Below are 72,089 nucleotides of genomic sequence, written 5' to 3'. Positions count from 1 at the left end.
CACTCCAATCTTCCCAGCGGACAATACGTTTGTCAGTATGCTAGTACGGCGGACTAAGAATGACGCATGCTCAGAAGCAAGTACGAAAAAGGAAGCTATTGGCTACTGGCTATTGAACTTCTTTTTTCTAGTCCCGTCGTACGTGCTGTACGTCATCGCGCTAGCAAACGCCGGACTTTCTGTGTGTCCGTGTGTGTCCAAGTCCGTTCGGTAGAAAGTCTGCCGGACTATCCGCCGGATTGTATGTCGGATTAAGTACGCCGGAAAATTCGCTCGTGTGTACGTGGCATTAGAATCACAATTGCACGGTCATGGTACACTGTACCCAAACACGTTTTTTAATCATTTTTTTCACACAAATAGAGCTTTCTTTTGGTGGTATTTAATCACTGCTGAGTTTTTTATTTTTTACAAAAAAAATCAAAAATTTGGGGGAAAAAAAGTTTTTTTTACTTTTTTTTCTGTCAGTAAATTTTGTAACTAAGACCCCTTTCACACTGGGGTGTTTTTCAGGCTTTTTTCAGGCCCTTTAGCGTTAAAAAAAGCACCTGAAAGAAGCAGCAACTGCAATCCCAATGTAAAAGCCCGAGTGCTTTCACACTGAGGCGCTGCGCTGGCAGGGAGTCAGAAAAAGTCCTGCAAGCAGCTTCTTTGCAGCGCTTTTGGAGCGGTGAATACACAGCTCCTAAAGTGCCCCTTCCCATTGAAATCAATGGGAAGCGCCTGAAAAACACTTGAAAAGCGCCTGAAAAACGCTTTTGGCATCAGCGTTTTGTGAGCGCTTTTAACCCTTTATTTGGCCACTAGCAGGGGTTAAAAGTGCCCCAATAGCGCTAGAAAAATGCTGGTAAAGTGCTGCTAGTTTAAGCGGCGCTTTACGAGCGTTTTTTCGGGCGCTGACATTGTGAAAGGGCTTTTAAAGCACTCGGGCTTTCACATTGGGATTGCAGGTGAGGCTTCTTTCAAGCGCTTCACAGGCGCTTTTTTTAACGCTAAAGCGCCTGAAAAATGCCCCAGTGTGAAAGGGGTCTTAGTCATTTTTCACCTTCACTGATGTGCGCTGATGAGGCGGCACTGATGGGCACTGATAGGCTGAACTGGTGGGCATTGATGAGGTGGCACTTATGGGCACTGATGAGGAGGCACTAATCTGCCGCACTTATGGGCACTGATAGGTGGCACTGATGAGAATTGATAGGCAGCACTGATGGGCACTGTTAGGTGGTACGGATGGGCACTGATAGGTGGCAGTGGCGGGCACTAATAGGTGCCACTGGTGGGCACAGATAGGCGGCATGGATAGGCGGTACAGATGGGCACTTATGAGCATTGATGGGTGGTACTGATGGGCGACACTGATGGGCATTGTTGGACAGCAGTGATGGGTAGTGATGGGCATTGATGGGCAGCACTGATAGGCAGCACTAATTGCCAGCACTGACTGGGATGGCTAATGGGTACTGATTTGTGGCACTTGTGGGCTCTGATCACTGGCATTGGTGGGCACTGTATGCTGGCATTGGTGGGCACGTGCAGGTCTGGGAGATATTTCAAGCACCTACAGGTAAGCCTTAATCTAGGCTTACCTGTAGGTTAAAGTGGTTGTAAAGGGCTTACAACCACCTTAAGTGGAAATCATTTCTATTCCACAATAAACTTCTATTTAACATACATGAGTTACAGTAAAAAAAAAAAGAAACTATTTATATAAAACGTCAATGAAGCAAGAAAAGCCGTTTCAGGTGAGTGAGTCTCTGGTTAATCCCCACACACACTAGTCAGGTGCTAGCCCTAGCCCAGAAATAATTCTGGACAGCTGCACTTCCAAAAATCCTTTTATTGAAGCTTCATATGACCAGTGGTTGACAGATGGAGCAGGGGACAAAGTGGCAGATGCATTTTGCGCAAATGTTAACACTTAGTCATTACCTACCACAATCACCTATAATCACCTATATACTGCTCTAATGTGTCATCATTAGGTTATAGGTGAACTAACAAATTAAAATTAGTACTCAGCTAGAATTTATATAAAACTATCTGCTGTGTTCGAGCTTAAGCACACTTTGCTACCCTGGGAAAAAAAAAAACCTTGTTACGCATCAACGGACAGAACATGACAATTTATATTTTGCATGAGCTGATGATCTGTGACTGTGGACCTTAGCTGATTGGGAGTGGTTCTTAAAGCGGGGTTCCACTGCCCTAAACGTATTTTTTTTCTTGTTTTTTTTTGGTACAACATCAATGATTATGTCCTTAAAACGTATAACTCACTTGTTGCATGTTTTCAGGGTTAAAGATGTCCGTTTTCTATTCTAATATCAAGTTTTAATTGTTGTTGTAGCCGGGTCTCATCTTGCCTGTGGGCATATGAAGCCCACAGGCGTCCTCTTCCCGTGATACAGTGCCGCTGATTGACCAGCATGCACTGCGCGTTGTATCCCCGATCTCCCGCATGCGCAGTAACAGTAAATAGGAGCGCCGTCAACAGCTCAGGTTGCCATCGTCGGAAGTCCCGCCCACGTTGTGATGGCAACGAAGCTGTGCAAGTAACAAAAAAAACAAAAAGATATCTATCACCAGGCCGCCCCACTGACTCCTGGGAACTATGACACAAGCTCCCAGGAGACAGTGTGGATAGAGGATATTGCGAAATATCCGCACTATCCCTGCCCATATCCGAGATCACCATAGACAGCAAATAGACAACATCACAAGAAAAAAAAAAGGTACTGTAGAAAAAAAAAAAACCTTCAGTTTTTGAATGATGACATGTATTAAATCAGCTTGAGATATTATGTTAAAGCGGAGGTCCACCCTAAAGTGGAGCTTCCGCTCATTGGAACCCTCCCCCCCTCCGGCGCCACAATTGGCACCTTTCAGGGGGGAGGGGGGTGCAGGTACCTGTACAGTACAGGTATCTGCACCCACTTCCGGCATAGATATCCTCAGAATCTACGCCCCTTTTCGCAGAATCTACGCCCCTTTCCGCAGGTCCCCCACTGCCTGCTGGGAAACACACGGATCCCACAGACGGTGGGGACCATCCTTATTGCGCAGCGCGACTCGCGCATGCGCAGTAGGGAATCGGGAAATTAAGCCGCAAGGCTCCACTTCCTGATTCCCATAGCCAAGATTGCGGCGGCAGCACCCGAGAGACGATCGAGAGATCGGCTTCGGGTGCCGACATCGCGGGCGCGCTGGACAGGTAAGTGTCCTTATTTTAAAAGTCAGCAGCTGCAGTATTTGTAGCTGCTGGCTTTAAAAAAAAAACAAAAAAAAAAACGACGGACTCCCACTTTAAAATCGGGTGGAGTTACGCTTTAATTTAGTTTCCTCATCTCAAAAAATAAATAAATAATAAATAAAATAAAGATATAATACAGCCAATAGTATCTGGTAATGATACTGTTATGGCGAGTCCCCGGATGCAATGATTGGTGACGGAATATAACATTGAACACCAAGTTACAATATATGATAGATAAGAAATTCCATCTTGCTGAGCGACTGACTCTCTGTGTTCAATAAAGAGATGGCAGGAGCTTAGCGTTGCCACCTTTTTTTTAAAGCGGAGGTCCACCCTAAAGTGGACCTTCCGCTCATCGGAACCCTCCCCCCCTCCGGTGCCACAATCGGCACCTTTCAGGGGGGAGGGGGGTGGGGGGTGCAGTTACCTGGATAATCCAGGTAACTGCACCCACTTCCGGGATAGCTCTCTGCGGAAAGGGGCGTAACTTACGCCCCTTTCCGCAAGTGCCCGCCCCTTCCCGCAAGTGCCCCGCTGCCTGCTGGGAAACACACAGATCCCAGAGGCAGCGGGGACCATCCTCATTGCGCAGCGCGGCTCGCGCATGCGCAGTAGGGAACCGGGAAATGAAGCCGAAAGGCTCCATTTCCTGATTCCCATACCCAAGATGGCGGCGGCAGCACTCGAGTGTCGATCTAGAGATCGGCTTCGGGTGCCGACATCGCGGGCTCGCTGGACAGGTAAGTGTCACTATTTTAAAAGTCAGCAGCTGCAGTATTTGTAGCTGCTGGCTTTTAAAAAAAAAAAAAAACGCGGAGTCCCGGTGGACTCCCGCTTTAAGTCAAACCCGAACACTTTAGCGGTGCACAGCAATTTTTTTTTTTTTTTGATAGTATAAACTATACATATATGTTGCTATTAAATAACATTTATAATCATATGAAGTTAAGAACAAGAGTCCCCCTTTACATCAGAGTCCACAGAGTTCCCCTTTTACATCTGAAGTCACAGAGTTCCCTTTCACTGTAAGGGGGGGTGACTCTGGAGACTGATGTAAGGGAGAACTCTGGGGACTCTGATGTAAGGGAGAACTCTGCAGACTCTGATGTAAGGGAGAACTCTGGGGACTCTGATGTAAGGAAGAACTCTGCAGACTCTTATGTAAGGGAGAACTCTGCAGACTCTGATGTAAGGGAGAACTCTGGGGGCTCTAATGTAAGGGAGAACTCTGGGGACTCTGATGTAAGGGTGAACTTTGCAGACTTTGATGTAAGGAAGAACTCTGGAGACTCTTATGTAAGGGAGAACTCTGCAGACTCTGATGTAAGGGATGCTCTGGGAACCCTGATTTAAGTGGGAACATTGCGAATTCTGATGTACGGTGAAGACTCTGTGGCCTCTGGTGTAAAGGGGAACTCTGATGTAAGGGGTGCATTGAGAACCCTGATTTGCCTTAGTGTACTTACTCAGAGGCAGTCGAGAGAAGGGGGGAGACTTCAGTTACAGACAGGATGGATGGTGAGCTCACTCACCCCTTGGCAGTCAGCACCTCTCATCCAGATGTCTCTGAGGCTGCTGGACTTCAAATTCCCGGCCCACACTTACTTTCCTGTTCTGAGGCACAGCGCTGGGGTTTGGAGTGTGGGACAGACACAGAGGGGTAGGGGTGGGGGGAAGAGGTGCAGATCGAGCCCTCTCTCCTCTCCCGTCTGTATGTGTTTTGAGAGGGGTTGTTAGTGGTGGTTTGGGCAGTGTGAAAGAATGTAACAGACACTCTCAGCTTAGACAACTGCAGCCAGCAACGCTGCTGGGAAGCCATAGTCCAGTCTAAATAATGTGTCCGGGTTTTAGGCAGTCTGAAACACGGACACTTGATTCCAAACCCGAACTGTTTGGGTGAATCCTGGACAGGTGGCAACCCTACAGGAGCTCAAGCAGCACCCAGAAAAGACCAGCACTGACTATATGTAGCAAGGGCTACTACAGTAAGGTGAGCAGATTTTCCATGGACACCCTACTGACCATGGACACATCGATTTGGGGTCTGACGGGGGTAGGGAAAACAGTGGCATGCAAAGAGCACCACACCAAATGTGAGAAAGAGCTTGAAGGGGCTACTTTGCTCTGGGCTAGGAGGGCAGGCCCAGGTGTGCACTGCAGGTCACCGTCACAAGCAAGGACAAGGTGGTTGATAACCCATATCTTGACCTCCCACAAAGAAGTCTGCACAAGCCGAGAGGGAGGGATTGGGGAGACTACAAAATGTCAACACGAGACATCAATAACCCCCGGACACAGCTGGAAGCAGCCACACCCCTCACACCCCCTTGTGATACCTTTAAAGTTTCAAAAATATCTATACGAGGGGTCTTCAAAACGTTTCCGCACTTTTATATTTTAATCGGAAATGGCGAGGGCGGGAGGAGTTTTGTTGATGGTATTAAAAAGTTAGCCGGGCGCTGAGAAAAATGCATCGCAGAGTAAGGTGACTATGTAAAGAATAGCGTTGGGCACAGGGCCGTCTTTAATATTGATTGGACCCTGGGCAAATCTTTTCTTGCCCCCCCCCCATGCAGTTTTCGCTCTCCATCTGCTTTGAGACATACAATAATTAGCAGTTAGACTCAAAATCAGTTTACTGAATCAGATCAGGCAGCTATTGTGATTGGTTGCAAGAGGTTAGTGTATCATTACTGCTCACTGACTGGTTGCTAGAGGTTACAAAACACATTACGGCTCACTAATTATTTGCTAGAGGTTACAGTACATGATTTCTGCTTGTTGATTGGTTTCTAGAGATTACTGTGGATATGACCTCAGGGGGGCATTATATACATATCAGTGCTGCCAGCCGCTGATATTTACATATGAATACCGATAATTTACATATAAACACAGGGTCTGCAGGTGAGTCATCTGTACACAACAATAGGGCAGAGCTGGGCAGCATTAGTAGCAACACTTCACAATTCACAAGGGAATTTAAACCAGGATAGTTGGCATGTATGAGGCAGCTGCTTTGGGCCCCACAACAATGACAGGGCCCAGGGCAGCTGCCCCTTTTGCCCTGTCTTAAAAACGGCCCTGGTTGGGCACAGTAAAAGCTGGTTGTTAAGAGCAGGGGCCGGGAAGCCGGCTGCGGCATCCTTAACAGCCGATGAGTCATCAGCTGGCAATGGGCTTGCCCACTGACAGCTGAATAAGAAAAGGAAAACATACGCCAGTAAACAAACAGTAAAACAAAATGGCGTCAGGTGCCCTCCCAGTCCATACCGGGGGCCTTCAGGTCTGGTGTGGATTTTAAGAGGAACCCCACACCAAATATATATATATTTTTTTTAAAGCGTGGGGTCCCCCCAAAATCCATACCAGACCCTTATCCGAGCATGCAGCCTGGCCGGTCAGGAAAAGGGGGAATAAGCGAGCACCATCCCTGAACCATACCAGGCCACATGCCCTCAACATCAGGAGGGTGGGTGCTTTGCTCTGCCCCAAAGCACCTTGTCCCCATGTTGATGGGGACAAGGGCCTCTTCCCCACAACCCTGGGCTGCGGTTGTGGGGGTCTGGGGGATTATTGGATTCCAAAAGCCCCCTTTAAGAAAGGAGCACCCAGATCTAGCCCCCCCCCTCCCCATGTGAATGAGTATGACCGCTGAATGCCTCCTCTGCCATTTGTCAGTTCTTATATCGGTAAGGATGGGGCCACCTGGCGATATCACCTGGTGGCACCACCCCCTTTGTGACATCACCGACCCAGCATGCACCCAGCATTTTTTAAATTTTTTTTTAAATAGCTGGGTGCTGGCAATTGCAATCGTGAGCCAATTTAAACGGGATTTGATTTGTTTTGTTTTTTCTTTTCTTTAGAAATGCCATTTTTTTCTGCAGCATGTTCTATGCATGCTATCGATGTGCCATTTTACAGGCAGAATAAGGGGACCCCCAGGCACTATATTTAAAGGAATTTTTCATTTTTATTGTTGCATTTTAAGCATCATTAAGATCACTGCTCCTGAAAAAACAATTGACACTGAGTACAAGTACCGATACTTGACATCATGTACTCGTCGATACCAATTACCGATACCTATCATCTACGAAGAGGGGTGGTTTGGGAGGTGGCGGGGGGTTGTTGTTTGGGAGCCAGGTGATGGCAGGATGGGAGGGGAGGGGTAAGTGAGGGCAAGGTAGTTGAGGGTGGAGTGAAATAGGGATTGTGGGGTGGGAGACTTTAGATGGAAAAGGCTGGGGGGGGGGGGGGAGGGGATAGGAGGGTTATATGGAGACATGGGGGTAGAGGTGACAGCTGGTAGAGGGAAGGAGGAGACAACAGGCAGACGTGACTGCAGGCATGGTACAAGAGACAGCCAGGGACTTCAGGCATGGTACAAGAGACAGCCAGGGACTTCAGGCATGGTACAGGAGACAGTCAGAGACTGCAGGCATGGTAGAGGAGACAGTCAGAGACTGCAGGCATGGTACAGGAGACAGTCAGAGACTGCAGGCATGGTACAAGAGACAGCCAGAGACTGCAGACATGGTACAGGAGACAGTCAGAGACTGCAGACATGGTATAGGAGACAGTCAGAGACTGCAGACATGGTACAGGAGACAGTCAGAGACTGCAGACATGGTATAGGAGACAGTCAGAGACTGCAGACATGGTACAGGAGACAGTCAGAGACTTCAGGCATGGTATAGGAGACAGCCAGAGACTGCATACATGGTACAGGAGACAGCCAGAGACTGCAGACATGGTACAGGAGACAGTCAGAGACTGCAGGCATGGTATAGGAGACAGTCAGAGACTGCAGGCATGGTATATGAGACAGCCAGAGACTGCAGACATGGTACAGGAGACAGTCAGAGACTGCAGGCATGGTATAGGAGACAGCCAGAGACCGCGGGCATGGTATAGGAGACAGCCAGAGACTGCAGGCATGGTATAGGAGACAGCCAGAGACTGCAGGCATGGTATAAGAGACAGTCAGAGACTGCAGGCATGGTATAGGAGACAGTCAGAGACTGCAGACATGGTACAAGAGACAGCCAGAGACTGCAGGCATGGTATAGGAGACAGCCAGAGACTGCAGGCATGGTATAGGAGACAGTCAGAGACTGCAGGCATGGTATAGGAGACAGCCAGAGACTGCAGGCATGGTATAAGAGACAGTCAGAGACTGCAGGCATGGTATAGGAGACAGTCAGAGACTGCAGGCATGGTATAGGAGACAGTCAGAGACTGCAGACATGGTATAGGAGACAGTCAGAGACTTAGGGATCAGGAGGGAATTTATTTTCCCCAACTGGAGCAAATTGGATCATGCTTTTTATAGGGTTTTTTTTTTTTTGCCTTCTTCTTCCAGTTGTGAGTTTGGGTTCTGTATATGGAGTTCTTCTATTTATTTATTTTTTTTGTTTTCCTATTGGTTGAAATAGATGGACTTTTTTTTTACGACCTATGTTGCAATATAAATATGTTCCGGTGGGGAACAGCAACAATCATTCTTTTGCTATTCTCTTTAAGCAACCCTCCCTTTTTCTATGCTGTCTGTGTCCCGCCTTATTAATGAAGAGAACGTCACCAAGTAAAGTGAAAATTGACGAAATCTTCCCCATCACATCCAACGACCAGGAAAAGAAAAGGAAAGTCGTCCACTTACAGAAGAAGAGGATCGGAGTCAGACGAGGCATGGTGACCGGCCGCTCCGTGGGAACATAATCCTATTCTCTGTGCTGAGATAATAAACAATGACAACTTCCTCTTTTTAGTTTGGTTTTACAATAGAAAAATGTGTTGGTAGGGGGAGGTAACAAAAGAGGAAATTAGTTTGCACCCATTAGTAAATTCAGCAATGCTAGAGCAAAATTCTAATTTCTATTTCTATTTACAGAGAAATATACGGGAGTTTCTATCACTGACCCCCTTCTAAAAACCATTGGCCGCCATGTTGGTTCCCGGCTTCAATACTTCCTAAGCCGCTGATGCAGGAGAAGTATACTGAACAGGGAACGCAAAGAAAAGTCAGACGTCCTCATCTGCACCCTTGTTCTGAGTTAAGCCGCGTACAACGCGATCGGATTGTTCCGACGGGAATTGTGTGATGACGGGCTGTTGGGTGGAAAATCTGAACGTTTGTAAGCTCCATCGGACAATCGTTGTCAGATTTTTTTTTTCCGCGGACAGATGTTGGACGGTAGGTTTTAAAATTTTTCCCGCGGACAAATGTGTGTTGTCGGGTTTTCCGAGGCATGTGTACACAAGTCCGTCAGGCAAAAATCCAAAGTACAAACGCGCATGCTCGGAAGTAAGGAGGAGCCGGAAGCGGTCGGTCTTGTAAACTGGAGTTCGTAATGGAGAATTAACATTGGCGACGCGGCAAATTATGAAATCTAGAAATGCGGCGCACAATTCTCTTCTTCTTTAATGGGATAATAATGAAGCTGCTTTGCTGATGGAGTTATTGCAAATTAATTTACAAAGGCTTTTTTTTTTTTCTAGTGATATCAAGAATAATATTATTATGTTTTTTTTTTTGTTTTTTTTCTTGGGCAAGTTACCACAACACCATTATCCCGTAGTTTTTAAGATACAACTATGTTGGTGTCCCTTGTTAATTTTACATTGTATTTTTTTAAATGTAACTGCCGACTCCCCAACTGAAGTAAAACACACAGCCAAGTATTATTCTCCACATTTTTTTATTGTGCATTAAAAAAAAAAAAAAAATAGACGTGCTATCTGCCAATATAACTTAACCAAAAAGTGCATTCTATGCATTCAAAAATATAGAAAATATAACAAATCAAATCATTATTATTCAACCAAAAAATAAAATAAAGGCCTCATGCATGTGTCCTGCTTCTTAATATAGGGTGGTCAACAATGCCAAGAGTTGGTGGAAGCAGGGGTCCGTCATCCGGAGATAATTCCGAAAATCATCCGGATTATTCTCCTGGAGCTCCCGCAACAAAGGCATATGACATAATTGGTCACCATTAATAAAGCAACAAAATTTTTGCCCAAGAACTCCTCCTCCTGGACTGGACTGGACTTGAGTAAAAGCAATAACTCCAAAGCCAATAATAAACAACACGTTATCTCCTCCGATTCCGCAACATGTCTGGGTGACAAACGGCCGTTTCAGAAACAAAATGAAAAGCACGAAATGAAAAGCGCAAACTGAAAAGCGCGAATCAACACTCACCAAACTTTTACTAACACAAAATTAGCAGAAGGAGCCCAAAGGGTGGTGCTAAAAAAAGCTGAAAAAACATGTAGTACGTCACTACGTTCGTGTTTGTTGGCTGACAAGTCCTTGCCGTGCATGCTAGAAGCTGGCAGCACTGCGGGGGGAGGCAGAAGTGGATTGATGTCTCCAAAAAGACAGTACAGCCAGCCCTCAGGCCCCCTTTTGAACTGATGGGGTCTGGGCTCAGTACAGGAGGGCTGGCTGTATTGCCCTATCAGTGGTCCCGATCTCTGCTTAAAAAGATATACAATAATGTTTGGGGGTTAACTGTGGGTATAGGATTGGGTATATGGGATAGTATGATATTTTTTATTTTATTTTATTTTTTCATTTTTTTTAACTAGATGGACTGGTGTCTTTTTTCAAGCTGACTAACTCTGTAACAATGTAATTTTCTAGCAAAAAATACTAATTTAAACGTGGAAACAAAATGTTTCAGAAAAGGCATAGGAACCTGGAATTGTACTTTTATTTGGCTCTCTACCTTTTTTATTTTGGATATCCCCTTTGGGCTTTTTTTTCCCCTCCCTCAATTTTCTTCTGTTCCCAATGATACTGCACGTGGAATCAGGGGCGTAGGGAAATCACCCCAAAGGAGAAAAGCCAACATTCTCCAACTCTTCCTCACACTACACAGAGTGGAAATCATTTTTGTACCACATTAAACTTCTTAGCATAACTTAACGTTACCTTTTTAACCACTTGCTGATCAGCCGCCGCAGTTGTACTGCTGCAGAATGGCACGGCTGGGCGAAATGATGCTATGTAACGTCGCTTCGACCCCCTGTGTCCACTAGGGGCGCGTGCACGCCCGCTGCTCACCTCTGTTCACCCCCGAGTGCAAGTGCCCGGAGGTCGCGATCACTGCCGGGCTCCCGCGATTGCTGCTGACACACTGAGAACGGGATCTGTGTGTGTAAACACACAGTTTCCGGTTCTCTGAGGGGAGAAGTGACTGATCATGTGTTCATACAAATTATAAACAGCGATCTGTCATCTCCTCTGCACAGTCCCCCCCCCCCTTCAGTTAGAACACAGAGAGGGAACCCAATTAACCCCTTGATTGCCCCTTAGTTGTTAAAGAGGAAGTAAAGGCAATTTTTTTTTTTTTTTTAAATCACACCCTGTAAGGCAAAGGCATAATGAGCTAGTATGCATAGCAAACTAGCTCATTATGAATAACTTACCTGAGAAGGAAGCCCCCGAAGCGGTCATCTGTCTTCCTCTTCGCCACTGCCAAGGATCCAGGAGCGTCTTCTGGGTCTCACGGCTGCGATGATGTCACTCCCGCGCATGCGCACGGGAGCCGACACTCGTGGCATATCGCAGCGATCTGCGGCCTGCCCAGTGCGCCCACGCGCCGCTGTCTACGGTGCATGCACCGTAGACAGCGGTGGCTGTCTTCGGGTAAATATCTCCTAAACCGTATAGGTTTAGGAGATATTTCTTGGACCTACAGGTAAGCCTTAATCTAGACTTACCTGTAGGTCAAAGTTAGTCAAAAGGGTTTATAACCACTTTAACCCTAGTTGTTAATCAGTGCATTTTTATAGCACTGATCACTGTATAAATGACAATGGTCCCAAAAATGTGTCAAAAGTGTCCGCTGTGTCCGCCATAATGTCACAGTCCCAATAAAAATCGCAGATCGCCGCCATTACTAGTAAAAAAAATAATAATAATAAAAATGCTATAAAACTATCCCCTATTTTGTAGACGCCATAACTTTTACGCAAACCAATCAATATACACTTATTGCGATTTTTTTTTTACCAAAAATATGTAGAAGAATACATATCGGCCTAAACTGAGGAAAAAAATATATTTTTTATTTATTTTTGGGGATATTTATTTAAGCAAAAAGTTAAAAATAATGCGTTTTTTTTTAAAAAAATTAGCACTCTTTTTTTTTTTGCTTATAGTGCAAAAAATGAAAAAAAAAAACGCAGAGGCGATCAAATACCACCAAAAGGAAGCTCTATTAGTGGGGGAAAAAAGGACATCAATTTTGTTTGGGACGCCATGTCGCACGACCGTGCCATTGTCGGTTAAAGCGTCGCAGTGCCGAATCGCAAAAAGTGCTCCGGTCAGGAAGGGGGTAAAATCTTCCGGGGCTAAATCGCTTAACATAAATGAGCTACAGTAGCACAAGAAAACAATTATATATTTGAAAATATCTGCTTTGCCTGAGCTCAATCTCAACGATGCTACTACCTTGTTACACATCAACAGACAGAACATGACCTTTTATATTTTGCACGAGCTGATGATCTGTGACTGTGGACCTGAGCTGATTGGGAGTGGTCCTCCTCAACTGCGCTTCCTCAAAATAAAATAAAAATAAAATAAAAATCAATGAAATAAAACAAAGATTTGATACAGCCACTGGTACTGACATTAACAATATTATTGTGAGTCCCTGGATGCCGTGGTTGGTGACAGAATATAATTGGGAAGACCCAGGTGTATAAGGTCATTGGATAAGAAATTCCATCTTGCTAAGCATGGAACTCCCTGTGTCCCGTATACAGATGGTGGGCTCTCAAGAAGACTCGGAAGAGACCAGTGCTACAGATGACCAGATTTGATAACATGAAATCTAGGGACAACCTACTGACCACACCCACTTTTATTGAAGGTGGGGCAGGGTCAGAGCAGGAGGTTAAATGACAATTGCGCGGTCGTGCTACACTGTACCCAAACTAAATTTTTATCATTTTGTTCCCACAAACAGAGCTTTCTTTGGGTGGTATTTGATCACCACTGAGGTTTTTATTTGATGGGCATTGATGAATGGCACTGATAGGCAGCACTGATGAGGAGGCACTGGCAGGCGTTACTGATGGGCACTGGTGTGCATCTTTAAGGGGCACTGATTGGCACCTCTAATGGGCACTGATTGGCAGGGCAGGGACAAGGCCATCTGGAGCCCAGGGCGAACATGCCAAATTGCGCCAACAAAAATACCCCTCCCACCAAAAATTTAAATCGAGAACTAATCTGCATGCCTGTCCTTTAAGCATAAATACACCTTCTTCACAGTACAAACCCCCCCCCCCCCCCCCCCCCCACTGACATCCCCTCAGCTCAAATCATCTTACCCTATACGTCCCCAGCACAAATGCCCCACCCCCCCAAAAAACAAAACCCCCTCCTCCTTGCACAAATCCTCTACCATTCAAATTTCTCCTCCAATCACAAGTCCTCTCCCCCCATCTAAATCCTCTTCACCCATCTACCCTCTCAACACAAATCCCCCCCCCCAAATCACTACTCCTATTTTACTAGAACAATTCCTACCATCTGCTACCCCTCTCCTTGTGGTGCCCCCACCACCTCACATTATACCGCAGTGCCCAGGGCAGCCGCCCCTCCTGCCCACCCCTGGTCCCGGCCCTGCTGATTGGCATCCTTGGTGGTCATGAGTGGGCTTCCCTGGTGGTCTTCATGGGTAGGCATCACTGGTGGCGCTCTGAATGGCATCTATTTTTGGCATTGCTGATGGGTCTGCACCGATAATCAATGCACTGATTATCAGTGCAGAGCCCCTATGTCAGGAGAGCAGCCGGTCGGCTCTCCTTTACCTTGTCAGCGCGAATTCCTGGTTACCATGGTATCAGCTGGGATTGGACACAGCTCATCACGTGGTAAAGATCCTATGTCAGAGGCTCTTTACCGAAATTGGTAATGCGGTGTGTCAGACTGACACACCACACCGCCAATCGCCATGCTGCATGCCCCCATGGGGGGATTTGTGTTGGGAGGGTAGATGGGTGAAGAGGATTTAGATGGGGGGAGAGGACTTGTGATTGGAGGAGAAATTTGAATGGTAGGGGATTTGTGCAAGGAGGAGGGGGTTTTGTTTTTTTGAAGTCCAGTTAGGATAATGAAACCATTTTGCGGCCATCATATTGCTATATGGCAGACGAAAAGTGGTTAATAAAGCTGGAACTAAGTACAAAAAACAGTGAAAAAACGGTGAATCTCCGCATCTGTTCTATTGCATTCTGACAGTAGGGACTACCCCACCAACATTATACACAGATAAGTACTGAACGAATGCTGGTTTTTCAGTGTAACACACTGCACTGTTACTGATTGCAGGATGTTAATTAACCACAAGATGGCAGTGTTCTGCAGTTGTGTAATAGACTTCAATATAGCCAAGCAAAGCATTCTTAAACTTGTGTGCCGATAACAGGACTTCTGTACCCAGACAAGCTGAATACAGACTACACTCCCCAGAAGAGATGGCAAAGGGGCGGAAGCCTAAACAATCAACAGCCTGGGAACTTCAGGGAATGAAACAAGGAGACTATGAGAGGGTGAGGACAACATGTTTGAGACGGCAGTGCGGGACTTGGAGGACCCAGGCCTGGTTGGGTCCCATCGGAGAGCCGGAAAGAGGGACTGCAGGTCACTGGTATCGCTGAGAGGCAGGAGAGTCAACCCTGCAGGCAGTTGGATTGTGGTATCCTCATCTGCATCACTTCTACCACAGAAGGGGTGAGAGAACAAGGGGATCCCCAACTGAGAGACCTTCCTTTGCTTTGCTAAGACTACAGACCGGGTGAGAGGGTTCCATAACCCAAACCATCACTAGCTAAATGTGACTCTGTTGTTTCCAGTTTTTTCAGTTGAATACACCTTGCATCACAGTTTGCCCCACGCAGGCTTTCTAGCCCATTCAGTACTGCTTAGTGTCTCGCTATTGCTCTGAAATTGTATGACTCTTGCTACAGCATGTTTCCCTGCAGACAGGAATACTGTTAGTATCTTATCTAGCGTCTTATCCATCTGTAAAGGAACTTGTTTCATCAGACTGGTTCACCACACCTACAAGAGTACAATTCTGCAGAAGTTTATTTCAAAACCTTTCTCAATTTTAGCCATTCTGCATTCATCTTCAGTGTTAAGGCCAAGGAGAACATTTTTCTTGTTGCTGGACCAACTTCAGGAGATACAGTTTCCATCATAAAGGACCTCAACTCTTACTTGCATCAACTAGGGCCCCGTCAAGCATGCAGAAGAGTTTGTTGCTATACTTGGGAGCCTAATCATTGTATATCTCTGATGTGAGATCTCAGGCACTGCTGCTTCTGACTGTTGGTCTCACCTGATTTGGAGTAAGATTCGGTGATGTCACTTCTGTGCTGCTCACTGTTCTCCTTTCTGGAGGCTCTGATATGAGGAAGCAAAGCCCTGCCTCTACCAAGATGTCCGCCTCCAACAAAGACACAGTGCAACATAAAGCACGGTATTCCATGCGTCTGGCCCCCTAATCTACATTTTGGGATGTTGGATGCGTGTATTCTAATGTTTTTTTTTTTTTTTTTTAGAAGCACGTGATTAGAGTCAGAGGCTCTAATAAGCTTCATAAAGATGGCTTTCACACCAAGCCGCCCATATCGTTGGCGGTAAAACGCCTCTATTTTTAGTGGCGTTTTACCGTCGGATTTGCAGCACATTTTGGTCGCTAGCGGGGCGCTTTTACCTCCGCTAGCGGGCGAGAAAAGGTTAAAATCACCTGCAATACGCTGAAATAGTCGCGTTTTGATGGCGGTATTGTAGCGCTGCCCTATTGATTTCAATGGGGAGCATCGGTGGAGGAGCAGTAAACACACCGCTCCTTCACCGCTCCAAAGAAGCTGCTGGCAGGACTTTTCCTGACGCCCTGCCAGCGCACCGCTCCAGTGTGAAAGCCCACAGGCTTTCACACTGGAGCAGCAGTTTGAGGGCGGATTGCAAGCGCTATTACTAACGCTATAGCGCCTGCAAAACGCCCTCGGTGAGAAAGGGGTCAAAAGGGTGGGCTTGGAGTGCAGAGCACTGCGTCCTGAGCCCACCCAGTTGTGTGACAATAGAAAAATAATATTTGCTACTGTCTTCCTTATTCTCCTCCTCCAATCAGGAAGTGGGTCCTGAGACTCGTCACCCGATTGGCTTAGAGGAGAAGCGATCCTATTAGGAGGAGGAGGGAGGAGACGCACGGGGAAGCCACCACGGTGCCAAAGAGGAGGAGACGCAGGGGAAGCCGCTGCCCGACGCCCGGAGGAAGCGCTGCCCAGAACCTAGATGGGGTAAGTGCGGGGCTGGTGACCAACTGGGAGGAGGGGGTGGGGGTGCTGTTGACCCGACCGACTGGGGGGGTGCGCTGTGGGTGCATTGTTTGCCGCCCCTCCCCTCCAAATAAAAATATACCACCAGCTGCCACTATAACTTGGTGCAGTGCTATTCACTTTCAGGCCATTACAGAGGACAGGGGGGCACGCTTTACATCTGGAGGAAGAGATTTAACCAGTAGCGATGTGTCCATAAAGGGTGCAGGAGCGGCAGAATGGCACGGCTGGGCACAATCACGCACCTGTACGTTGCGCTTTAAGTGCCCAGCCATGGGACGGGAGCGCGCCGCTCGCGGTGGTGTGCTCCCCACCCGGTCCTGAGCTCCGTGACCGCAGGACCAGTGGACCCGATCGCCGCTGGTGTCCCGCGATTGGGTCACAGAGCTGAAGAACGAGGGGAGGTCTGTGTAAACAAACTGCTTCCTACTGTTGCTGTCACCGATCGTCTGTTCCCTGATATAGGGAAAGACGATCAGTGATGTCACATGCCAGGCCACGCCCCTTACAATAAAAAAAAACACATAACGTCATACATAACACCTACACTGCCCCCTATTTCGTCAAATTGAAAAAAAAAATTGACGTGGGGTGCCCCTAAAAATCCTGAAGGGTCTGGTATGGATATTTAGGGGGAACCCCACGTCAATTTTTTTTCTTTATTTGGCGCAGGGTTCCCCTTAATATCCATACCAGACCTGAGGGGCCTGGTAATTGAATTTGGGGGAACCCCACGCTTTTTTTTTTTTATGAATGACTTTCAATGAGTGTTCTCTGTATTACAGGAGCCGACAATTCATTATAGCCACGAGTGATTTTAAATGACTTTTTTTCCTGCAGAAATGACACTTTGTGCAGGGACAGTTCTAAGCACGGGAAACATGCGCCCCTTCACAGGCATACTATAGACAGCCCCCAGGTATGAAATTTAAAGGAATATTACACTTTTATTGTTTCACTTTAATCATTATTAAAATCACTGCTCCTGAAAAAACTTTTTTTTGCATTGATCCCTGTCCCCTGGGGCAGGACCCGGGTCCCCAAACACTTTTTAGAACTTGCATATTAGCTTTTAAAATTAGCACTTTAGATTTTGAACGTTCGAGTCCCATAGACTTTAATAGGGTTCTAAAGTTCACACAAAGTTTAGGTCTGTTCGCAGGTTCTGGTGCGAACCGAACCAGGGCGGTGTTCGGCTCATCCTTACCTGGAAGTGATGATTTGCCCCCTACAGAGCCCTGATCCCACCATAATGGAGTCTGTCTGGGATTACATGAAGAGACAGAAGAATTTGAGGCAACCGACATCCACAGAAGATGTGTGGTTAGTTCTCCAAGATGTTTGGAACAACCTACCTGCCGAGTTCCTTCAAAAACTGTGCGCAAGTCTACCTAGAAGAAGGCAAAGGGTGGTCATACCAAATATTGATTTGATTCAAATTTATTTTCTGTTCATTTACTTTTCATTTTGTTCATTGCTAAAAACAAACCATTAACACTACTATTTCTGAAAGCATTCTTCATTTACAGCATTTTTTTGCACCTGCCTAAAACTTTTGCACAGTACGAATATACTGTATATACATATATTTATTGTACATATATAAAGGGTGATGTTTGTCCAGCTTTCATGTCTTTTTAGCTTCATTAATGCCTTTGAAAAGATGTTGTCCATTGTCAGTTTTTCTGATGCACTTTCCCATGATGTTTTGAGGATTATTTGATTGTAGCGATTGGCCTGGTTGGGGGCGGGGGCATCATACAGAGTATGGGGTGGGGTAAGAGATATTTGTGAAGTGGGCAAAAACTAATTTTCTTTAGGCTATCTCTTTTCTAAATTAATGTTTTTTTAAACATTTCTTTTTATGTACATAAACAACATATGGCCACTAGATGACGCTAAGGAGCATAGGAAATACATACATCTTTGTAACAAGATACATTGTTACAATTCTAGAGACCCCTAGAGCAGGCTTTCTCAACCTTTTAATCCTAGAGGAACCCCAAAAAAAATTTTCATGTCTCGAGGAACCCTTACTAAAACCAAATCATTAGGGCTCAATAGGAACAATGCTCCTTAAATTAGTGGTCATCAATAGGAAGAATGTCCCCCTTAAAGTGGTGTTTAGAAGGCCACCCTTAAACACAGCTAAAAAGATAGTTGGTGTCATGGTGCTGGCTTTGCTAAGTGGTGCTGAACCTTGAACTCTGTAGGCATCATCATCAAATAGGTGGTTCATCAGCCACAGCACAAGGAACCCCTAGAAACCTCTGAAGGAACCCCAAGGTTCCACGGAACCCTGGTTGAGAATGGCTGCTCTAGAGGTTATTAGCAAGGTATTACTTTTGTTGTTACACTGTAATATATAAGGTTATAAAAACTCTGAGATCAGCAGCTCAAGTTAAAATATACACAAAATGGTGAATTAATCAAGACTATGACTCCTTCTCCGTCCTCCCTCCTGCTGTCCCTGTATGACTCCTCTGGAGGTTTCAATTGGAGATAGAGTATCTGAAAGGATAAAGCTACTGCTGTGCTTTCTCTTTGGCTACCCCATGGTGCTCTGTGAATCCTTTGTCGCCGGTGATTCTTGTATTTTTATTGTTTATTTGTAAAACAAAGATTATGTGCGTGCAAAGCTTGACTTCAATGGGAAAGTTGAGCCCTTCATATCTTATTATCGGTTAAAGAGGATGTGCAAAATTCTGAGGGGCCACCATTGAGCAGCAAGAGAGATTTGAATTTCGCCTTTCTGCCCAGATGTTGGAATTGAGGCGATGGGGTACCCAAGCAGACAGAAATAATACATAGAGGCCCCTATGAGTGCCTGCTTTCTACTCTTGATACCATTTCCATAATTTTTTGGACCTGGCAGGTTTATTTTAGACCGGTCCTAGATGTCCTTGGAACTGAAGCTTTCGTAGAGATCAGTATGGCCCGTAGCCTGTGTTCCATCCATTTTCAAACCTTTTTAATAGTTAATGGAGGCCAATGTAAGTTCATGTTTTCAGCTCCTGATGCCATTTTTTAACAGCTTGGCAGGTTTATTTTAGATGGGTTCTAGCTTTTCTTGGAATTGAAGTTCTCATAGAGCTCAGCATGGCCCAAAGTCTGCGTTCCATCCATTTTTGTCCCAGAGCATTTCACAGAGGAATATGTCACTGAATAGTCTTCCTATACAACAAAAACCATAAAAGGAAATCATTAGTTGATTATATAATTTACTGGCAAAAGGTTTTAGAGAATATTAGCAGAGATTCATCAATCCAGTGATCCATGAAGGTTATTATATATATATAATAAATAATATATATATATATATATATATATATATATATATATATATATATATATATATATATTTATTTTTATATAATATATATATAAATATATATATATAAATTGTGACAGAGCGAGGCTCTGTCCCTATAAAATTGGAGGAAAAAGGGATCTCCAACCCTATGTCCAGGTCTGGATGATAACGAGCAGGGTGTGTGCCCAGCTGCAGACAGGCCATATAATGAAAGGATGTTGGGAGTAGAGTGTGAGGGATGGTGGAGTGGAGTAGCTTGCTGCTGTGCATGTCCAAAGAGCCCAAAGCTGTGTGCGTCCAAGGAGTCCAAAACTGTGTGTTAAAGGGCTTGAAGCTGTGTGCGTCCAAGGAGCCTAAGACTGTGTGTATCCAAGCAGTTCGTTTGAGGGGCAAGTACTTATAGCAGCACTACTGCTGAAGAGTAGCCAGGTGGGCTAGCATTTTCGTTTGGATTTTTGTGTGTATTTAATTTAAGCTTGGACCCCTGCGTGGGATTACTGGATGGACTAATATTTTGTTTTTCTTATAATAAACGTGGGCTACCAGGCCCTTAACCATCAACGCCTGCCTGATGTGGACTAAAAAATGCATCTACCAATTGAGCTAAACACCCCAATGTCACAAAATATATATCAAGTCAACATCATATGTAAGACTAAATTATTGATAGGCACCATAGCACTTTATTTTTATACTTGCTGTTGGTGGAACATTTTTACACTTTCTATTTAATATGTGTAGCGCTGGTACTCCTAATGAGTATGCGCTATGTTTGTAAATTTAGTTTTTGCCCAAAACTGTAGTTGAGTTTTGGGGTTAATCGTGCTAAATTGTGCTTGGCATCTGTTTGGCTGGGCTGTATTACGGTTCTGTCTGATTATAGGTGGGGTTAGCACCTGTGAGAGGCCTTAGAATGCAGTCTGGTTGGATGCATTAGGTACCAATCTCTCTCTCTCTCTGAGCCAATCAGTGGGCGCATTTGTCTCGCTGTGTATTCCAGGAGAGGGTACTTAAAGAGGAAGTAAACCCTGATGAGTTTACTTCCTCTTTTTTTCCCTGCAAAGGTAAAGCATAATGGACTACTATGCATCGCATAGTAGCCCATTATGTGTCACTTACCTGACACAGGAGCCAGCGAAGTCGCCGCTGTCCCCTGTAGTCCGCCGCATCCATCTTGCTGGTGGCGTCTCGCAGCTCCGCCGCTGCCATTCTTGGAACTGCCGCGCTCAGTGCGCCTGCGCGCCGCTGTCTATGGCGCATGCGCCGTAGACAGCGGTGCCCGTTTTCGGGCAAATATCTCCTAAACTGTGTAGGTTTAGGAGATATTTCTTGGACCTACAGGTAAGCCTTAATCTAGGCTTACCTGTAGGTCAAAGTGGTTTGTAAGGGTTTACAACCACTTTAAGGTGCTGAAGTCACGTGGTTCTGGGTTTCTGGTCCAGAAGTTGTTGCTGACTCCGTGGTCCTGGTCCTCCTGACCAGCCCCCAGGGGCCCTCATGGCCTGGGGGGCAGATCCATCCGTTTCTGAGCCTCGGAATTGGCTAGTCCGAGGTGCAGTCACTGGAAGGAGGATTCTAAGGCGTTCCAGCCGGTGTGCTGAAATGTTATGCCGTGTACGCACGATCAGAATTCTCGTCGGAAAGAGCTCTGATGGTTTTCCCGACATAATTCCGACGGAATTTCACTCAAGCTGTCTTGCATACACACAGTCACACCAAATTCCAACCGTCAAGAACGCGTTGACGTGCAACACGTATGAGGGGACTAGAAAAAGGAAGTTTAATAGCCAGTAGCCAATAGTTGAATGTGAGCATGCGTGAGTTTTTGCGTGTCGGAATTGCATACAAACGATCGGAAATTTCTGAGTTTGCCCCTCTGGAAAATTGAGAACATGCTATCAATTTTTTGCTGGCGGAAATTCGGACAGCTAAATTCCGATGGAGCGTACACACAGTCGCATTTTCAAATGAAAAGCTCTCATCGGTCTTTTGCTGACCAAAATTTCCGATCGTGTGTACGCGGCATAACAGTCCCACACCGAAATCTATTAGTTCTGATCCCCTGACACCGAGGAATGATCTGGCCCAAAATCTCCACTAAGCTGTGTTTGCTATCTGACCACATAATATTCTGTAACCCCAGTGTGACCACGATGTGACTTACCTTCCCTCCTCTATTGTTATCTGTAGGCCCTAAAAGGAAAAAAACAAACAATATATAAAATACAATGCAAAGGAAAAAAAAAAAAGAGTGACCCTGCCCAATGGGATGGGGAAAGCTGAGGGCTTTTCATCCTAAAAGTGATTGCAAAGGCAGAAGGTTTTTTTTGTTATCAATGCATTAAGATTCTATGCATTAAGAAAAAAAGACTTCTGTGTACAGCAGTCCCCCTCAGCCCCCCTAATAATCTCCTGACCTCCCTCTCGTCATCCAGCGATGTTGTAGGATTGTCACGGCTGCCCGGGACTCCCCTCCTCATTGGCTGAGAGAGCAGCGCGGCGCTATTGGCTCCCGTCTCTGTCAATCAAAGTCAGTCAGCCGATCAGGAGAGCTCGTGGGCGGGGCTGGGCTGCAGCCCTGCCCATGAGCCACAGCTCCCTGTGTCGGAATGGACACAGGGAGCTGTGGCTTGGGTGCCCTCATGGCAAGCTGCTTGCTGTAGGGGGCACTCAACAGGAGGGAGGTGCTAGGAGTGCCGACAAGGGTCCAGAGAAGAGGAGGATCTGGGCAAATCAACTGTACAGAGCACCTATGTATAACATGGTTTTTATTTTTCACAAAAAAAAAAACAACAACTTTACAATCACTTTAAAAAGGAACTTCTCTTCACCCAACCCAAAAAAAATAAATAAAAACACTTGTTCTTGGCAGGCTTCAACAAAAAAAAAATATATATATATATATACAGTAATAATAATTGAAAAAAATTTGTGTAAAAAAAAAATAATAATAATTGAAACGTTTTTGAAAAGATTGATTGAATATGAACCATACACACCTTGCACCTGATTAATCTGAATGTGAGAATAGAAAACATCACCATCCGCATTCTGCACCATGTTTGGTACTAAAGAAAAGAAAATAAAAAAATGAGGTCATTAATAGAAATAGCCAATCCCCTCCGTGCTCCATGACCTGGAGTCTGAGGTTGATAAGATGGGGAATTTGGAATGAATAACTAAATGAAATTAAGAAAAAATTACCGTTACTGTAATCTTCTTGGAAATTATTTATAGAATCTGGTCCGGGCACAACGTCCTGTGTTATATTATGTCCAACCCTGCATGGGATTCAAAGAATTAACTCAAGATGGACTCCTGTTCCCACCATCCCTGTGCTGCGTTCCCGGGTCTGTACAGTTGATGTGCCCATTATGAGGGGTTTCCACCATCCCTGTGCTGAGTTCCTGGGTCTGTACACCTGCTGTGCCCATTATGAGGGGTTCCCACCATCCCTGTGCTGAGTTCCCGGGTCTGTACATCTGCTGTGCCCATTATGAGGGGTTCCCACCATCCCTGTGCTGCGTTCCCGGGTCTGTACAGTTGATGTGCCCATTATGAGGGGTTCCCACCATCCCTGTGCTGAGTTCCTGGGTCTGTACACCTGCTGTGCCCATTATGAGGATTTCCCACCATCCCTGTGCTGAGTTCCCGGGTCTGTACACCCGCTGTGCCCATTATGAGGGGTTCCTACCATCCCTGTGCTGAGTTCCTGGGTCTGTACACCTGCTGTGCCCATTATGAGGATTTCCCACCATCCCTGTGCTGAGTTCCCTGGTCTGTACACCTGCTGTGCCCATTATGAGGATTTCCCACCATCCCTGTGCTGAGTTCCCGGGTCTGTACACCCGCTGTGCCCATTATGAGGGGTTCCCACCATCCCTGTGCTGAGTTCCCAGGTCTGTACACCTGCTGTGCCCATTATGAGGAGTTCCCACCATCCATGTGCTGAGTTCCAGGGTCTGTACACCTGCTGTGCCCATTATGAGGGGTTCCTACCATCCCTGTGCTGAGTTCCCAGGTCTGTACACCCGCTGTGCCCATTATGAGGGGTTCCCATCATCCCTATACTGAGTTCCCGGGTCTGTACACCTGCTGGGCCCATTATGACGGGTTCCCACCATCCCTGTGCTGAGTTCACAGGTCTGTACACCTGCTGTGCCCCTCATGAGGAGTTCCCACCATCCCTGTGCTGAGTTCCCAGGTCTGTACATCTGCTGTGCCCCTCATGAGGAGTTGCCACCATCCCTGTGCTGAGTTCCCGGGTCTGTACATCTGCTGTGCCCCTCATGAGGAGTTCCCACCATCCCTGTGCTGAGTTCCCAGGTCTGTACACCCGCTGTGCCCATTATGAGGAGTTCCCACCATACATGTGCTGAGTTCCAGGGTCTGTACACCTGCTGTGCCCATTATGAGGGGTTCCTACCATCCCTGTGCTGAGTTCCCAGGTCTGTACACCTGCTGTGCCCATTATGAGGGGTTCCTACCATCCCTGTGCTGAGTTCCCAGGTCTGTACACCCGCTGTGCCCATTATGAGGGGTTCCCATCATCCCTATACTGAGTTCCCGGGTCTGTACACCTGCTGGGCCCCTCATGAGGAGTTCCCACCATCCCTGTGCTGAGTTCCCGGGTCTGTACATCTGCTGTGCCCCTCATGAGGAGTTCCCACCATCCCTGTGCGGAGTTCCCAGGTCTGTACATCTGCTGTGCCCCTCATGAGGAGTTCCCACCATCCCTGTGCTGAGTTCCCAGGTCTGTACACCCGCTGTGCCCATTATGAGGGGTTCCCACCATCGTGATTCCAGCTTTGTATTACACAATATCTAAAACATTTGTCTACTTACCTGGGTCTCGCTTTAGCAAAAGTTGGACCTAAATGAAGGAAAACATTAATAGTGATTATAATAATAATAGTAACCATAATAATAACAATAATATCAAAAATAATAAAGCATAATAATAGGTGATATTACCCTAAAATATGCCAATGGATTAAGGTTTGTCCTCTTTTTTTACCCTCCACTAGACATTAACATGACCCCAGAGAAGCTGAACATTTTGGCTTTTGCCGAGTTTGGGTCTGTCCCCCCCCCCCCCCCCCTTTACTGAATACGTTGTTGAAAGCATATAATAAAGACAACTCAAAAACCCAAAGGGTTAATTACCTGGGTTGCTTTGTTGTCGGAACCATGGAACTATTGAAGAAACTTTGTGCCTGTAGACAAACAGAACACTAGCGAGGGCAACCACCAACACCAGGACTCCAAGGAAGGGCAACAAAATAATCATCTCTGTTGGACGAAACTATTTGAAATATAATCTTTGATAAAATAAAGTGGGAAGACATTGATTGTGGAAAACCAACAAGAACATTTGTGATATAAGAAAACAACTCAATACCTATGGTAAACCGTTAAGAAAACACTGTATGTATGTTGGCTTTGGACACCATGAAGGCCCTCCTTGAACTCTTTAAAAACCCTACAGCTTTATGCCACGTACACGCGATCGGACTATCCGGCGGACTCCACCGGACAATCTGCCCGTGTGTGGGCTCAGCAGTCCGGCAGACAATCCGCCCGTCTGTGTGCTAGTCCGCCGGACTTTTGAAATGAACGGACCTGCCCACACACGGAGTAAAGTCCGTTCTCAACATGTCATAGGGTGACCCCGCCCCTTATGATGTCACAGCCCAATCATCCTCTGAGACTGTGACATCATAAGGGGTGGGGTCACCATATGACATCACCCGGTGACTCCACCCCTTGTCCCTATATAAGTCGCCGCACAACGTGTCCCTGCCATTGCGGCCAGAGAGAGCGTTGATGTGCCCATTATGAGGGGTTCCCACCATCCCTGTGCTGAGTTCCTGGGTCTGTACACCTGCTGTGCCCATTATGAGGATTTCCCACCATCCCTGTGCTGAGTTCCCGGGTCTGTACACCCGCTGTGCCCATTATGAGGGGTTCCTACCATCCCTGTGCTGAGTTCCTGGGTCTGTACACCTGCTGTGCCCATTATGAGGATTTCCCACCATCCCTGTGCTGAGTTCCCTGGTCTGTACACCTGCTGTGCCCATTATGAGGAATTCCCACCATCCCTGTGCTGAGTTCCCGGGTCTGTACACCCGCTGTGCCCATTATGAAGGGTTCCCACCATCCCTGTGCTGAGTTCCCAGGTCTGTACACCCGCTGTGCCCATTATGAGGAGTTCCCACCATCCATGTGCTGAGTTCCCAGGTCTGTACACCCGCTGTGCCCATTATGAGGGGTTCCCATCATCCCTATACTGAGTTCCCGGGTCTGTACACCTGCTGGGCCCATTATGACGGGTTCCCACCATCCCTGTGCTGAGTTCACAGGTCTGTACACCTGCTGTGCCCCTCATGAGGAGTTCCCACCATCCCTGTGCTGAGTTCCCAGGTCGTGGGCTCAGCAGTCCGGCAGACAATCCGCCCGTCTGTGTGCTAGTCCGCCGGACTTTTGAAATGAACGGACCTGCCCACACACGGAGTAAAGTCCGTTCTCAACATGTCATAGGGTGACCCCGCCCCTTATGATGTCACAGCCCAATCATCCTCTGAGACTGTGACATCATAAGGGGTGGGGTCACCATATGACATCACCCGGTGACTCCACCCCTTTTCCCTATATAAGTCGCCGCACAACGTGTCCCTGCCATTGCGGCCAGAGAGAGCATTGTGTCAACAAGGAAGAAGGCGGCGGCGGCAGAAGGCCCGGGCCAACGCTAGTAAAAGAGCTATAAGAGCATAGCGGAGGCCCGGCAAGAAGAACCGAAGAGCGGGACAAGACCCCGAAGTCAGAAGAAAACCCCCGGATGGCGCTGACGACGAAGGAGAAAGCCAGGCTCCTCCGCTAGTAAAAGAGCTAGCAGAAGATTGCGGAGGAGTCCAGCGAGAACACCCCCCCAAAAGACGGAAGAAGAGAAGATTACCGGAGCTGTCTAATAAATTATTTTAAAAACATGTGTTGTGTTTTTTTATTTCCCCATTTTGCACCAGGTGAATGGGTAGGGGTACATCATACCCCCTACTCCTTCACATAGGGTGGGGGGCCGGTATCTGGGGGCTCCCTTATTAAAGGGGGCTCCCGGATTCTGATAAGCCCCCCGCCCGCAGACCCCGACAACCAACGGCCAGGGTTGTCAGGAATAGGCCCTTGTCCTCATCAACATGGGGACAAAGTGCTTTGGTGTGGGGGGGCCGCAGGGCCCCCCTTTCCCCAGAGCACCCCCCATGTTGAGGGCACGTGACCTGGTACGGCTCAGGAAGGGGGCGCTCGCTCGTCCCCACCCCCTTTCCTGACCGGCTGGGTTGCGTGCTCAGATAAGGGTCTGCTATGGACTTTGGGGGGACCCCCACACGTTTTTTTTGGCAAAGGGCTTCCCCTTTAAATCCATACCAGGTGACAGGGCTAGCGAGGTTTCAATCTCGCTGATGGAGGCGGCGACATTGACTTCCTTCGCTAGTCCTGTCTACCTGGAGCCATGTTCAAAATGAACGGACTTTATTCCGTGTGTGGGCAAGTCCGTTCATTTCAAAAGTCCGGCAGACTCCCGCCATAGTCCGGCAGATTGTCCGCCAGAAAAGTCCGGTCCTGTGTGTGCAGGTCCGCTCGTTCGGAAAGTCTGGCGGACCTCCGCTGCAAAGTCCGGCGGGTTGTCAGCTGGACTAAGTCCGCCAGATAGTCCGATCGTGTGTACGCGGCATTAGTCACACTAAACCTATTATGAAGGAAATTCCACAATGTGCAGGCACTTGAAGCCTGAAGAAATCTTCAATGCAAGGATGCCTCGTCATTTTCCTGTCTCAGAATTTACACCGTTATCCCGGTTAACAGTTGGACGAGTCATAGTATTATCTCCTTCATTTACAGACCATGGTACAGGCAGTGTAATCAATGAAAGAACTTTCCTCAAAGGAACAGGGGAAGGAGAGAGTGTGTCCCAGTTGGATCATATGTACTGCTGTTCTGTCTGAAGACCTGAAGCTGTTAACCAAAGCTTTGGCTGATCCCAGGAATTTAGTCCAACCATTAAAGCTGAAGTTTAGCTAAAAAACATTTTTCTCTACAGCTTTAGTTCCGTCACGTACCTGCAAAGAAATATGTCCCTCGATGTTCAGACTGACGATGGACAGGCTGCCCTGTCCTTTACCTGCTGCTGAACTTCCAGCAGTGTGAAGGTTAATATCTTCAGGTCTCTGAGCTTGACTACACTAAAGATGGTATTGCAGTGACACACCGTAATGATGAATGTCCCAGGTTGTGCAGGCAGCTAGATACTGGAGAAATCTTCACCTTGTGGCCGCCCTGTCCTCTTCTTGCTGCTGAACTTTCAGCGCTTTGAGGGTTAACATCTTCAGGTCTGCGGGCTTGACTATATTAAAGATGGTATTGCAGGGACACACCTGTAATGATGAATGTCCCAGGTTGTGCAGGCAGCTGGATCCTGGAGAAATCTTCACCTTGTGGCTGCCCTGTCCTCTTCCTGCTGCTGAACTTCCAGCGCTTTTAGGGTTAACATCTTTAGGTCTCTGGGCTCGGCTATACTAAAGATGGTATTGCAGGGACACACCTGTAATGAAGACTGTCCCATGTTGTGCAGGCAGCTGGATCCTGGAGAAATCTTCACCTTGTGGCTGCCCTGTCCTCTTCCTGCTGCTGAACTTCCATCACTGTGAGGGTTAACAACTTCGGGTCTCCGGACTCAACTACATTGAAGATGGTATTGCAGGGACACACCTATAATGAATAATGTCCCAGGTTCTGCAGGCAGCTGGATCCTAGAGAAATCTTCACCTTGTGGCTGCCCTGTCCTCTACTTGCTGCTGAACTTCCAGCACTTTGAGGGTTAACATCTTCAGGTCTCCGGGCTTGACTATACTAAAGATGGTATTGCAGGGACACACCTGTAATGAAGAATGTCCCAGGTTGTGCAGGCAGCTGGATCCTGGAGAAATCCTCACCTTGTGGCCACCCTGTCCTCTTCCTGCTGCTGAACTTCCAGTGCTTTGAGGGTTAACATCTTCAGGTTTCCGGGTTGATTATACTAAAGATGGTATTGCAGGGACACACCTGTAATGAAGACTGTCCCATGTTGTGCAGGCAGCTGGACCCTGGAGAAATCTTCACCTTGTGGCTGCCCTGTCCTTTTCCTGCTGCTGAACTTCCATCACTGTGAGGGTTAACAACTTCGGGTCTCCGGACTCAACTACATTGAAGATGGTATTGCAGGGACACACCTATAATGAATAATGTCCCAGGTTCTGCAGGCAGCTGGATCCTAGAGAAATCTCCACCTTGTGGCTGCCCTTCGTCTTCCTGCTGCTGAACTTTCAGTACTTTGAGGGTTAACATCTTCAGGTCTCCAGCGTCGAGTATACTAAAGATGGTATTGCAGGGACACACCTATAATGAATAATGTCCCAGGTTCTGCAGGCAGCTGGATCCTGGAGAAATCTTTACCTTGTGGCTGCCCTGTCCTCTTCTTGATGCTGAACTTCCAGCACTTTGAGGGTTAACATCTTCAGGTCTCGGGGCTTGACTATACTAAAGATGGTATTGCAGGGGCACACCTGTAATGAAGACTGTCCCATGTTGTGCAGGCAGCTGGATCCTGGAGAAATCTTCACCTTGTGGCCGCCCTGTCCTCTTCCTGCTGCTGAGCTTCCAGCGCTTTGAGGGTTAACATCTTTAGGTCTCTGAGCTCGACTATACTAAAGATGGTATTGCAGGGACACACCTGTAATGAAGAATGTCCCATGTTCTGTAGGCAGCTGGATCCTGGAGAAATCTTCACCTTGTGGCAGCCCTGTCCTCTTCCTGCTGCTGAACTTACAGCGCTTTGAGGGTTAACATCTTCAGGTCTCCGGCGTTGACTATACTAAAGATGGTATTGCAGGGACACACCTGTAATGAAGAATGTCCCAGGTTGTGCAGGCACCTGGATCCTGGAGAAATCTTCACCTTGTGGCTGCCCTGTCCTCTTCCTGCTGCTGAACTTCCAGCGCTTTGAGGATTAACATCTTCAAGTCTCTGGGCTCGACTATACTAAAGATGGCATTGTAGGGACACACCTGTAATGAAGAATGTCCTGTGTTGTGCAGGCAGCTGGATCCTGGAGAAATCTTCACTGTAGGGATGCCTGTCCTCTTCCTGTCTCTGAACCTCTGGCACTGCAATGGTTAACAGCTTTAGGTCTTAAGGCAGAACAGCGGTACAAATGGTCTAATGGGGACATGAATTCTCCAGCCCTCTCGTTCATTGAGAAACTTTCTTTTGCCGATTACACAACCTGTAACACGATCGGCGATTGGGGGGAGTGTCTGGTCAGTCACAGAATTGTTTTACCCATTTACAGGCAGTATAATGATTGAAAAAACTTCTCTCAATGGCAGGAAACAGGTGTGTCCCCGTCGGATCATCTACAGTGCAGCTGCACCCAGAGACCTGAAATTGGTAAACCCCCAGCAGTAGGAAGAGGAGGGGGCAGCCCTGTAGTGAAGATTTCTACAGGATCCAGCAGTCTGCACATCATGGGACGTACATCATTACAGTTAAAGGGGTTTATTTCCATCACTTAAAGGGGTTGTAAAGGTTTGTTTTTTATTTTCTAAATAGGTTCCTTTAAGTTAGTGCATTGTTGGTTCACTTACCTTTTCCTTCGATTTCTCTTCTAAATGTTTTTTTTCTTTGTCTGAATTTCTCACTTCCTGTTTCTCCTCAGTAAACTTCACACCATCATCCGAGCGGTGTTTAGTCAGCCAGAACAGCTTACTGAGGAGGAACAGGAAGTGAGAAATTCAGACAAAGAAAAAAAAAACAGTTAGAAGGGTAATCGAAGGAAAAAGTAAGTGAACCAACAATGCACTAGCTTAAAGGAACCTAATTAGAAAATAAAAAACAAACCTTTACAACCCCTTTAAGTGATGGAAATAAAGCTGTAAAAACAATGAATGTTTTTTAGCTAAAATTCAGCTTTTATGGTTAAACTAAATCACTGGGGTCAACCAACGGCTAAAATATGGAAATGATGGCTCTGGATTTGGCTATGACCTTAAAGAACCCAAGCAGGGTACATTCTTTAGCCATATGGCAGGGTTGCCATGCCAGGAAACATCTAATTATCCTGAAAATGTATCTTTAAATGAATTATTATGCCCAAAAAAATAATAATTTGTTGAGATCAAATACAATTTTGGCTATTGTAGGAAGGAAACACTTACGCTCTGGTGGGTCATCATCTTCCATTGTGAAAGTGCTCTCCTTGACCGGGCTCTGTTGGAGAACATTGATTTTCTGGATGTGGCTGATCACAGAGAAGGTTCTGTTGGATACTTTGTTGCTGGCAGAGCACTGGTAAGATCCTGAATGGTAATAGCGGAGGGAGTGGATGTATAACACCCTTCCATCGTCTCTGAGCTGATAGACCATGGGATTATGCTTCACCACCCTCCCATTGTGCACCCAGAGGAAAGTCGGAGAAGAGCCCCGCTCTACCAAACACGTCATCGTCAACGAGTCTCCAAATACAAAAACCTCATCAGCTTTATCCAAGACGACGTTTATTCCTGATACCGGATCTGTTAAAAAGATGAATACAGAACACTCAGTAACATTAACCACTTCGCATCCAGGCCAATTCTGACATTTCTCTCCTACATGTAAAATTCATAATTTTTTTTTGCTAGAAAATTACATAGAACCCCCAAACATTACATATGTTTTTTTTAGCAAAGACCCTAGATAATACAATGGCGTCATTGCAACTTTTTATCTCGCACGGTATTTGTGCAGCAATTTTTCGAACGCATTTTTTTCACGCTTTAAAAAAAAAAAAAAAACAACAGTAAAGTTAGCCCAATTTTTTTGCATAATGTGAAAGAGGAAGATACGCCGAGTAAATAGATACCCAACATGTCACGCTTCAAAATTGTGCACGCTCGTGGAATGGCGCCATACGTTGGTATTTAAAAATCCCCATAGGCGACGCTTTAAATTTTTTTACTGGTTACATGTTTTGCGTTACAGAGGAGGTCTGGGGCTAGAATTATTGCTCTCGCTCTAACGTTCGCGGCGATACTTCACATGTGTGGTTTGCACACCGTTTTAATATGTGGGCGGGACTTACGTATGCGTTCGCTTCTGCGTACGAGCTCACGGGGACAGGGGCGCTTTAAATTTTTTTTTTTTTTATTGTTAATTTTACTTTTATTTTTTTAGTTTGACACTTTAAAAAAATAAAATAAAAATGTGATTACTTTTATTCCTATTACAAGGAATGTAAACATCCCTTGTAATAGGAATATGGCGTGATCGGACCTATTTACAGTGAGATACGGGGTCAATAAGACCCCATATCTCACCTCTAGGCTGGGAAGCCTAAAATAAAAACAATTTAAAAAAACGATCTTGGCTTCCCAGCCAAGGCGGCGCCGTTAATTTGAATGCAGAGGCCGGGGCGTGACGTCATAACATCGCGCCCGGCCTCCGAACTATCATAGAGACTTCGGGGACCATCTGGTTCACCGGAAATCTCTATGATATCATCCAGTGGCCGACGGATCCTGTGACTGACTCGCCGATGGAAGCGGTGAGTCGGTAGAAGCACCGGAGGGCGGCGGGAGGGGGGGACGTCCCCTCCCGCCACCCGTAAGGACGATCAAGTGGCGGAACAGCCGCTATGTTCATTCTTATGGTGCAGGGAATCGTCGACTGAAAATGCCGATATCTGAATGATGTCTGTAACCTCAGGCATCATTCAGATATAACCACCACAATGCCCACAACGTCATATGACGTAGCTTGGGCGCCAAGTGGTTAAAAGTGTAGTACGTTGTATCTTGTTTAACTCTTTAATGACCAGAGGTGGTTGATAGATCGATAGATACACAGACCAGATGGATACCCGACAGTTGAATGGACAGTGACTCTATAATTAATTTGGTAAACATTTTTACATATTTATTAAGGGCATATAAGGCTTTTATTTGGTATTCTCCAATTGTTTAACCACTTTCAGACCGGACCATTTTGCTGGTAAATGACCAGAGGTCTTTTTACACTTTGGCACTGCGCTGCTTTAACTGGTAATTGCGCGGTCATGCAATGTTGTACCCAAACAAAATTTGCGTCCTTTTCTTCCCACAAATAGAGCTTTCTTTTGATGGTATTTGATTGCCTCTGCGATTTTTATTTTTTGCGATATAAACGTAAAAAGACCGCAAATTTTTTAAAAAAATGATATTTTCTACTTTTTGTTATTAGAAAAATCCAATAAACTCAATTTTAGTCATACATTTAGGCCAAAATGTATTCAGCCACATGTCTTTGGTAAAAAAAAAGTCAATAATTGTATATTTATTGGTTTGCGCAAAAGTTGTCACATCTACAAACTAAGGTACGTTTTCTGGAATTTACGCAGCTTTTAGTTTACGACTGCCTATCTCATTTCTTGAGGTGCTAAAATGGCAGGGCAGTACAAAACCCCCCCAAATGACCCCATTTTGGAAAGTAGACCCCCTAAGGAAATTGATAAGAGGCATGTTGAGCCCATTGAATATTTTATTTTTTTGCCTCAAGCGATTGAATAATGACAAAAAAAAAATTTTTTTTTTTTTTTTACACAAAGTTGTCACTAAATGATATATTGCTCACACATGCTATGGGCGTATGTGAAATGACACCCCAAAATAAATTCTGCTGCTTCTCCTGAGTATGGGGATACCACATATGTGGGACTTTTTGGGAGCCTAGCCGCGTACGGGGCCCCGAAAACCAAGCACCGCCTTCAGGCTTTCTAAGGGCGTAAATTTTTGAGTTCACTTCTCACTACCTATTACAGTTTTGAAGGCCATAAAATGCCAAGATGGCACAAAACCCCCACAAATGACCCCATTTTAGAAAGTAGACACCCCAAGCTATTTGCTGAGAGGCATGTTGAGTTCATGGAATATTTTATATTTTGCCACAAGTTGCGGGAAAATTACAAACTTTTTTTTTTTTTTTTTTTTTAACAAAGTTGTCACTAAATGATATATTGCTCATGCATGCCATGGGCATATGTGAAATGACACCCCAAAATAAATTCTGCTGCTTCTCCTGAGTACGGGGATACCACATATGTGGGACTTTTTGGGAGCCTAGCCGCGTACGGGGCCCCGAAAACCAAGCACCGCCTTCAGGCTTTCTAAGGGCGTAATTTTTTGATTTCACTCCTCACTACCTATTACAGTTTTGAAGGCCATAAAATGCCAAGATGGCACAAAACCCCCACAAATGACCCCATTTTAGAAAGTAGACACCCCAAGCTATTTGCTGAGAGGCATGTTGAGTCCATGGAATATTTTATATTTTGCCACAAGTTGCGGGAAAATTACAAACTTTTTTTTTTTTTTTTTTTTTTCACAAAGTTGTCACTAAATGATATATTGCTCACGCATGCCATGGACATATGTGAAATGACACCCCAAAATAAATTCTGCTGCTTCTCCTGAGTATGGGGATACCACATATGTGGGACTTTTTGGGAGCCTAGCCGCGTACGGGGCCCCGAAAACCAAGCATCGCCTTCAGGCTTTCTAAGGGCGTTACAGTTTTGAAGGCCATAAAATGCCAAGATGGCACAAACCCCCCCCAAATGACCCCATTTTGGAAAGTAGACACCCCTAAATTTAGGGGTACACTAGTGAGACTAGGTAATAAATGGCGGGTGCCCTGAAACTATAAAAAAATAACTAACCAACCAGCGTCACCTGTAACAGTTATATGGTGATCACTGGTGAAAGGGTTAACTAGGGGGCAATTAGGGGGCTTTATGCGGTAGTATATGGGGGTCCCTGGCGCTATAAAAAGCTGCAGCGAACCTAAATACCTACCTGCCTAACTAGCGTCACCTGTGACACTAATACAGCGATCAGAAAAACGATCGCTTATTAGGCTGGGTTCACACTGGAGCGATGCGGGAACGCCACGAATGCGCGGCGGGTTCCCGCATCGCATGCCTCCCGGCGGCAGTTCACACTGCCCTATGCGAACTGCTGGGAGTGTCAGTGAAATGTTACTGACACCCCCAGATCAGTTCGCATATCGCAGTGCGATCTGCAAACTCGGATCGCATGGTGTGAACACCCATGCGATCCGATTCTGCTGCGGGCCAAAAAAAGGGTCCCGTGCGAATTTGCGGCGGGTGCGGCGGGTGCGGCGAATGGCTGAACTCGAATCGCACAGAGATCGGATGTGATTTGCACTGCAGTGCGGTGCGAATCACATCCGTTCTCATAAACCGCTGCAATGTGAACCCAGTCTTAGTGACACTGGCGACGGGGGGTGATCACGGGGTTAAACCTTTATTGGGGGGGTTAGGGGGTACCTTAGAACTAAAGGGGGCTAACCCTAACTGCCCTAACAGTTATTAGTCACAAATGACACCCGCCGGGTGATCAGGGGGTTAAACCTTTATTAGGTAATAAATGGCGGGTGCCCTGAAACTATAAAAAAATAACTAACCAACCAGCGTCACCTGTAACAGTTATATGGTGATCACTGGTGAAAGGGTTAACTAGGGGGCAATCAGGGGGCTTTATGCGGTAGTATATGGGGGTCCCTGGCGCTATAAAAAGCTGCGGCGAACCTAAATACCTACCTGCCTAACTAGCGTCACCTGTGACACTAATACGGCGATCAGAAAAATGATCGCTTATTAGGCTGGGTTCACACTGGAGCGATGCGGAAACGCCGCGAATCCGCGGCGGGTTCCCGCATCGCATGCCTCCCGGCGGCAGTTCACACTGCCCTATGCGAACTGCTGGGAGTGTCAGTGAAATGTTACTGACACCCCCAGATCAGTTCGCATATCGCAGTGCGATCTGCAAACTCGGATCGCATGGTGTGAACACCCATGCGATCCGATTCTGCTGCGGGCCAAAAAAAGGGTCCCGTGCGAATTTGCGGCGGGTGCGGCGGGTGTGGCGGGTGCGGCGGGTGCGGCGAATGGCTGAACTCGAATCGCACAGAGATCGGATGTGATTTGCACTGCAGTGCGGTGCGAATCACATTCGTTCTCATAAACCGCTGCAATGTGAACCCAGCCTTAGTGACACTGGCGACGGGGGGTGATCACGGGGTTAAACCTTTATTGGGGGGGTTAGGGGGGTACATTAGAACTAAAGGGGGCTAACTCTAACTGCCCTAACAGTTATTACAGTCACAAATGACACCAATGCAAAAAAAAAAAAAAAAAAATGACATTGGTGTCACTGTGACTGGGGGGCAGGGGTAATTGGGGGGGTGATCGGGGGGTAAAGGGGGGGTGTGAGTGTGCCTGGCATGTTCTACTGTGTGTGTGAGTGTTGGTGCAACTTACTGATCCGCTCTCCTCCGTGTCGGAACGAAAAATACCGACACGGAGGAGAGAATACATCACTTCCTCTCCTGTGTTTACATTACAGGAGAGGAAGTGATGTCACCGGGGATTTCTATTCGTCGGGAGCGATCGCGAGGGGGTGGCCATGAATGAATGGCCGTCCCCTCGTCCGGGATCGCTCCCGAACGAATACCGACCGCCGCAGGCACCGGGCGGGGGCCCGATCGGGCCCCCGACCCGCGGGAGGCAAGGGACGTACATGTATGTCCTTATGCCTGCCCGTGCCATTGTACCGACGTACATCGGCGTGCGGCGGTCGGCAACTGGTTAAAAGCTTACATTTAGGAAATGTTTTTATTAAATCAGCATAAGGGATGGTAATTGTAGGAACGTAGCCACCCTGTCTCGATCCCAATGTATGTAGGAGCGTAGTCATCCTGTCTTGGTCCCACTGTATGTTGGAAAATAGCCATCTTGTCTTTGTCCATCCGTATGTAGAAACATAACCACCCTGTCTTGGTCTCAATAAATGTAGGAATATAGCCACCTTGTCTTGGCCCCATTGTATGTAGGAACATAGCCACCCTGTCTTGGATCCACTGTATGTAGGAATGTAGCCACCCGCCACCCAGTCTTATTTCTACAGTATTTAGAAGCCTAGCCACCCTGGCTTGGTCCTACTGTATGTAGGAACGTAGCCACCCTGTCTCGATCCCAATGTATATAGGAGCGTAGTCATCCTGTCTTGGTCCCACTGTATGTTGGAAAATAGTCATCCTGTCTTTGTCCATCTGTATGTAGAAACATAACCACCCTGTTTTCTTCTCAATAAATGTAGGAATATAGCCACCTTGTCTTGGCCCCATTGTATGTAGGAACATAGCCACCCTGTCTTGGATCCACTGTATGTAGGAATGTAGCCATTCTGTCTCGGTCCCACTGTATGTAGGAGCATAGTCATCATCCTGACTTGATCCCACTGTATGTTGGAAAATAGCCACCCTGTCTTTGTCCATCCATATGTAGAAACATAACCACCCTGCCTTGGTATGAATAAATGTGGGAATATAGCCACCTTGTCTTGGCCCCATTGTATGTAGGGACATAGCCACCCTGTCTTGGATCCACTGTATGTAGGAATGTAGCCACCCAGTCTTATTTCTACAGTATCTAGAAACCTAGCCACCCTGTCTTGGTCCTACTGTATGTAGGAGTGTAGTCATCCTGTCTTGGTCCCACCGTATGTTGGAAAATAGCCATCCTGTCTTTGTCCATCCGTATGTAGAAACATAACCACCCTGTCTTGGTCTCAGTAAATGTAGGAATATAGCCACCTTGTCTTGGCCCCATTGTATGTAGGAACATAGCCACACTGTGTTGGATCAACTGTATGTAGGAACGTAGCCACCCGCCACCCAGTCTTATTTCCATGGTATGTTGAAACCTAGCCACCCTGTCTTGGTCCTACTGAATGTAGGAACGTAGCCACCTCGCCTTGACCCTGTTGTATGTAGGAATGCAGCGATCCAGTCTTGGTCCCACCATATAGGAACATAGTCATACTCTCTTGTTCACGGCCAAGATGGACTATGGTCTATTGGATTTGTAGTGAGCATAGAGCAGTGCACATGACCACAATCAGCATCTACTCCAGGGTTTCTCAACCAGGGTTCCATGAAACTCTAGGGTTCCTCCAATGGTTGATACGGGTTCCTTGAGCAATGACCAATTTTTGTCTCTCTGATAAGTTCCCAGTGACACCAGTGATCTTTTTAGCTGTCTGTAGGGGGGAAATTCTTCCCCAAGACCACTGGTGTGATCACAGCATTCCTCCACTGACCATCACACCAAGGTATCATGAGTTGTAGATACAGGCATTTTTAACAGGGGTTCCCTGAGACCGAAAGGTTATTTCAGGGGTTCCTCTGTGTTGAAAAGGTTGAGAAAGTCTGATCTACTCATTCCAAACAAATGGAAGTTAGCGGCTAAAGGACGAATTTTGGAAGCTCATAGAGGGCTTTACAATGTCACGGAAAATAGATTACAAGGCCATTAGAGGATGTGTATGGATTATTCTTGGAGAAAAAGGATATCATTTAGAGACTTCAAAATAAAATCTAGTCAATTACAAAGTGTATAAATAGCCCAAAAATAATTGTTTTGCATAGCGTAGGAGTAGGAAAGTGTTACACCCAATGCGTCTTCTTGGGGGGGTTTCTATCCACTTCGTGTTCCAGTTTTGTCTATACATATAATTTAAGTACAGAGTCAATAATCCAATGATAAACTGAACAATGAAGTACTTACCAACTACGAGCAGGATGACCATGTTGCTGAGTTGTTTTTGTTTAGCAATGCCGTTGTCAGAAATGCAGAAATACAACCCCGCCATAGATGGAGATGTGATGGGTACTCTTATCACTGCTTCCTCCTTCTGGTGAACGGTGATATTACGGAAGGATGTGTTATTACGATAGAAAGTGTAACATATAGGAAGGGTGCTCAACATGGACTCACACGAGAGGACGATATTATCCCCTACTACCACCTCGTTGGCACTCAGCTTGATTTGTATTTGGCCAAAGGCAGCTGAGAAAAGAAGACACATTAGCTATAACATATGTCAGCGTTTGTGATTTTTTTTTTTTATTATTATTATTTTATATTTATTATTATTTGTATTATTATTATTATTATGTAAGCTCTCACACATCTAAAGACCACCCATGGTCAAGGGCAATTTATACTATAGACCCCCCTATGGTCAAGGGCAATTTATACTTGTCTGCTATGAGCCATATTAATTAATACATTTTTAGAACAAAAAAAAAATGATATTGTTATGCAAAAAAAAGTTTATATATATATATATTGTACATACAAGAAAGAACTAATAAAACTGAAAGCCTATTAAAGTGTTATTTTAAAAATAATGTTTTACTGTCATTTCATTTCAGTGTCATTTAAAATAAAACTAATTAGAGAACATACATTATATTTTATATATATATATATATATATAGACAAACAACAGCTGGTATACTTTAAAACGGCCTATCATATACCTCTCTGCGCCAAACTAAGACCTTCATACACCTCCCAAAATTATATATATATATACTCACGTATGTGAGCCCTCTTAAACAGTGAACGCACACACGTAAATAAAAGAGTATATATATATATACATATATACATGCACATATACACTTCCCTTCAAGCGGATACCTGCATATATAATAAATGCTAGAACCACACTATATTTAATAGTAACTGCTGAGTATATTAAAACCCAGCAGAGCGGACAATAGTAGCAGCCATTAAAAATTTTATAAAAATATATAAAAAAAAGTTATACGAACAATTCATCAATATATATGAGAATATCAGTATAAAAACAGCGCTTATTTCTATAACAAAAAGTCCTTTGTAGAAGTCGTAATAAACAAAAAAATCAAAAAAATCACTAGACAGTTCCAAAATGTGCAGATAAGGTGCCTATAGTGATCTAATCAACGTTGTAAGGTGATCAGAGGTGCTGCCAAACTTTCTTCCACCATAAACCGGGAGTGCTTCACCACATGCGATGCGTACCCCCCTCGGGGGTTAAACTCACCAGACACAGCTGATAAGATAAGCCTTAAGGAGTAATCACTTCAATGGATATAGTAATATTCATATATATCCCCCTTTAGCGTTGCAGTCACAAGTAGTCCTCCAAGTATATCATAGAAATGAAACAGAATATATACATAGCATAATTCTGTTTTATTTTTTAAAAGGTTTGACACATATCAACAAAGTCACCCACTTCAATATATGCGTACATTAACAAAGAGTAACATCAGCGTTAAAATCGTGTACTTCACCGATTTAGCAGTTCCAGAACCATTCACCAGTGTTCCCCTGTATACACTGGGTATCACTTCCTGGTCCGTGGTTAGCGGTGGAGCGCACACCTCACTTCCGGTAGCGTCGTGTAGGCCACGCCCTGACGCGTTTCGTCACTTCCGACTTCAACCGAGGGCGTGGCTACACGACGCAACCGGCCAATATATATACAGCCCGCCCTCTCTCCGCAAGCCAATCAGGCAACCACACAATGTCCAGCCCACACGACGCTGCACATCGTCATGGAGACCGGACGTAAGCAGCCTGACAATACAATGCGGGGAGGAACTATAGCCAAAAGCAAAAACGATCGTCGCATACGTCGCGATCTGTTAATTGCAAAGGCAAGTCAAACATTATGAACATTATAACCTGAGCAGCACATAACACAAACATCCCTAAAAAAAAATATATGAAATTACAGTTAAAAAAATATATCCTCAATTTATAAATAACTATAAAACTCGCAGTAAACAGGGATAGCATAGGAGGAGGATAAAAAACCCCTCTCTCAGAGCCAGTATACACATATACATATATTTTTGATGATACATAAAATATATATTCTGGCTCTGAGAGAGCCGTTTTTTAGAGAGATAATCTAGAAATCTTTTTGTGTATAGAAAGTTTCTGGCTTTAAATTTTATACACATATAGGGATCAATTGATGTTTTTATGTCCTTTTTTATCCTCCTCCTATGCTATCCCTGTTTACTGCGTGAGTATATATATAGTTTTATAGTTATTTATAAATTGAGGATATATTTTTTTAACTGTAATTTCATATATATTTTTTTAGGGATGTTTGTGTTATGTGCTGCTCAGGTTATAATGTTCATAATGTTTGACTTGCCTTTGCAATTAACAGATCGCGACGTATGCGACGATCGTTTTTGCTTTTGGCTATAGTTCCTCCCCGCATTGTATTGTCAGGCTGCTTACATCCGGTCTCCATGACGATGTGCAGCGTCGTGTGGGCTGGACATTGTGTGGTTGCCTGATTGGCTTGCGGAGAGAGGGCGGGCTGTATATATATTGGCCGGTTGCGTCGTGTAGCCACGCCCTCGGTTGAAGTCGGAAGTGATGAAACGCGTCAGGGCGTGGCCTACACGACGCTACCGGAAGTGAGGTGTGCGCTCCACCGCTAACCATGGACCAGGAAGTGATACCCAGTGTATACAGGGGAACACTGGTGAATGGTTCTGGAACTGCTAAATCGGTGAAGTACACGATTTTAACGCTGATGTTACTCTTTGTTAATGTACGCATATATTGAAGTGGGTGACTTTGTTGATATGTGTCAAACCTTTTAAAAAATAAAACAGTATTATGCTATGTATATATTCTGTTTCATTTCTATGATATACTTGGAGGACTACTTGTGACTGCAACGCTAAAGGGGGATATATATGAATATTACTATATCCATTGAAGTGATTACTCCTTAAGGCTTATCTTATCAGCTGTGTCTGGTGAGTTTAACCCCCGAGGGGGGTACGCATCGCATGTGGTGAAGCACTCCCGGTTTATGGTGGAAGAAAGTTTGGCAGCACCTCTGATCACCTTACAACGTTGATTAGATCACTATAGGCACCTTATCTGCACATTTTGGAACTGTCTAGTGATTTTTTTGATTTTTTTGTTTATTACGACTTCTACAAAGGACTTTTTGTTATAGAAATAAGCGCTGTTTTTATACTGATATTCTCGTATATATTGATGAATTGTTCGTATAACTTTTTTTTATATATATATATAGATAGATAGATATATATATATATATATATATATATATATATATAGATATATATATATATATATATATATATATATATATATATATATATATTGGGCATTCAAGAAAGAAATATTGAAACTGAAAGCCTATTAAAGTGCTATTTTAAAAACAATGTTTTACTGTCATTTTAGTGTCATTTAAAATAAAACTAATTAGAGAACATACATTATATTCTATTATATATATATATATATATATATATATTGTACATATAAGAAAGAACTAATAAAACTGAAAGCCTATTAAAGTGTTATTTTAAAAATAATGTTTTACTGTCATTTCAGTGTCATTTAAAATAAAACTAATTAGAGAACATATATATATATGTATATATATGTATATATATGTGTATATATATATATATATATATATATATATATTGGACATATAAGAAAGAAATAATGAAACTGAAAGCCTATTAAAGTGCCATTTTAAAAACAATGTTTTACTGTCATTTTAGTGTTATTTAAAATAAAACTAATTAGAGAACATACATTATATTCTAATATATATATATATATATATATATATATATATATATATATACAAAAGAAATAATGAAACTGAAAGCCTATTAAAGTGTTATTTTAAAAATAATGTTTTACTGTCATTTTAGTGTCATTTATATATTTATATTATATATATATATATATATACAGTATATATATATATTTTTTTTTTTTTAATGACACTAAAATAATGATTCTGGTACAAAGTTATTTACAAATAAAATCAAAGCTTTTTTTTTTTTTTTTGAATGCACATCTTTTATTGCAACACTAAAAGAATAAAACAAAAAAGAAAAAGAAAACTAATTTAACAAGTAAAAGAAATTGAAATAATAACCACTAGGGATGAGCCGAACACCCCCCGGTTCGGTTCGCACCAGAACTTGCGAACGACCCCCGCGTTCGGTACGAACGATAGAACCCCATTGAAGTCTATGGGACTCGAACGTTCGAATTGGAAAATGCTAATTTTAATGGCTAATATGCAAGATAGTGTCCTAAAAAGGGTTTGGCGACCTGCCTCCTGCCTCAGGGGACATGGGTCACTGCAAAAAAAGTTTTAAAAACTACCGTTTTGGCGGGAGCACTGATTTTAATGACGATTAAAGTGAAAAAAAAAAGTGAAATATTCCTTTAAATATGGTGCCTGGGGGGTGTCTGTAGTATGCCTGTGAAGTGCCACGTGTTTCCCGTGTTTAGAACAGTCCCTGCACAAAATGACATTAAACGGAAATAACACCATTTAAAACTGCTTGCGGTTTTAATGTTATATCTGGTTCCTGCAATATGGTTGAAAATCATTCAGAAAAATGGCATGGGTAGCCCCCCCTGCCCATTACCAGCCTATTTGGGTCTTGTACACATATTAAGGGGAACCCCGTACCCATATTAAAAAAAGGAAATGCGTGTGGCCCCCAGGCCCTATATACTCAGAACAGCAGTATACAGGCGGTGCAAACAAGACAGGGACTGTGTAGGTTTGTTGTGTTAAGTTGAATCTGTTTGTCATTTTCAACCGGTACATTTTTAAAGTGTAGCTCCAGTCAAAAAAAATATCTTTAAGCTTTTTGGAAAACATATCACCCCTGTATAATTTTGTTTTGTCGTCCATCTTTTTTCATCTCACTTGCTGCTGTCTCCTTGCGTTTGCAAGTAGGAGATGTTTGTAAGTTGGATGTTTGAAAGTAGGGGCCTGCCCTATATTATAGCGGTATGTACTGGGTACAGAGCACGCAGACAGCACGCACTATCTCCTAACACTACTGACTGCAAGCTCTATTATTAACCACTTGTTAGCCCAATGTTTGCATAAAGTGAAAGATGAAGTTATGCTGAGTAAATAGATATCAAACATGTCACTCTTCAAAATTGCACATGCCCGTGGAATGGCGCCAAACGTCGCTACTTAAAAAATCCCCATAGGCGACGCTTTAAATATTTTTTTACTGGTTACATGTTTTGAGTTGCAGAGGAGGTCTAGGGCTAGAATTATTGCTCTCGCTCTAACATTCTCGGCGATACCTCATATGTGTGGCACATGCGAGCACATGGGGACATGGGTGCTTTAATTTTTATTTTGTTTTTTTATTGTTCATTTTACTTTATTTTAGTTTGACATTTTTTTTTCCCAAAAATATATTTTTGATCACTTTTATTCCTATTACAAGAAATGTAAACATCCCTTGTAATAGGAATATGGGATGACAGGTCCTCTTTACAGTGAAATCTGGGGGGTCAATATGACCCCACATCTCACCTCTAGGCTGGGAAGCCTGAAATAAAAAATTAAAAAAAAAGATTCTGGCTTTGATCGTACTGGCGAGTTGGTAGAAGCACCAGAGGGCGGTGAGGGGTGGGGGGCGTCTATGGCTGGGTACTTCAGGGTATCACCGAGTATGGCTGGGTATCTCTGAGTATGGCTGGGTATGGCAATTTATGGCAGGGTATTACAGAGTATTGGCGGGGTATTGGCGGGGTACTACAGAGTAATAGCAGGGTACTGCAGAGTATTGGGGGTACTGCAGAGTAATGGCGGGTACTGCAGAGTATTGGGGGGTACTGCAGAGTAATGGGGGTTACTGCAGAGTAATGGGGGGTACTGAAGAGTAATGGCAGGGTACTGCAGAGTAATGGCAGGGTACTGCACTGCAGAGTAATGGCAGGGTACTGCACTGCAGAGTAATGGCAGGGTACTGCACTGCAGAGTAATGGCGGGGTACTGCACTGCAGAGTAATGGTGGGGTACTGCAGAGTAATGGCGGGGTACTGCAGAGTAATGGCAGGGTACTGCAGAGTATGCACTGGTATTGCAGAGTATTGGCAGGGAATTGAGGGGTTAAATTTGGTGAGCAGCGATGTGGGCACTGCAGATGCAGCCCACATCGCTGCTGACACCGATCTCTTTCCCCTCCGCTGTACCGATCGGTACAGAAAGGGGAGGGAGGAACAGGCGTCATAACATGACGCCGGTTTGTTTCCAAGTGATCACTCCGTCATTTGACGGAGCAATCACGTGGTAAACGGTCGCTATGAGCGGCCGTTTACCGTGATGCGCCGGGTCCTATGGACCCGGCGGTCACGGATGCTCTCGAGTGCGCACACCTCGGGGCACGCGAGAGCAGAATTCTGGAAGGCCGTTAATTAGCGGCCTCTCTGAGTTAAACAACCGCCCTGAAGCCGTTAATCGGCAATGGGCAGTTGTTAAGTGGTTAAAGCTAGATCACTAGCTATATAGGTGAGGTGAATATAGTGGTGTATACTGCAGTCAGGGCACAGACAACAACCACTACACAGCAGCAAGATAGGAAATCAGCCAAAAACGATTGGTGTGTACTGTGTTGAAGGTACACAGAACACCCACTGCTTCAGATGCAAAGTAACACACTACAGGAGGCCGCCTTAAAGGCGGCCTTATATAGTGTGGGGCGTGCACTACACAGTCTGAGCTATGATTGGCCACAGGCAGGATGCCTGTGGCCAATCATGGCTCTCCTCGCTGCCGGCGCTGCGATTGGCCAAGCATGCGGGGTCACAGTGCATGCTTGGCCAATCATCGGACAGCAATGCACTGCGCCAACGCAGTGCATTGTGGTCCGCGTGCGCGTCACTCGAATTTTGACGCGAACGGCCAAAACGCTCGGAATTCGCCGAACGCACGAACAGCCAATGTTCGAGTCGAACGTACGTTCGACTCGAACACGAAGCTCATCCCTAATAACCACTAGAAAAAAAAAATCCACTGGAAAAGGAGTTCTATAGGACACAGTTTTGGACTAACCGTTCTTTTAACAGCAGTAGCTAAAATAGCTGCTGTATTTATATAGCAACTCCCGGCTGTCATTTTGACAGCCAGCAAATGCGAGGAGAGGATACAGCAGTAGAATAGAAGAAGAAATAATACCACATACTGTATGTCCTGTGTCCTAACATGAAGTGAGAGGGAAATCTACCCAACAGGGACACAGGCCCAACAGGGACACAGGCAGCAATAACATTTTTTTATCAGGATTTATGAAGTAAGGAGTATTTGATCCCCTGCTGATTTTGGACGTTTGCCCACTGACAAGGAAACGATCAGTCTATAATTTTAATGGCAAGTTTATTTTAACAGTGAGAGAAAAACACATTTCAAAAAGTTATAAATTGATTTGCATTTTAATGAGTGAAATAAGTATTTAATGCCCTATCAATCAACACAATTTCTGGCTCCCAAGTGTCTTATATGCAGGTAACAAACTGAAATTAGGAGCACTCTTTTTAAGGGAGTGCTCCTAATCTCAGCTTGTTATCTGTATAAAAGACACCTATCCACAGAAGCAGAATCAGATTACAATTTCTCCACCGTGGCCAAGACCAAAGAGCTGTCAAGAGCTGTCCAAGGATGTCAAGGACAAGATTGTAGACCCACACAAGGCTGGAATGGGCTACAAGACCATCGCCAGGCAGCTTGGTGAGAGGGTGACAATAGTTGGGGTGATTATTTGCAAATGAAAGAATCACAAAATAACTGTCAATCTCCCTCGGTCTGGGGCTCCATGTGAGATCTCACCTCATGGAGTTTCAATGATCATGAGAACAGTGAGGAATCACCCAGAACTACACGAGAGAATCTTGCCAATGATCTCAAGGCAGCTGGGACCATAGTCACCAAGAAAACAATTGGTTACACACTATGCCGCAAAGGACTGAAATCCTGCAACACCCACTGTTGTTTATCCATCAATTGTGATTAAAATGGTATTTCTATATACCTGACAAAGACCAGCTAGTGGTATAACTAACGCAATTACAATAACCACAAGGTCCCCCTGCTCAAGAAAGCCCATGTATGGGCCTGTTTGAAGCTTGCTAATGAACATCTGGGTGAAAGTGTTGTGGTCAGATGAGACCAAAATCAAGCTTGTTGGCATCAACTCAAGTCGCAGTGTTTGGAGGAAGAGGAATGCTGCCTATGACCCCAAGAACACCATCGCCACCGTCATACATGGAGGTGGAAACATTATGCTTTGGGGGTGTTTTTCTGCTAAGGGGACAGGACAACTTCACCACATCAAAGGGACGATGGACAGGGCCATGTACCGTCAAATCTTGGGTGAGAACCTCCTTCCCTCATCCAGGGCATTGAAAATGGATCGTGGATGGGTATTCCAGCATGACAATGACCCAAAACACGTGGCCAAGGCAACAAAGAAGAAGCACATTAAGGTCGTGGAGTGACCTAGCCAGTCTCCAAACCTTAATCCTATAGAAACTATGTCGGGGGAGCTGAAGGTTTGAGTTGCCAAACCTCAGCCTCGAAGCCTTAAAAGAGAAGTAAAGGATTTCCCCCCCCCCAATTATACTTACCTAGGTGGATGCAACATCGGTCCGATGTTGCATGCTCCTCTACACTAAGAACCGAGCGATCAAACACCACCAATTGCTCGGTTCTGACAGCTCCCTGAGCAGAGAGCTGCTGAGTGTCAATCAGTTGCTCTCTGCTCAACCTCCTCCCTGCTCACTGGAGCGCTGAGCTGTGGAGGGCGTGGGGGGGGGCGGCCAGCTCAGTCTCTCAGCGGCTTGCTGAGCAGGGTGTTAGACGAGGCACCTGGCAGATCCTGACCCTCATTGTCACGATGATGCGATGCCTGTACTGATTTTTGTGACATCAACAGAGAGTGGACTTCAGTCCGTTCTCTGCTGAAAATGGGTCACAGGAGTGCAAAACGAATTGCCGACAAGCTTTGGCTATACTTCTCTTTTAATGACTTGGAGAGGATCTGCAAAGAGGAGCGGGACAAAATCCCTCCTGAGATGTGTGGTAAACCTGATGGCCAACTACAAGAAACGTCTGACCTCTGCGAATTCCAACAAGGGTTTTGCCACCAAGTACTAAGTCATGTTCTTATTTCACTCAATAAAATGCAAATTTATAACTTTTTTCAATGCGTTTTTTTGGATTTTTTTGTTCTTCTTCGATCTCTCGCTGTTAAAATAAACCTACCATTAAAATTATAGACTGATCATTTCTTTGACAGTGGGCAAACGTACAAAATCATCAGAGGATCAAATACTTCTTTCCCTCACTGTATAAGTCCAGATGAAGACAACACAAGTCCATTTTTTCAAGGCTGGCTCCGATTCTTCACACTAACCCTTAATCTGGATTAATACATTTTTACTCCTCTTTTTCACAGTTCCATTTACAGTTTGTGCTTCACAAGCATAATTCCCAGAATCCTCTATCCGAGCTGACGGCACCCTGTACCTATCAGATACACCAAATTCCTGCATAGGGCGTCCATCTTTGTAAAAGCCAAACCGCAGCTCTCTGTTTTTATTGGGTGGGACCAGAGTTGTTTCACATTTTAGATTCATGACGTCACCTTCTGTTAAATGCGGCTGAATTAAACGTAAAACTGGCTCAGAAAAAATCGCTGTAAAAAAAAAAAAAACAAGGTTCAGAATGATGGGCAAAGGGTTTTAATGGAAAATCTTTTCATTTATCAACTGGGTTGTTTGTCTCCTTGTGGGTACCCTTGCTTGACAAGGGTCAACACATCTCTCCCAACAGCATTGTGTCTTATCCTCCCCCAGTAGACCAGATCAAACATTAACTGGGATTTGTTCAGAAACAACATGGATGAAAAAATCTAGTTCTTATGCCCCGTACTCACGGTCAGACTTTCCGACAACAAGCTCACATCCAACATTTGTTGTCGGAAAATCTGATCTCGTGTACGCGGCATTAGCCTTTTGAAGGTGCAGTACTTTTTTTAGTTGCATCCATTGAGAAAGTCCATGTGATAGACCCCATCGCATCACCCTGGGAGCAATTCGGCAAATACTGCCTGCAATTCCAATACCAACTTGGCAATACTAAAGAAGGGACACCATACCTGCATCCATTGAGAAAGTCCATGTGCTAGACCCCATTGCATCACCCTGGGAGCAATTCGGCAAATACTGCCTGCAATACCAATACCAATACCAACTTGACAATACTAAAGAAGGGACACCATGCCTGAAACAGATCTCTAACCCACTTTACACCTTGAATGCTATGACCAACTTAAAATGACTCTTCAACCACGTCAAGCTGCTATGACAAGGATTATAAGAGCAATACCCATGACTCCATATCTATTAAAGCAACAAAAAAGGACAATTGGGTGGGAGATTAACCCCACCTTTTAAGCCCCTGCTATCCATTCCCAGTCCATCCAGTCTGGCAAATCGTTTTTTTCACACTGCACCCTGCTTGCCATTAACCTATATCAGTGATGGCGAACCTTGGCACTCCAGATGTTTTGGAACTACGTTTCCCATGATGCTCATGCACTCTGCCTTTGATACACATTAATGAAGGGACACCATGCCTGAGACAGATCCATTGTGTTAACAATATGGCCACTTTCAAAAGACCATTCAATCCCACCAAGCTGTTATGACAAGGATTATTATATCAAGAGACCATTGATTCCATATCTATTGAAACCAAAAATAAAGAAAACAGGACCATTGGGCAGGAGTTTAACTCAACACTTACTAAACTCCAACTAGAAACAGATTCAATACGCTCCTCTACAACCTTTTAGGTCCCTTTCAGTCATTTCCAGTCCATCCAAACAATCTTTCCACACCACGTTCTAATGGACATTGAACTCTTTGGTACCAATTTTCCCTTTGAACCCAGTCATGAATGCCCATGCGAATAGTTTTTTTTCTCCAGGCCTACTCTTCCAATGTCTTAATATAAGTGAGAAAATGAAGGATTTACGATACAGGACTTCTAAGGTATTTAAAGTTAAAAATGATGTCCATAGAGCATCCAGCCAATTATTCACACCTCCTCCTTCCTTAACTCATCAACCGTAAAATGCGAGTTTCAAAAGTTTGTCGGTATAACAACTGTGACAGACCTAGCCGGGACACAGGCTTTTTGAGAGAACTGAATGTGAGCCTCTTGCGGACTGATTATGGGCCCTGGATTTTAAGGGGCACAGGGTGAATGAGAACCCCACTATAATCTGTGCTAGTCAGATTCAATGCTGTATATATGTATATATATATATATATATATATATATATATATATATATATATATATAATGTGTGTTGTCTCATGCTGTTGGGACACACACTGTCAGATGCTAATGTCATGAACTCCAGCCACCTGTCTGTTGGCTTGTATAATGTAAATGAGTCTAGTCTGGCTTGTAATAGTATTCCACACATTGTTGTTTGGGCTAATTAACCCAGTGTTGATGTTTATGGTAATGTTTATTGAATTGTTCGTGAGCTAGGAGCCGAAAAGTCTTATCCCTCAGTCAACTAGTCTGAGTGTTGATTTAGATAATTAGCTCATGCTAATTAGGTTAGGTTTTAGTCTTCTACTGTATTATAAATACTTGGCATTTTGGTTCTAATAAAGCAGTCCATGTTGAGCAGCTAAGCAAGCCTCGTCTTGTTTTGTGCATGTGAGTGGTATCTGATATCTATATTCAGACTTAGGAAGCGGTATACTGACGGAAGCACTCAATCGGAGTGTGGGATCGGTTCCGTCACAACAATCTTCATAACCTAAAGAATATTAATGGTTATGCTGACAAGCTGTTTAAATTATTTTACACAGTTGATGGGTCGAGGTGGAGATGTGAATATTTTTGGGGATTTTCTACAGAAAATTTTAACTTGTTTTAATAAAATGTATTGATAAGATGATACAAATGTAGCAGAAACCTAGTCGTAGATTATCACGTTGAGTACCTTACAAGTCCCATATAGTACCTCCTCCTTTTTTGTTGTCTTGCTTGGTAGGGATGTGGTGCATCCTAAAAAGGGCCAGATATTTTTGGAATCCTTAAAGAGCCTTGTACCCATCCAGAAGCGCCACTGTGCCTATTAAAGGAACAGCCCTTATTCCTGCGCTACCATTAAAAAAAGAAACAAAATATATAGAACAAAGAAAGGGGAACTGCTGCATACACCGAAGTGAATCAAACCGTATCCACCATACATATAAATAACTCAAGGGAGTGGTGTTGCGGTGTTCTATATCCTGATAAGGCAGTACTAAGAAGAGGGGTAGTATATTACTGTGTTTTTGGAACACCAGCAAGAATAAATGTAGCAGGATGCAGAAAAAGGAGAATATAAATGAATACAATTAATACAGGTACTATAATTCTTAAAATTGCTTCGTAACAGTAAAATTATGTATCCAGTACACTGGGAACGCGCAAACAATACCGAAGTCGCTAATGTAAACAATACAGGGAAATATGTGCAAACATCCGTACTAAAGTGCAACCGCATATCTAAACACACTGGATGTTTCAATTCCTTCTCCCCATATCCACAGATAATGATGGCAGTCAGTCCTTACTCCTCTATTTCGTCTTTGTCTCTCATTGGGAGCAGAAATAAATTAAAGCGGAGGTCCACCCTAAAGTGGACCTTCCGCTCATTGGAACCCTCCCCCCCTCCGGCGCCACAATTGGCACCTTTCAGGGGGGAGGGGGGTGCAGGTACCTGTACAGTACAGGTATCTGCACCCACTTCCAGCATAGATTCTGCAGAAGGCACGTCCTTCCTTATTGCGCAGCGAGACTCGCGCATGCACAGTAGGGAACCGGGAAATGAAGCTGAAAGGCTCCACTTCCTGATTCCCATACCCAAGATGGCGGCGGCAGCACCCGAGAGACGATCGAGAGATCGGCTTCGGGTGCCGACATCGCGGGCGCGCTGGGCGGGTAAGTGTCACTATTTTAAAAGTCAGCAGCTGCAGTATTTGTAGCTGCTGGCTTTAAAAAAAAAAAAAACGGCAGACTCCCGGCGGACTCCCGCTTTAACAGAGGAGGAGTACCATAATGTAATATTTAAAAAAAAAACATCGGTAAGTATCTCACAGGGTACTCAAATTTAAAACACACAAAATAGGCTTATCTCCAACGAGCAGCGAGCTCGCGCTGTATTGCATCAAATTCGCCTCTCCCATCCCTACGCGTGACGTCACGCCCACGTGACTTCATCAGGGGATGCTGGGAAGGCACACTCAGTGTCTCTACATAGTCTGCATTAAGCTAATTGTACGACGGCCATTTTCCTGTGGTTTCTCATAGACATACCTGTGGCGGCCATTTTCCCGAGGACTATGAACGTAATAAGGCACATTCTAGACTATCATCCCGTCATTCATATGGGCACCGCCATTTTATTGGTTGTTAATCCTTCCATTAGGAGTCCCCTTTCCCCTCATGGTTAATCCTTCCATTAGGAGTCCCCTTTCCCCTCATGGAAGGATTAACAACCAATAAAATGACGGTGCCCATATGAACGACAGGATGATAGTCTATAATGGGCCTTATTACGTTCATAGTCCTCGGGAAAATGGCTGCCACAGGTATGTCTATGAGAAACCACAGGAAAATGGCTGCCGTACAATTAGCTTAATTTGGATTAAATTACCCTGTAAGATATCTGCTGCTATCTGAATATTCACGCACGTTTGCACAGGTTGGATGTAGAGTACGTTGTGTTTTTGGCACTTGTTCATGACATTAATCTATATTTATTCTTTTGAATTTATTATATTTATTTCATTTTCACTGGTTCACGTTGCACTTTAGTACGAATGTTTGCACATATATTCCCTGTATTGTTTACATTAGCAACTTCGGTATTGTTTGTACGTTCCCAGTGTACTGGTTACATAATTTTACTGTTACGAAGCAATTTTAAGAATAATAGTACCTGTATTAATTGTATTAATTTATATTCTCCTTTTTCTGCATCCTGTTACATTTAGCCCTTAAAGGTGACCCTAATAGGGTAAAATTGGTTTACATACAGTATATAGCAGATAAAAAAAAAAATTGAAACTAAAGGAAGAAAATGAGGTCACAATGTTAGTTAAATTGTGTTAGGAAAGTGTAAACAAGCGTAGAATTTCGATTTTCGAAAATTTTCGAAAATTTTCTTGAAGTCAGTGTTGGGTGCTCACCTTGGATCTGAATGGATAAGGCTTTGCTGTTCTTCCTCAGAGTGTCAGCCGCCGTCCTCACTTCACAGGTATATTTCCCAGAATCCTCCAGCTGAGCTGACATCACTCTGTATGTATCAGATACATCGTATCCCCGCACAGTCCGTCCATCTCTGTAGAATGCAAAGTACAGCTTTGTGTACTTTCTAGGTGGGGCCAGACTTGTGCTACACTTCAGAGTCATGCCGTCACCTTCCATCACAGATACTTCAATTAATTTTAACGCTGGTTCAGAAAATAACTCTGTTGGGGGGGTGTAAACAAAAATTTTAGACCTCCTGCATTGACTTAAAGCCTACCTCAGGGCAAAGTTTTGATTCAACAAAACAGAGCCTCGTTAGGTTCTTCAAATAAAAAGCTCAGCTCAGGCCACAATTTTGTATTTCCTTTCCAGAGCTGTCTCCCACATCACTCAAACCAACAAACTGAGGAAAGGTTGTGAGCGTGGGGTGTCATTGTTCCACCATCTAAGTAGGCATCCTCATGGCACCCTTCAATGGTCGATAATTCTTTATTGAGATTTTAAGATGCCCTTCATCCACTGTGTGATGATGCAAAGAGCGTTGCCAATGTCATCAAGTCAGTGACACTTTAGGCATCATCCAAGACCACACATTGCTGGGAGGAGACTGAAGAGGAAGAAGTCATGTTAGTGGTCTGAGGACTTTGGAATAAGGTAAGTATAAAAGGAAAAATAACTACTTACATCAGCCATTCTCAACCCCTCTGGGTTCCTCCAGAGGTTTTGAGGAGTTCCTTGAGTTGTGGCTGATTGACCTCCCATTTGATGGTGCCACCAACGTTCTGGGTTCAATGCCACTTAGCTGAGCCAGCAACATGACTCCAATGACCTATTTATTTATTTTTAAATATTTTTTTATTGAAAGGCTTAAAGGGGTTGTAAAGGTTCGTTTTTTTATTTTCTACATAGGTTTCTCTAAGCTAGTGCATTGTTGGTTCACTTACCTTTTCCTTCGATTTCCCTTCTAAATGTTTTTTTTTTTTTTTCTTTGTCTGAATATCCCACTTCCTGTTTCTCCTCAGTAAACTTCCCACCATCATCCGAGCGGTGGTTAGTCAGCCAGAACAGCTTACTGAACAGCTTACTGAACAGCTTACTGAGGAGGAACAGGAAGTGGGAAATTCAGACAAAGAAAACAAAGAAAAAAAACATTTAGAAGGGAAATCGAAGGAAAAGGTAAGTGAACCAACAATGCACTAGCTTATAGGAACCTATTTAGAAAATAAAAAAAATGAACCTTTACAACCCCTTTAACCAATACAATAATCAGAAATCAGTTGAAACATACATCAACGAAAAATTCTCAAGGTGTAGTAATCATCATCCAATGACTTATTTAGTTGGTTGTAAGAGTGACATTCTGACCATCACGGTAAAGGGAGGCAGTAATGATGTTCATGAAAGCTAAAACTATTGCTTATGCCGTGATCATCACTGTATAAGCAATAGCAGTTTAAAAAAAAAGAAAAAATTCCTGATCATACCAGCCCCCCCCCCCTTCAGAAAAAAAGATGTTAAAAAACGAATATATGCATAAATACATAAGGGGTCCATATAGTGAACTTGGTGTTGAGTTATTCGCTTCAAGGTCATCACAGAGGACAAGTGGAATGGAAAAGGCCCCCCCCAGAGGAGATTTTGGTCAGCTCAGTACATTGCTTTAAGAAAGGCCTGGATTCTTTACTAGATACACATAATATAATTGGATACAATTATTTATAGGTAAAAGTTAAGGTGTGGCTAGAGATCAATTTCCAAAAAATCTGTATGCATAAAGGTACCAACATCCCATTTCATTTAAAGAATAATAGAGTAATGGATTAGGGATTTTAAAGGTACATATTTCAAATATACAATACAACGTATTATTATAAAAATACAAAAAAATCTTTTTATTTATACAATATTTTTTATAATAATACGTTGTAGTGTATATTTGAAATATGTACCTTTAAAATCCCTTATCCAGTACTCTATTATTATTTATAGGTAAAGGTGATCCAGGGAATATTCACTTACCACTTGGGGGATCAGGAAGGATTTTTTTCCCTTGCTGGAGAAAATTAAATCATGCTTTATTGCTATTTATTTTTTTGCCTTAATCTGTATATATATATATATATATATATATATATATATACAGATTAAGGCAAAAAAATATATAGCAATAAAGCATGATAAAGCATGGTAAAGCATATATATATATATATATATATATATATATATATATATATATATATATATATATATATATATATATATATATATATATATATATATATATACATACATTTATACACACACATATATATATATATATATACATATATATATATATATATATATATATATATATATATATATATACATATATACATATATATATATATATATATATAATATATAATATATATATATATATATATATATATATATATATATATAAATGTTCCCTTATATTGGTTGAACTAGATGAACTGTTTCTCTTTTTTTAGCCAGACTAACTATGTAAGTATGTGAGAAAAAAATAAAATAAATAAAAATAAAGTGAAAAAAAAAAGATTTTAAAACATTTTCCGTTTTTTTTTGTGTTTAAATAATTAAAAAGAACCCCAGCGGGGATCAAATACCATCATAAAAAAAAGCTCTATGTGTGTAAAAAAAAATAAAAAAAAAGATCTAAATTTAATTTGGGTAGAGTAGAACAATTGCCAGTTAAATTAGCGCAGTGTTGAATAGCAAAAAAAAAAAAAAATGGTCATAAAGGGTTAAAACCTTCCGAAGCTCAAGTGGTTAACGAGGTGAAATTCTGCTGACTTCCATCATCCAATCACGTGCAAGCAAAAATGCTTTTGTTTTATTTTCCTTGCACGTCACTGGGTATTCTTTGAAAAGTGAAATTTCACCACAATTACCTAGCTCTGGGGAAAAAATGTAATGCAATTTCCTTTGCAAAAGCCTAAATCAACACCAGTCTCCATTGAGAAGATTCTTCCTTTCTTCTGGTCTCAATGACATGACTGGAGATAAAGAAAAAACTTACCGGTTGGTACATAGACAGCATAAAAAAATAAAAATAAAAAAAAAATAAAACTTGACAAACTTGACAAAAGTTCTGGCTCTTTACCCACTTTTCTAATTAAGTCGCTTCCAACTGGAGACACTTCCCGTCTGCACTGAAATATGTCAATGCCAAATCCAACCGAACCGAAACCAATGAATCAACCGATCAACCAAAGATAGTGCCAACGTGGCCTACACTGGAGATATACATTCCTTTTCTTTAGATGATAATTGCTAATATTAATTTACACTTTATTTGATTATAGAGTAAAACATTTTTTTATGTACTGTAAGCCAAACGTTAAATTTTTTTTGTTGGAACACCTTACCATATACCGATACAATTGTTTCAGCTCTTTCTTTCTTGTAATAAATTACGTTCCATCTGTTTCTCTCACATCTGTATCTTCCAGATGCCTCTATGGTTATTTTTTCTTTGCGAAAAACAAAACTCTTGTAAAATAATAAGGTGTTATCTTTGAAAAACATAGCCTCGTCTTTAAAATTGGAATCCCAACCATGACATCGGAGAATCAACGTGTCACCTTCGTAAACGTAATTAGCTTGCAAAATCAGCCAGTCTGGAAAGAAAAAGATATAAAAAATATAATACTCTAATTAATGTACGTTTTTTTTTTTTTTTTTTCTTCCTCCTTCCTTTCAGAAGGATTTTATTGAGATTTTGAGGAAACCATAAAAAAAAAAAGAAAAAAAACATTAAATGAATGGAGGCATGAGCTTACCACGAGGTATCGTAGAAGGAAAATGGAGTAACAAACTGGGAAAATGTAATTACAAATTCAACAAATTGGTGGACAATTGTGGGGTAACCAGGCCCCTCTTATACCTTATACAAAAGTAAAAGAATCCCAATTCTGGTTTTTCTTCTGTAGCCTTATGCCCCGTACACACGATCGGACTTTCTGACAACAAGTCCGTGGAATTTTGTTTTTCGAAAGGTTGTTGGCTCCAACTTGCATCTTGCATACGCACGATCACACAAATGTTGGCCAACAATTGCGAACGTAGTGACGTACAAGACGTTCGGTGAGCCGATAAAAAGGAAGTTCAATGGTCACGCGCCACCCTTTGGGCTCCTTCTGCTAATGTTGTGTTTGGTGAGCATTGATTCCGAAGCATGCGTGGACTTTTGTGCGACGGACCTGTGTACGCACGATCGGAACATCCGACAAAAAAAAAAAATTGTTGGCGGAAAATTTGAGAACCTGCTAGCCAACATTTGTTGACGTTATTTTGTTACGACGGGACTACGTTCAGGCTAGTAGCCAATAACTTTGGTGTAGGAATTTGATTTGAGCATGCGTGGCACTTTGTCTGATTGGAATTCTCTACACATGATCGGAGTATGTCCGATCAGAGCATTTTGTCGGAAAATATTTCCGGCAAGTTGGAAAATTTGGTCCGACGGATATTCCGACGGAAACAGTCCGATGCATAGCACACACAGTCGGATTATCCGACAAAATGCTCCGATCGGACACATTCCGTCGGAATCTCCGATCGTGTGTACAAGGGCTTACACTTGTGGCCTTTGGGAAGAATTCCCCCCCTTACAGATAGCTTAAAAGATCAATGGCATCAGTGGGAACTTATCTGAGAGGCAGATATTGCTCAAGGAACCATAGCAAACTCAGGCGGAGTTGGTGGAAAATTTGAGAATCTGCTAGCCAACATTTGTTGACGTTATTTCGTTACGACGGGACTACGTTCAGGCTAGTAGCCAATAGCTTTGGTGTAGGAATTTGATCTGAGCATGCGTGGCACTTTGTCCATTCGGAATTCTCTACACATGATCGGAGTATGTCCGATCGGATCATGTTGTCGGAAAATTTTACCGACAAATTGGAAAACTTGGTCCGACGGATATTCCGACGGAAACAGTCCGATGGAGACCACACACAGTCGGATTATCCGACAACACGGTCCAATAGGAAACATTCCGTCGGAATCTCCGACCGTGTGTACAAGGGCTCACAGTAAAGAACCTTCTACGTAGTTTAAGGTTAAACTTCTTTTCTTATTATTTTAATGAGTTTCCACGAGTCTTGTTAAACTCCCTTCTGGAAAAAAATGTAATCCCTATTATGAATTCTTTCCTAGATACACATGATATAATCGGATACAAGTATTTATCGGTAAAGGTGATCCAGGAAAAGAAAATTAAATCATGCTTTATTGCTATTTTTCTTTTTGTGCCTTAATCTGGATCAACTGCTTGTATAGGATTGTGTATATGGAGTTTTTTTGTGTGTCTTTTTTTTCAACCAGATTAACAATGTAACTATAAATTTGAATCTTCTGAAATAACTTCCGAAAATACGAATGGATTCGGAAAACACTTCATATACAAAATACATTCTGAAAATTAATCATTCTAACATAATAAATACAATGAAACAAAAATGACTTAACAAATGAATCTGAAACAAAAACAAAGGTTTTCGTCTTGCACATCTCTCCGGGTTTAATTAGGTCTTAAGAAAAAAAAAAAAAAACTTGACTTTTGTAGCACTTGTTATTTCCTTAAAATAAAAAAGCGAACGTAAGAGGGTCACTCTTCCCTTCATCAAACATCAAATACAGCGGTACCTTGGTTAGCGAGTGATGCAGTTAACGAGCGTTTTGAAAGACGAGCAACTTTTTTTTTAAATCCTGACCAAAACAAGCAGAATTCAAGCTAATGGGGTGTGCAGTACCACATTTGGTCAGGGGTGCGGGGGGGGGGGGGCGCCTGTAACACTCAGAAATATTTGGAAACACTCGGAAATACTCCGTTCCTGAGTGTTTCCAAGCCTTTCAGAGGGTTTACGAGTTCAGCCGAGCTGTCCCTGAGTATTTCTGAGGATCTCCGGCACCCCCCACCCACCTCTGGCCACATGTGGTATTGCATACAATAGAAGTCAATGCAGAATGAATTATCTTTGTTTCCATTGACTTCTATGGGGGAAACTCACTTTCACATGCGATATGCTTTGGATTACAAGCATTCTCCTGGAACGGATTATGCTCGCAATCCAAGGTTCCACTGTACAATGGATCTAACCATGGCCATTAAAATGGACCTTCCAATAAAAGAAGGAATTCCTATTTATGAATTAATGATAATTTATAACAATAAATTTATGTAACTTTATCATTTATATGAAAAAAAAATATTAAATTATATATGTCCAACACATTAACCTTATATACTGCATAATCATTTTATTTTATTATTATAAGGTATAATAATAAATGGATGGACACGTCCCATTATAATAGACCTTGCGATTTCTTAGCCCTTGTAAACACGGTAGGAGAATCCGTCGGAATGTGTCCTATCGGACCGTGTTGTCGGATATTGCGACTGTGTGTGGTCTGCATCAGACTGATTCCGTCGGAATATCCGTCGGACCCAATTTTCCAACTTGTTGGAAATATTTTCCGACCAACTGGTCTGATAGGACATACTCCGATCATGTGTAGAGAATTTTGATCGGACCAAGTGCCACGCATGCTCAGATCAAATTCCGACATCAAAGCTATTGTCTACTAGCCTGAATGTAGTCCCATCGTAATGAAATTACGTCATCACGTTTTGAATGATCGGATTTTTCGACAACTTAGCCCAACCGTGTGTATGCAACAGTTTCGGACAAGATCCGACTTACAAGATCCGACGGATTTGGTTGTCGAAATCTCCGACTGTGTATACAAGGGCTTAAGGAGCATCTTGGGCTCAATCAAGGGGAAATTTAGACTGCCCAATGTTTCTTGCATCCATGTTACCCCCCCCCCCCCCCCCAGAGGGATAATTGTCATTAAATTGATACCAGCAGAGCAAATTATTATTTATTTATTTTTTTTATCAAATTATTTTATTCCATTTTGATCTTTAAATATGTTTCACTCACCATTACTGATGTCCAGGCGAACGTGGTCACTTTCGCCGCTCTCGCCATATGTGCACTGGTAAGAGCCTCCATCGTTCATCTCAGCATAACCTATTCTCCTTACTTGCCCGGTACTACGTTGCTTCCAACCGTCTTTGTACCAATAATACATCTGATTATTCTGCCCAGTTGTCTCCACGTTACATATGAGAGCTATGGATTCTTTCCTGAAGATCTTATTCCAGTTGGGATCCAAAGTCACCACTGGCCGGTCTACGGCCTCTAAATGTCATTGTGAAAGGAATGAGCATAGAAACATTAATTTCATAGATAAATACAACAGTCTTAGTTTGTTTTTTCCCACAATATTTTTTACACTTCATCCCGTTTGGGATAATAATATCAATGTTTCTCAACCGGGGGGGGAACCAAAGCATCACAGGGTACTATCTGAAGTTTTCGGGGTTGCCTACTTTGTCCAGTATTTTTGCCCATTACAATGCATTTCCATGGTGAGGCTACGGAAGACTCTGATGTGGGAAAGTGGGGGGGGAGGGCGGCTGAGGACTCTGATGTGAAAGGAGGGAGAGGACTGAGGACTCTGATGTGAAAGGAGGGAGAGGACTGAGGACTCTGATGTGAAAGGAAGGAGAGGACTAGTCTTGGTCGGTCGGTTCACCCGCAGCCCCTCCCGGTCAGTCGGTCGGTCACCAGCCCCGCACTTATCTAAGTCGCGGGGGCAATGATTCCTGCGGTCGGTGGCTTCCCCTGCGTCTCTTCCTCCTCAGCAACACGGGGGGCTTCCACCATGCTTCCCCCACCCGACACCAGTGGGGGCTAGTGGTATGTTTTTTTTGGGGTGGGCAGTAAACAATCCACTCACAGCCACCCCCCCCAGGTCAGTTCACCCGCAGCCCCCCCCAGTCTTGGTCAGTTGGTTCACCCGCAGCCTCTCCCGGTCAGTCGGTCGGTCACCAGCCACACACTTATGTAACTCGCGGGGTCAATGATCCCTGCGTTCCGCGACTACCCTTGCGCCTCCTCCTCCTCAGCAACACGGGGGCTTCCACCATGCATCTCCTCCCCCCCCGCACCAGTGGGGGCTGGTCGTATGTTTTTTTGGGGGTGGGCAGTAAACAATCCTCTCACAGCCACCCCCCCAGGTCAGTTCACCTGCAGCCCCCCCTAGTCTTGGTCAGTTGGTTCACCCTCCCGGTCAGCCGGTCAGTCACCAGCCCCACACTTACCCAATAAAAGTCGCTGGGAAATGCTTCTTGTGTTTCGGTGGCTTCCTCTGCATCTCCTCCTCCTCGGCATCATGATGGCTTCCGCCATGTATCTACTCCCTCCTCCTCCTCCTAAGCGGCCAATAGGATTGCTTCTCCTCTTGGCCAATCGGGTGATGGCTTCCTGATTGGCTGGGAGGAGAATCAGGAAGACGATAGCGAATATTAATTTGCTATTGTCACACAGCTGGGTGGGCTCGGGGCACAGAGCCCGCCCTTTTTTGAAGCCAGTTAGAGCCTCAACCCCCGTTGGAATCCAGTCCGGCACTCTGCATGTAGATTAGGGGCATGGACTAGGGGGTAGCGCCCCTGCGTCCCGTATGGGTGGCCAGCCACAGCAGCCTGAATAAAAAAATAAAAAAACGGACAGATTGCAGTACCAAAACAAGAGATGTTGGTGCAGCAATCTCCCCAGCTGTGCTATTGTGTTCTTAAAGTTTGGACTCCCCTTACCAGAACACACTGATCGGCGCTAGCAGCCTTTGTCTGCAAGCACTGATCTTTGTTGGACTTTTAAACAAGTTGGACTTACACACGACCCTTTTTCCTAATGGCTGTCCAGCCATCACATGACCCAGCTCTCTCCGAGCCTGTCTGCATGGAAACATAAGCAGGAGGAGCTCCCAGTCACATGTTCAAAATGTAAAAAAAAAAAAAAAATTAACAGCTTCTTGAATCTAGAGTCAAAATAAATAATTAACCGCTCCCCAACCAGCGCACACCGATATACGTCGGCAGAATGGCACTGGTGGGCGAATGGGCATACAAGTACGTCCCCTTTAAGATCGGTGCTGCAGGCGTGCCCGCCGCAGTCTCCATGACTGCAACCAGGGGTCCCACAGTCTCCGTGACCACAGGTCCCGCAAAGTCGGTGTTCCGCCGGTGGCCAGCGATTGTGGCACAGAGCGGCAGAACTGTTCTGCCTAGTGACAGGACAGAGATCACTGCTCCCTTTCATCAGGAGCAGTGATCAGTGATCGCTGTCATGTCCGTGGAAGCCCCTCCCCCCACCACAGTTAGAATCACTCCCTAGGACTCACTTAACTCCATCAACCGCCCCCTAGTGTTAACTCCTTCACTGCCAGTGTCACTTACATCATTTAATCAGTGCATTTTTATAGCACTGATCGATGTATAAAAGACAATGGTTTCAAAATAGTGTCAAAAGTGTCCGATGTGTCCGCCGTAATGTTGCAGCCCCGATAAAAATCGCAGATCGCCATCATTACTAATAAAAAAATCAAAATAAAAATGCCATAAAACTTCCCCTATTTTGTAGTCGCTAAAAATTTTGCGCAAACCAATTAATATACGCTTATTGCGATTATTTTTTACCAAAAAAATTTAGACAAATACATATCGACCTAAACTGAGGGAAAAAAAACATTTCTTTTATATACTTTTGGGGATATTTATTATAGCAAAAAGTAAAAAAAATTATTTATTTTCAAAATTGTCGCTCTTTTTTTTTTCTTTATAGCGCAAAAAATAAAAACCGCAGGGGTGATCAAATACCACCAAAAGAAAGCTCTATTTGTGGGAAAAAAAGGACGCCAATTTTGTTTGGGTGCAGTGTCGCACGACCGCGCGATTGGCAATTAAAGTGACGCAGTGCCGAAATCGCAAAAAAGGGCTTTGGTCTTGAAGGGGGTAAATCCTTCCAAGGCTGAAGTGGTTAATATTATATTTTTTTTAAATTGCCATACAAATATATATTTGAAATCTAATCTTTATTATTTTTTTTGGCAATAACATGGTTCGGGCGGATTTCTGCCAAGTCACAGGCCCTCCAGCCTGTGTCTTAGAATAAGAGGGAGGTGAAGCCTCCATTAAGCTACATGTCAGATCCCGCCCTCCATTGTGTTTTGCTGGTTAGTGGGCGTGGAGGAGGAGAGAGGGATTGGGTTGTCATTTACCACTGTGTAGACCCCCACATGTGTGACTCTGTAGTCACATGGGCTGCTCAGATGTGATAGGGGAGGGAATGCTCAGCATGGAAACTCACTGAATACTACTGAATGAGCATGTGCAGAGCTGCCAACACCGCTCTGCAAAATCCCCTAACTGAATTGGGGACATGGACAGAAAGAGGGCGATAGAGAGCAACAGGATCAATTTTTCTTTTTTTTTTGCACAATACAGAAAACAAATCTCATAGTGACTGAGTGAGCATGAACAGCGTGTAATGCATCATTTTTTGGTACACTGTTTCCCTGAAAATAAGACCTAGCGTGATTGTCGGTGATGGCGCCAATATAAGCCCTGCCCCCCCCCCCAAATAAGCCCTACCCTGTTTCCCCCAAAAATAAGCCCTACCCAGAAAATAAGACCTACAAGGACTTTAACTAGGGCTTATTTGGGGGGTAGGGCTTATATTGCAGCCATCACCGACAATCACGCTAGGTCTTATTTTCGGGGAAACAGGGTAGGTTTTTTTTATGATGTGGGTTTGGTGGCACTTGAAACCAGTAGAGGAAAGAGAACATTTGATTTTGCTACATTCACACAGAATGACTACCAGCAATTTGACTGGATGAACAGCTAGTTAATAGAAAAGAAAGGCAATAGAACAATCATAATCTGCAATTTGTACTACTATACTATATAATTACATTAAAACGCAATGTAAAAAAAAAAAAAAAGATAACATGTTTACTTACTGGTGCGATGGGCGAAAAGTGCTGAAATGTAACAAGGAAATAATAAAATTAATCGGTATTGATAAATTTTTTGTTAATTGCTTACAGACAGGTTTAACACTGACCATACACCAGGCAAAACACTGACAAAAAAAATGTGGTCGTTTTCGTTTTTTTTTTTTTTTTTCATCTTTTTCTCTTTGAATAAATTCGTAAATTCGAAAAAAATTCTAAAATAAGAAAGAAAATCCGAAAATTCAAAAGAAGGAAAATCCGAAAATGTAAAAAAAAAATCCGAAAATTAGAAAATCAGAAAATTAGAAAATCAGAAAATTTGAAAATCAGAAAATTTGAAAATCAGAAAATTTGAAAATCCGAAAATAATAACGAACTAACTAACAATAACGAACTACTAAATTACAGGTATTGGAATTTCCTTTTTCGAATTTGGCTGTTAGGCAACGTAAGGAATACAAATTTATCTGAAGTTACGAATTATCCGAAATAACGAATAATAATTAAACACCTTTAACCCATTCCCGCCGAGCGTACGCTGAGCGGCCTCGGGTTTCGGGGGGTCATACCAAGGTGATGCCCGCAGCTGCAGGCATCATCCCGGTACCGTTTTTTTTAGAGCGGGCGATCGGCTTTCCAGGGATAACAACCGATGCGGGCTAAAAGCCACTTGATTGTTATCCCGGAGGAGCAGGAGGGGACAACCCCCCCTCCTTCCTCCTCACGCCGCTCTGACCGTGCCTCCCGTCCCACCGGGAGACCAGATCCTTGGTCCGCCACTTCTGGTGTCTAGAGACAAACTGGCACAAAGCCGGAAAAGGCTTCGTTCCAGTCTCCTGAATGGAAACACGGAAGCGACGTCACTTCCTGTTTACTCGGCTGCCAATGGCCCCAGATTTTAAAAAAAAATACAGTTTCAGAATCGCCGTTTTTTGGCAATCTGAATACTTTGAAGTGCAAAGGAGGGATTGAAGGTCTTTTAGACCCCCCCGATCCCTCCATAAAGAGGACCTGTCACCACCTATTACTGTTACAAGGGATGTTTATATTCCTTGTGACAGCAATAAAATAAATAATAATAAATACAAATAATAATAAAATAAATAAAATATATATATTTTTTAAACACAATTTAATAATATAAAAATAAATAAAATAAATAAGAAAATTCTTTTTTTTTAAAGGACCCCTGTCCCCGCGAACTCTCTCAGAAAAGAAAACGCATACGGAAGTCGCGCCCGCATATGTAAACGGTGTTCAAATCACACATGTGAGGTATTGCCGCGGTCATCAGAGTGAGAGCAATAATTCTAGCACTAGACCTTCTCTGTAACTCTAACCTGGTAACCGGGGAAAAAAAATGTAAGCGTCACCTAAGGAGATTTTTAGGTACCGTAGTTTGTCGCCATTCCACGAGTGCGTGCAAATATAAAGCGTGACATATTTGGTATCTATTTACTCGGCGTAACATCATCTTTCACATTATAAGAAAAAATTGGGCTAACTTTACTGCTTTGTTTTTTTAAAATTAATGAAAGTGTCCCTTTTCCCAAAAAGTTGCGTTTAAAACACTGCTGCGCAAATAACGATTGGCATAAAATATTGCAACAATCGCCATTTTATTCTCTAGATTCTCTGCTAAAATATATCTATATATAATGTTTGGGGGTTCTAAGGAATTTTCTAGCAAAAAATACGGATTTTAACTTGTAAACACCAAATATCAGAAATAGACTAAGCCCTTGTACACACGGTCGGAGAATCTTTCGGAATGAGTCTTATCGGACCGTGTCGTCAGATAATCTGACTGTGTGTGGTATGCATCGGACTGATTCCGTCCAAATCTCCATCCGACCCAATTTTCCAACATGTTGGAAATATTTCCCGACCAACTGGGCCGGTCGGACGTAATCCGATCATGTGTAGAGCATTTTCATCGGACCAAGTGCCACGCATGCTCAGATCAAATTCCTACATCAAAGCTATTGGCTACCAGCCTGAATGTAGTCCCATCGTAACGAAATAACGTCATCACGTTCTGAATGATCGGATTTTTCGCCAACTTGGCCCGACCGTGTGTATGCAACAGTTTCGGACACAATCTGCCGGACTAAATCCGACGGGCAAAATCCGACGGATTTGGTTGGCAAAATCTCCGACCGTGTGTACGTGGGCTTAGTCGTCATGAAAGGGATCATTTAATAGTTGGTAATAATTATTATTAGTTAGTTAGTTAGTTATTATTTCAGATTTTCACATTTTCAGGTTTTCTCATTTTTGGATTTTCATTCTTATGTTCCGATTTTCGTTTTCTTTAGAATTTTTCGGATTTTAGCTCTTATTTTCAGACTTTCAAATTTTCTGAGATTTTCAAATTTTTTAATTTCCATTTTTCCGAATTTTTGATTTTTTGATTTTTCAAATTTTAGAAATTTTTCAAATTTTTCGAATTTCGGAAAAAAATTGTCAAAAGGGGTTTCATTAATTGAATATTTTTGAATGAACAAATTTGTCAAATTTTGTCGAAAAATGAAAGCGTTTTAGACATTAATGGCTGTGTGTTGAGTTATTTTGAGGGTGACAGCAAATTTACACTGTTATACAAGCTGTACACTCACTACTTTACATTGTAGAAAAGTGTCATTTCTTCAGTGTTGTCACATGAAAAGAGAGAAGAAAAGATTTACAAAAATTGTGAGGGGTGTATTTACTTTTGTGAGATACTGTAGGTAAAGATGTAATTTTATAATTGTATTTTATTTTTAATCTTATAATTAATTATATATTAAATATATATATATATTATAATATTATTAAATATTCTACTCTGCATAATTCTTGGGAACTGGGGGAAGACGGAGGGGTAAATACACTTACTAGATGAGATGTACAAGATACAACAAATATCAAAAATGAAAATCAGCAAATATTTATGAATGTTCATCATACTTGAATTATTGACAACGGCTTCTGCAAAACGGACCGGACCCAGGACAGTCAGTAGATGACCTGAGATATAAGCCCTGGGATATTATTATACATTTACAGTGCTTTGTAAAAGTATTCACCCCCCTCTTGGCTTTCTACCTATTTTGTTACATTACAGACTTTAGTTCAATGTTTTTTTTTTATCTGAATTCTATGTGATGGATCAGAACACAATAGTCTAAGTTGGTGAAGTAAGATTAGAAAAATATATAACTAAAACGAATTTTCAGAAATTAAAAACTGATATTTGGCATGTGCGTATGTATTCACCCCCCTTTGTTATGAAGCTCATAAAAAGCTCTGGTGCCACCAATTACCTTCAGAAGTCACATAATTGGTGAAATGATGTCCACCTGTGTGCAATCTAAGTGTCACATGATCTGTCATTACATAGACATACCTTTTTGAAAGGCCCCAGAGGCCATGGTTTTACTGAGGCTGGCAACCCTGAAGGGGCCCCCTAGTGGCACAGGGCCCTTGGGCAGTGCCCAAGGGGCCGAATGGTCAGTCCGCCCCTGGATATATACCGTCACACACTATTATTGTTATAGCATATATAGCTCTGACATATACTGCAGAGCTGTACAGAGAACACTGAGCCAGTCACATCAGTCTCTGTACCAGAGGAGCTTACACTCTAATGCCCCCCTCCTCCACAGCCACACTATTATTATTATACATTTATATAAAGTAGATCTGACATATGCCACTGTGCTTTACAGAGAGCACTGAGCCATTCACTAGAGGAGCTTACACTCCAATGTACCCCCACAGTCACATCAGTCTCTGTACCAGAGGAGCTTACACTCTAATTCCCCCCCCCCCCCACAGTCACATCAGTCTCTGTACCATAGGAGCTTACACTCTAATGCCCCCCCCCCCCCACAGTCACATCAGTCTCTGTACCAGAGGAGCTTAGACTCTAATGTCCCCCCACAGTCAGTCACATCAGTCTCTGTACCAGAGGAGCTTAGACTCTAATGTCCCCCCACAGTCAGTCACATCAGCCTCTGTACCAGAAGAGCTTACACTGTAATGTCCCCTCCCCCAAAGTCAGTCACATCAGTCTCTGTACCAGAGGAGCATACACTCTAATGACCCCCCCCCCCCCACAGTCAGTCACATCAGCCTCTGTACCAGAGGAGCTTACACTCTAATTTCCCCGACAGTCAGTCACATCAGCCTCTGTACCAGAGGAGCTTACACTCTAATGTCCCCCCCCCCCCCCTCACAGTCACATCAGACTCTGTACCAGAGGAGCTTACACTCTAATGCCCCCCCCCCCCCACAGACACATCAGTCTCTGTACCAGAGGAGCTTACACTCTAATGCCCCCCCCCCACAGTCACATCAGTCTCTGTACCAGAGGAGCTTACACTCTAATGCCCCCCCCCCCCACAGTCACATCAGTCTCTGTACCAGAGGAGCTTACACTCTAATGTCCCCCCCCACAGTCACATCAGTCTCTGTACCAGAGGAGCTTACACTCTAATGTCCCCCCCCCCACAGTCACATCAGTCTCTGTACCAGAGGAGCTTACACTCTAATGTCCCCCCCCTCCACAGTCACATCAGTCTCTGTATCAGAGGAGCTTACACTCTAATGCCCCCCCCCCCACAGTCACATCAGCCTCTGTACCAGAGGAGCTTACACTCTAATGTCCCCCCCCCACAGTCACATCAGTCTCTGTACCAGAGGAGCTTACACTCTAATGTCCCCCCCCCACAGTCACATCAGTCTCTGTACCAGAGGAGCTTACACTCTAATGTCCCCCGCAGTCACACACACTAAAATTAGTTAGGCAAGTCAATGCTGTTTAAAAATTGCTGGGTTGCTATCAGTTCAGCACTTATCTCAGCACTAGTCAGTTGATATCAATTAATCAGCTATAAATTACAAAAAAAGAAAATGAAAATCTCATACTCACGGAGGATTAGAATGAACCTGATGACCGCCATGGTGCATGTATACAATGTACTGAGTGTGTTGTTTTCGTACATCTGGGGAGAAGTTCACACTTTACTTCCTCTTATTTCATGAACCGTGAATGGAGGAGCTCTGCACGTGTATGGTTGTTGCAGCTGAAGGAGCAGATGTGTTTTTAAGTCAAATTCTCTACACTTCCCTGTCTGGTAAGCCATAACTCTAAAAGCAGTGCCTCTCAACTCCAGTCCTCAAGGCGCCCCGACGGGTCATGTTTTCAGGCCTACCATTATTTTTGCACAGGTGATTTGATCCGTTTTCCCTGCCTTAGTAATAACCACGGCTGTTTCATCAGAGTGGTTTACAAACTAAATAGCCCCTTCCATCAATCTCAATCCTGAAACATGAGGAGGAAGCTACCAGCACTGCGTGGCCAACATGGAGAACATATGGGCAGTAGGGGGAATCAGCACTGCGCGTAGTGATTAGGGTGTGCCCAGGCACACCTTGTTCACCCCCTGTGAATGCCTACGATCCTACCATTTAAAGGACAGCTTCCCTTTCAAGTAAATGGTCCTTTATGGATCCCCTGCTTTTCCCATTAAGGATCCTCATCTAAGCCTGTATTTACCTATCCATAATCTCTTGTGGGAGGGGTGGTGGAATCCAGTTCATTAAAGTGATATTGAACCCTCAGTGTTTTATCCTCTAATCCTTGATTTTGTTCCAGCTTAAGCTAGTGCCATGACCACTGCCCGGCCAAAAACGTAAATTTATTTTATTGGGATTTTATATGATAGACCAACGCAAAATGGCACATAATTGTGAAGTGGAAGGAAAATGATAAATGGTTTTAATTTTTTTTTTTTTTACAAATAAATCTGTGAAAAGTGTGGGTGGGGGGGGCATTTGTATTCAGCCCCCTTTACTCCGATACCCCCTAACTAAAATCTAGTGGAACCAATTGCCTTCAGAAATCACCTAATTATTAAATAGAGTCCACCTGTGTGTAATTTAATCTCAGTATAAATACAGCTGTTCTGTGAATCCCTCAGAGGCTTGTTAGAAAACTTTAGTAAACAAACATCATCATGAAGGCCAAGGAACACACCGGACAGGTCAGGGATACATTTGTGGAGAAGTATAAAGCAGGGTTAGGTTATAAAAAAATAATATCCCAAGCTTTGAACATCTCACGGAGCTCTGTTCAATTCATCATCAGAAAATGAAAAGAGTATGGCACAACTGCAAACCTACCAAGACATGGCCGCCCACCTAAACTGACCGGCCCGGGCAAGGAGAGCATTCATCAGAGAAGCAGCCAAGAGGCCCATGGTAACTCTGGAGCAGCTGCAGAGATCCACAGCTCAGGTGGGAGAATCTGTCCACAGGTAGGCTTGTGCAATTCGTTTCGTAACGAATCGAAATTCGGCCAAATTTTGCATCTTTCGGACATTCGGATGCATCCGAATGTCCGAATAAAAATAAAATAAAAAAATAACAAATTACAACGAATACGAAAGAAATATAACGAATGAATTTGAATCAATTCGAAATGATTCGAAATTATTTCAACTGCATTCGAAATGATTTCAACATGATTCAACATTATTTCAACCACATTCGAAAATATTTTGTGACCCGACTTTAGGGCCATGTATCTCGGGGTTACTGGGAGCTAGACACTTCAAATTTGTATATGTTGTAGTGCTAGTATTATTGTGTTTGCATACCAAATTTGGGGTTTCTAGCTATAAGTGACCCCGAGATATGTGGCCCCAAAATCAGGTCGCAAAATGTTATTAGTTATTAGAGCAGAGAATGACATTTTGCGACCCGATTTTGGGGCCACATATCTCGGGGTAACTTATAGCTAGAAACCCCAAATTTGGTATGCAAACACAATGGTACTGGCACTACAACATATCCAAATTTGAAGTGTCTAGCACCAAGTGACCCCGAGACACATGGCCCTAAATTCGGGTCACAAAATATTTTTGAATGCGGTTGAAATAATGTTGAATCATGTTGAAATGATTTCGAATGCATTCGAAATTATTTCAACATGATTCGAAAATTATTTCAACTGCATTCGAAATTATTTCAACATGATTCAACATTATTTCAACCGCATTCGAAAATATTTTGTGACCCGACTTTAGGGCCATGTATATCGGGGAAATTTGGATATGTTGTAGAGCTAGTATTATTGTGTTTGCATACCAAATTTGGGGTTTCTAGCTATAAGTGACCACGAGATTAGTGGCCCCAAAATCGGGTCGCAAAATGTCATTCTCTGCTCTATTAACTAATAACATTTTGCGACCCGATTTTGGGGCCACATATCTCGGGGTCACTTATAGCTAGAAACCCCAAATTTGGTATGCAAACACAATAGTACTAGCACTACAACATATCCAAATTTGGAGTGGCTAGCACCAAGTGACCCCAAAATGCATGGCCCTAAATTCGGGTCACAAAATATTTTCGAATGTGGTTGAAATAATGTCGAATCATGTTGAAATCATTTTGAATCCGGTAGAAAAATTTTCGAATTTAGTTGAAATATTTTCGAATGTGGCCGATTTTTCGAATTTGGTAGAAAACTAAACGAAATCCGAAAACTAATTTAAGGAAGTTAACGAATATAACTAAACGAAATTAATGAATTAACGAATTAAAATGAAACGAAACTAAACAAATTTTTTCCTTTTGCACATGTCTATCCACAGGACAACTATTAGTCGTCTCTCCACAAATTTGGTCTTTAAGTAAGAGTGACAAGAAGAAAGACATTGGTGAAAGAAAGTCATAAGAAGTCCCGTTTGCAGTTTGAGAGAAGCCATGTGGAGGACACAGCAAACATGTGGAAGAAGGTGCTCTGGTCAGATGAGACCAACATTTAGTTTTTTTGGCCTAAAAGCAAAACGCTATTTGTGGCAGAAAACTAACACTGCACATCACCCTGAACACAACATCCCCACCGTGAGACATGGTGGTGGCAGCATCATGTGGCGGGGATGCTTTTCTTCAGCAGGGACAGGAAAGCTGGTCAGAGTTGATGGGAAGATGGATGGAGCCAAATAAAGGGCAATCTTAGAAGAAAACCTGTTAGAGTCTACAAAAGAATTGAGACCGGGGCGGAGGTTCACCTTCCAGCAGGACAACAACCCGAAACATCCAGCCAGAGCTACAATGGAATGGTTTACATCAAAGC

The 72,089-nt window shown here is 43.6% G+C and overlaps 1 protein-coding gene across 1 annotated transcript; it reads right to left on the bottom strand.

Annotated features, from left to right (window-relative positions):
- Positions 1 to 17,815: 17,815 nt before the first annotated feature.
- On the bottom strand, positions 17,816 to 69,057 carry LOC143942670 (Fc receptor-like protein 3). The gene is made up of 14 exons (XM_077464049.1): positions 68,877 to 69,057; positions 63,968 to 63,988; positions 60,043 to 60,303; positions 56,458 to 56,709; positions 53,005 to 53,286; positions 48,156 to 48,437; positions 38,632 to 38,913; positions 31,187 to 31,543; positions 25,107 to 25,232; positions 24,786 to 24,813; positions 23,145 to 23,221; positions 22,940 to 23,008; positions 22,105 to 22,133; positions 17,816 to 19,801 (listed from the first exon to the last, which is right to left on the bottom strand). Exons 1-14 carry the CDS (start codon positions 68,947 to 68,949, stop codon positions 19,688 to 19,690), a joined length of 2,253 nt encoding a protein of 750 aa, XP_077320175.1. The 5' UTR covers positions 68,950 to 69,057; the 3' UTR covers positions 17,816 to 19,687.
- Positions 69,058 to 72,089: the final 3,032 nt, after the last annotated feature.

Source organism: Lithobates pipiens, unplaced genomic scaffold (assembly GCF_037356315.1).
Source record: "Lithobates pipiens isolate NorthernLeopardFrog02 unplaced genomic scaffold, aLitPip1_a1.2 Scaffold_30, whole genome shotgun sequence".
NCBI classification, from domain to species: Eukaryota; Metazoa; Chordata; class Amphibia; order Anura; family Ranidae; genus Lithobates; species Lithobates pipiens.
This window is presented reverse-complemented; position numbering and strand designations above follow the sequence as displayed.

Coding starts and splice junctions, on each gene's coding strand:
- LOC143942670 (XM_077464049.1), bottom strand. CDS start 68,949: ATGTACGAAAACAACACACTCAGTACATTGTATACATGCACCATGGCG. Junction 56,710..60,042: donor TCGCCTGGACATCAGTAATG/GTGAGTGAAACA, acceptor TTTTCTTTCCAG/ACTGGCTGATTTTGCAAGCT. Junction 23,222..24,785: donor TTTGCTAAAGCGAGACCCAG/GTAAGTAGACAA, acceptor AATCCCATGCAG/GGTTGGACATAATATAACAC.